Source organism: Somniosus microcephalus, chromosome 4 (genome assembly GCF_052327205.1).
Source record: "Somniosus microcephalus isolate GS21.2 chromosome 4, FLI_Smic_1.0, whole genome shotgun sequence".
Taxonomy (NCBI): domain Eukaryota; kingdom Metazoa; phylum Chordata; class Chondrichthyes; order Squaliformes; family Somniosidae; genus Somniosus; species Somniosus microcephalus.
In genome coordinates this window covers 293074694-293146782 of record NC_140990.1, presented here as the reverse complement: position 1 = coordinate 293146782, position 72089 = coordinate 293074694, and positions in this window count along the sequence as shown.

Below are 72089 nucleotides of genomic sequence, written 5' to 3'. Positions count from 1 at the left end.
CGTGAGATACTGGCGTGACTCTTCCTCAACTTCCATCTGTAAGTACGCCTGCGCCAGGTCTATCTTGGTGAAGTGTTTCCCGCCAGACAACGAAGCGAAGATATCCTCAATCCGCGGAAGCGGATACTGCACCGTGTGAAGCACCGGATTAACAGTGATCTTGAAATCTCCACGGATGCGAACCTTCCCCGGTTCCCCCGGCTTGTTGCTCGATGAACGCTTCATGACGGGGACAATGGGCGTGGCCCACTCACTCCAGTCTACCTTAGACAGTACTCCTGAACGTTCTAGCCCTTCCAGCTCAGCTTCCACAGCAGGTCGCATCGCATAAGGTACCGGTCTGGCTTTGAAAAATTTTGGGTTTGCATGTTCTTCAACCTTGATGCTTGCCGTAATTCCTCTCAGTGTTCCCAGTCCCTGTTGGAACACCTCTTTAGCATCGTCCAATATTCTGGACAATCGTTTAGGTTTGACATCTTTTTTTTACCGGAATCTACCGTTAGTGCTTTTAAGGAATGCCAGTCCATATTTATTTTCCTAATCCACTCCCGTCCCAGTAGTGGTGGACCTCCCTCAGGTAGCACATATAAGTCCATTCCTCGGCTTTCTTTGCCCTTGTGGACCACCTTTACCTCTGTCTTCCCGATGGGGTATACTCTTTGCCCCGTGTATGTTTTCAATACAATCTCTGTATCCCGTAGGGGAATATGTGGGAATAACCTTTTGTAATCTTGCTTATTCATGACCGTCAATGCCGATCCAGTGTCCAATTCCATCTTCACTTGGACTCCTGCTATCTGAAGTGTGACCCAGATTGTTTGGAGGTCTGCTTCATTACCAACATTGTGTACTCTTAGACTACCCAGTTCATTACTGCTGGAGTCTGAATTTGACTTCTGTTCGTTCGAACTGTCACCTTGTGTACCTTTCTGTACTTTTCCTGCGGTGACTTTTTGTTGCTGGTCTTCTTTCCTGACCGGCATACTTTAGCTATGTGACCAAGCCTGCCACATTTTCTGCATTCCTGATTTTTGAACCAGCACTGGTTCTGATCGTGCGTTGTCTTTCCACAACGATAACATTTTACTGTACCCAAGACCATTTGATTGGTGCTGAGTTCCGGTGATCGTAGCTGCATTTCCACAGTGCCTCTCGCTGCGGCTTCGTGCGATGCTGCAATAGTGACAGCTTTATCAAGCGTAAGATCATTCTCCTCAAACAGTCGCTTTTGTGTTCCTTCTTTTAACAATCCACACACAAATTTATCTCTCAGCTCATCTGCTAGTCTTGTTCCAAACTGACAGTACTTTGATAGCTTACGCAGTTCCATTAAAAATTCAGCGTTGCTTTCGTCTTTCAGCTGCGTTCTTCTGTAAAATTTAAATCGTTCCGCTATCATCAGCGGTGTGGGGTTTAAATGATTTTTCAGGACAGTAACAATATTCGCGAAAGTATGATCCGTCAGTTTATCTGGTGATAGAAGGTGCTTCAATAGCCCGTATGTCTTCGCACCCATTGAGCATAATAAGGTTAGTGCTTTCTCATCATCTGGTACCTTATTTGCTTTACAATAAACTTCCATGCATTCTACATACGTGGTCCAACCTTCGATATCGCTATCAAAGGTATTAATGTTCCCATGTTTAGGCATCCTTGCAAGTTTTTTAATTTTTCTTTTTCTCAAAATGGCGGCTTCCCGCACTTGTCTTCTTCCCCCGCCTACTAAAATGGCGGCTTCCCGCGCTTGGCGGTCTTTCCCGCGCGCGTCTTCTTCCCCCGCCGACTACAATGGCGGATTCCCGTGTTTGCCTTCTTCCCCCACTGGCTGCAATGGCGATTGCCGTGCTGCTGCCGTTCTCGCCTCCCCAGCGGTTCTCTTGCCTTAAGCTGCCCCCGTCGCTGCGCCTCTCGGCCTCGATTGCAGCCCGGCCCTTTTCACCGGCCGTGGTCGAGTTCTCCGCCCTTTTTCCTCCGTTTTCCCTCCCCCACTCCACAGTCAACGCGGCCGACTTTCTGCTCGTGTCGCTGATCGGCTTACCCACCACCGTGGTAGAAGGGATGATCACTGCCTGTCGCTGATGGAGGGCTTCGTGGTCAGAATTTTTCTTTTTAACCCAGGTTCTCGATGCCTCCCGTGCGATGGTGCTCAGCAGGATGATGAGGGCGGATGCCTCTTCTCGACGCCCGTTCTGAGGACGAAGCTGCCTTGGATGTAAAACTGCCGCAGGGTAAGATCGGACTCGTCGCCACTGTTAAGTCTGTGTGTCCCAGTTATGCTTATTATAAATCACTGGACACAGACCACGAGAATAACTTTAACAGGTCTTTACTATTCGGAGGTCAGGGCTGAACTGCCCAGCAAATCCCTACACAACACTTATATACCGGTGTGGTCACCACCAGTATTACAGTATACAGCAGCTAAGAGAAAGTAGTACATCTCTTAAGGTAGTTCTCTTAAGGTGGAACAGGTTACATACACCACAATATCCCTTACCAGCTGTACCCTCACAGCCTTGGTTTCTTTGGCAGGCCTCTTCCTCCAAGATGAGTGGAAAAGTACCTCCATGCTAGCTCTCACCCCCTCAAATAACATTTGCAGTGCCTCGTCTGAGAGCCTCGGGTAGGCCCTTGCCTTGGAATTGGACATAGGTATCTCAAAAGATGTTGGAGGTGGTGCAGGAGAAGCAGAAATGCTGTGGAGTGAGCCAAGGGAACAAGAAGCCATAAAATCAGACTGGAAAAGTGCTGTCAACAGAGGCGAGTTTCAGTCCCAAAACCCTAATTGAGCAAGGGCATCCCACACCTCTGAAATCAAGTGGCCAATCATGGGAAAATCGCAAAATTTTTAAACCTATCAGTGGAGGCGAGTTACAAACCCACCCAAATTGAAACCCGCCTCCATCTCGCCTCCAGTGGGAAAATCGCCACCACAGCATTGAATCTCTCCAGAAGTCAGTCTCTCTCTCTCTCAGAATGCGTGGTGCAAAACTGTCACCGACAAAAAAAGGCAGGAAGTGGTTGCCTTTAAATAGCGCTCCCCCAGTCCCTTCCCGACTGCAAAACACTCCCCTCAACCTGTCGTTGCTAGCGGTAGACGGTAAGGCAGGGGGCGCCACTCAATATCTGGTCCGGGGCGCTACCGGGGCATTGCACACTCAACTGACATCATGATCTGCGGGCACAGGAGATCGTGGCGGTAGTGTTTAACGCTGCCGCAAAATGTCTGGTCAATTTTGCGAGCGGCGCAAACATCGCCGCGCCCGGGTGCTAGTTGCTTTGCGCCCCATTAGCGCCCTCTTAGAGCGCAAACGGGAGGCGTAAAGCAACTGAATTTTCCCCTCATAATGTTTTACTGGTTTCTAATGTTCCTCCAATCTGTGAGATTAGGACACGGCTTTGAACTAACTCCCTGGTATCTGTTATTGTTTCACTTGTATGTGGGCGGAGTAAGTTTATTTTAGCCATTTTTATGCCAATCATGGTTCTTACATATTTTTATGATGATGTTCATAGCAGGGCATTAATGCTTGGTGACTATAGGTTTAGTATGAGTAATAATATGCGGTTTTAGAGAATTTGGATGCCCAATATTATTAAGTACTGTAGGAATGTGCCCTACTGAAGTGGTCCAGACCAGGTCCCATTTGTGCACCAGTCATATAGGGCAGTATAAGAAAACTACTTGGCCACTTGAGACATGGTTTGTGCTTCCAGCGTATACCGGGCAGACAGTGGCCTGGGCTTTCACTCCACACATCCAATGCAGTCAGCGGGAGGCCCGATCAATTTTCATGGTTGGGCTTCATTAACAATGAATTGGGTGAGCTCATCACCTTGTAGGCAGATATAAATCCGGCAAGGTGGCCAATCTTGATGGGCCTGAAGCACATCCTTAAAGGGGAGGGGTGGAAGCATGGGAACTGAAAGGGAACTATGTTTTATACTGACAGGAAACATTTTTTCAGAACCTACAGCTGCAAAGAGATTAAATATTGAAAGTCCGTAAGGCTCAAAATACACAAGCGACTGCAGTAGAAATGAGTGCCAGACCTGCTTCAGCTTTCCCTTATTGCAGCTGAGGATCCCTTTAAATACCACTGCAAATGGCCGCTTCCTGACTTGTACGACCCACGGTTTGTGAGCGGGTTGATGAAATAGCGATAGCAAAGCGGGCACAGGCGAAAATGGCATTGGCGTCTTAACAATGTCGGTATACCTGATTTGCATTTTTAAAGAGCCCTCTCCTGTTTTTGGCAGGAACTCTGGCTGCCGAAGTCAAGGTCTGCTCAAAAACTGGAACTGGTGGACAACCAGTGGTGAGTCAGCGGGCCAATCTTCCACATGATTTCAGTCTCGCTATTGTCCTGTTTTTAGCTGTAAACGCAACGGTAGCAACACAAAAATCACCCTTCAATGCTCCCAATATCTTACCTCATCAATTTTTCTACTCACTGCCACTTTAAATTTAATCAGGAATGTGTTACAAAGTGCTAATGCTCTGCCTGTTTTAGCCTATTTGGCTGTGAAGGAAGTGCAGTTCATCTCACTGTCAATATCAATATGTTCTTGTTAGGCGCATTGTCACTATTTAAAATTAGAATCTGAAGTAATCAGGCATAAGAACGTAAGAAATAGGAGCAGGAATAGGCCACTTGGCCCCTCGAGTCTGCTCCGCCATTCAATAAGATCATGGCTGATCTTGGGCTCAAAGCCACTTCCCTGCCCGCTCCCCATAAACCTTCACTCCCTTATCTTGTAAAAATCTGTCTATTTCACCTTAAATGTATTTAATGACCCAGCCTCCACAGCTCTCTAGGGCAGAGAATTCCACAGATATATGACCCTCTGAGAGAAGAAATTCTTCCTCATCTCAGTTCTAAAAGGGCGACCCTTTATACTGAAACTATGACCCCGAGTTCTAGATTTCCCCACGAGGGGTAACATCCTCTCTGCATCAACCTTGTTGAGCCCCCTCAGTGTCTTATATGTTTCAATAAGATCACCTCTCATTCTTTTAAATTCCAATGAGTATAGACCCAACCTGCTCAACCTTTCTTCATAAGTCAACCCCCTCATCTCAGGAATCAACCGTGTGAATCGTCTCTGAACTGCCTCCAATGCAAATATATCCTTCCTTAAATAAGGAGACCGAAACTATACGCAGCACTCAAGGTGTGGTCTCACCAATACCCTGTACAAGGCAGGACTTCCCTGCTTTTATACTCCAAGGGGGAAAAATTCAGTATCGCCCCGTTTGGGGCGCCATTATCGGCTGTGCGCAAAGTTTAGCGCCTGGCGCTAATTATCACCTCCGACGGCAAACTTGGCTTTTATCGCCCCTGGAGTTGATTGGAGTGCTAAATCAGGCGCTTCACACCTGTCTTAAGGCGCAAAGGCCGAGGAGCGAGGCGCTACCTCAGAGTGCTGGCGAAACAAGGAAGGGCAAATCAAAATGAACCTGCAAGGCGCTGCTCAGTACTCAAAACTCCTTCACACAGCGTTGAATCTCTCCAGAAGTCTCTCTCTCTCTCTTAGAATGCGTGGTGCAAAAATGTCACCGACAAAAAAAGGCAGGAAGCGGTCGCCTTTAAATAGCGCTCCCCCAGTCCCTTTCTGACAGCATAACGCTCCCCTCAACCTGTCATTGCTAGTGGCAGGCGGTAAGGCAGGGGGTGCCACTCAATATCCGGTCCGGGGCGCTAACGGGGCTTTGCGCACTTGACTGATGTCATGATCTGCCGGCGCAGGAGAGCGTGGCGGTAGTGTTTTGCGCCGCTGCAAAATGTCTAGTTAATTTCGCGAGCGGCGCAAACATTGGGCGCTAGTTGCTTTGTGCCCCAATTAGCGCCCTCTTAAGGCGCTAACGGGAGGCGCAAACAACTGAATTGATCCCCCCAACTCCCTTGCAATAAAGGCCAACATTCCATTTGCCTTGACTTAGTGGTAGCAATCTCACCTCTGAATCTGAAGCTTTCGAGATCAAGCCCCTATCCAGGCTGACACTTCAGCGCAATGCTGAGGAAGTATTGCATTGTTGGAGGTGCTGTCTGTCTGGTCAGGTGAATGTAAAAGATGCCATGGCACTATCCAAAAAAGAGGAGCATGCAATGACCTAGGCTTCTCTCAACCAACACAGCCCACTGATCTCATCCGCACCCCGCCCCCCCCCCCCCAAAATGCTCAAAAGTACCTCTGAATACAGATGTCTGACATGTAAAAACAAGGAGCTGGACTGAGAGTGCAGTAGGACATAGGCTTGTCATGGCCTATGCTACAGGTTTATACCAACATTCCAGCACACATATTGTAGGACACAAAAGTACAGTTAGCAGCAGTGGTAATGTAGAGCTTATGTAGAGGGATGTGAGTGCTGAGAATTATTTTCTATGGGGGCATTTTTAATACATTTACTGGCATTTTGGAGCCTTCTGTGATTCTGAGTGTGAATCCACCTTAGATTTTTTTTTAAATTAAGTAAACCACATCCTACTCCAATCCCACTTCCTATTTTATTTCCAAACCATGGCAATTCCACAAGCATAGTGACAGAAATTGTCAAATAAATCCAGTTAATATATTTATATCAGGGAACATCCATCTTATCTCAAAAAAGCAGCTGCAACCAGTATCAAAGACAGAAATCTTCACATAAGGCATTAGTCAGGCATTCCCCGCCAAGTTCCTTTTTAAGAAAATAAAACATTTTTAGAAATTGCTCTTTAGCAGCTTATTTGTTAGCCATAATTTATTTGGGGACAAACACTAAATAAATGCTGCTGTAACTGGGACTCTTGAAAACCAACAGTTCATTTTCAACTTTTTTGCTTGAAGTTTGTGTGCAACAAACAGTGGAGAAAAAGCAACGACTGATCGGTTCCAATTTTAAGGTCCAACCTATCTGATTCTGACATACTGCAGTTCTACCTTCCAAATTATCTGATTGGTTGATACCGATAATCTCCAATTCCAGTGAAAAAGCTGATTTCAGATGAGACGCTAAACCAAGTCTGTTCTCTCAGGTTGATGTAAAAGGTCCCATGGCACTATTTCAAAGACGAGCAGGGGAGTTATCCCCGGTGTCCTGGCCGATATTTATCTCTCAACTAACATCACTAAAACAGATTCTCTGATCATTATCACGTTGCTCTTTGTGGGAGCTTGCTGTGCGCAAATTGGCTGCCACGTTTCGACAGTGACTACACTTCAAAAGTACATCATTGGCTGTAAAGCGCTTTGGGACTTCTGGCAGTCATGAAAAGTGCTAAATAAATGCAAGTCTTTCTTTTTTATCCTTACATAACAAAAAGCTATCAACCCCAGTCTTGAAAATTTCAATATCAGCATCCACAGCCTTTTGGGGGACAGAGTTCCAGATTTCTAATACCCTTTGTGTGAAAATGCCCAGCTCTAATTTTAAGATAATGCCCTCTCGTTCTTGATTCCCCCATCAGAGGAAATAGAATCCTTTTAAAATTTAAATGCCTCGATCAGATCACCCTACTTGTAGTTTTAGGATTATGCCCCTTTTTTTGGATTCTCCCACCTGAGGAAATAGTTTCACCGGGGGTCATTTTAAATGAATGTGCCCGACGAGATTGGTGATCAAATAGGTGCCTGTTTTACACGCTGCCGGATTTTACTTCGGGGTGTATAACGGGCAACCGATCTGATCGGGTAAGTTTCCCCCGGGGCGGGTTAGGTTAAAATGACCCCCTCTGTATCTACCCTATCAAATCCCTTTTTCTTTTTAAACATCTTGATTCAATCACCCCTCAAGCCTCTGAACTCCAGGGAATGCAAACCAAATTTATGCAACCTGTCCTCATAATTTAACCCTTTCAGCCTGTAAGGGGTGGCGTGTGGGGGTTTGGTCAGCTTCACCTCTGACTCCCTTGAGCGGTTCGAATCGCTCCCGCTCCCTTTTTGTTCTAGACTTTGGACTTATTTGGGGGTTGTAATGAACTTGCAACAGACACCTGGGTTGATCAAAAGAATTGAGATCTTTATTTTGAGACAGAAAAGTATACAATACAATAAAACTTATGCTCTAAAAGGGTGGGGAACACTTGGAATATGTGAGGGAGAATTACAATAGACAAAAATCCCTTACCCTCCCAACCCCACTATCCTAACTAGGTTGAAATCCAGAGGACCAGGAAATGCTCACCAAACGACTTTCTTGACAGATTGTAGAGGTTCTCAATTTTGGGGTTCTCCTTAGTTGTGGCAGTTGGGGCCTGCCGTACCTCGGACATGGTAGAAGACTGCACCTGCGTTGGGTCTTCAGTTTGGGTTTGTCCGCTGATGCGGTTAGCTGCGTAGTTTGGATGTATCGGGTAAGTACCCAATTTTCTTTGGTTAGGCTAAGTTTTAGGGTCTTTTGTATCAAAATCTTACCCACTGTAGAGTGGAAACAAGTCTTTAATTTTTGAATTTTCGGTGGTTGATTTCTTGTTGGTTGCGGTGGCCCAGTATTACCTGGTTGGTGGTAATATTGGTAGTTGTTGGTTTCTTGAGGCCTTCGGTTGCCGCGATCTCCTTTTCTTCTTCTCTGGTGATGAACTGTACTGTGAGCGTGAACGTGCTGGCTTCTGATGATGATCCGTTGAACTGTGCTGTTTCACTGAAAAAGCAGGCCTCAATTATACTGGTTTGAGGCCTGGCTTATATGACTGCCAAATCTCTGGTTTCTTTGTTAAATTTGGCGGGCTCGTTATTTTTAATATGTTTTAAAACTTTAACGAGCTTTGGGGATGGCCCATCTAACTTTAACGAGCTTCGGGGATGGTCCATCTATTCTTAATTGGCCTTTAACTGGTTTCAGGATTGCCTTGAAACCAGTTTACAAATGTAAAACGTTTTGGAAATCTCTCTGATTGGGTTTGGACTGCTGTTTGATTGTTGTTTCCTGTTGGGCCATGTTCTTTCTTTTGTGTTGCTGTGGGCATGTACTGTTTTATTCATGTACTTTGGCTCTGTGAGTTTCAGCGGGAACAGGCTCTATTGTCTTTATGTAAAGGTTGGGGTGGCCCAGGACATTCCCAGATGGCCCAATATCCAAACTCGGGGGCCCATCCCATCTTCCTTTGCCACAGTTTTTCACAGGTCTGAACATGCCTTTTAAACCAGCCAAATCTTCCTGGGGTTTTGATTTTTAAACCCCTTTGGCCCAATATTTCCTTCAAACAGTCCAATATCCCTTCTTTCTTACTTTGGGGGAAATTATGTAATTTTGCGAGCCTTACAGCCCCGATATCGTTCTGATGAATCTGCGCTGGGCATTAGAGCACTAGGAGTGAGTGAAAGCTGTAGCCGAAAGAAGTCAGCTGAAAACTGTCCCTTTAATTTCGAATAAAAATATGTTTGCTTCGACCACCAGCAGTTTCTCTCCAGCTTAATAAATCATGAGAGCTTGGTTTTTTTTTGTCAGTGTTGCAGCATATGAAAACCACAGGAGGCAGTGAGAATCAAACAGGGCAAAGTACTCTTATGAGATTACAGTGCTATATCCAGATTACTGGCCTGGAGGTGGGTGTCTGCTGATTATGGCAAGGAGCAAGTGGAACCCCTGAGGAAGAGGCTTAAACTCGCTCAAGAATGATAAAACATGCCTCTTGTGACTTCAGAGATGATGCTGATGCAAGTGCCCCAAGGAACCGTGCCATTAATTAACTGAGCAAAGGTGATACCTTGTTCTACGGGTGAGTGCAAGCACTAATTTGAACTTCATTATCACCTTTACACATTCTGTGACGCTAGTCAGGCATGCGTCTTTCCTTTTTTAAAATCTAACATGGAATGAGAACCACATATGCAAATTTTGCTTCACCCCAACAGGTCTGCAGATGACACCAGAACTCAGCTACTTTGAACTCTGTTTGTGACTGTGACTTTTATAAACCAGAAATGGGATTTATTTTGTAAGTAATTGGGTCGATTTTAACCCTACCCATCCGGCGGAAACCAAGCCTTTCCCGCCATTTCCAATTTTAATCTGAAGGTGAAGCCTCACCTGAAGCAGGCGGGGGTCGCAGGAATTTTTGCAAATTGGGGTCATTACATCAATAGGACCCTGACTGCATTTTAAGTGGGACCTGAGCGGGGAATCCATCATGGCTTTCCCTCCAGGCTGAAGCAGACTGCAGACAGAATAGGTCGTCCAAGGTAAGTATAAGCAAAGCATACCTCTGCGCCACACAAGGAAAGTTGCGGCCTCCCCTGCCCCAGACACCTTCATCCCTCCCAGGAAACCCTCTGCATTTGTGGTGAGAAAATTATGAAAACTGGTTGCTAAATTAATCGGTAGATTTTGTTTCCAGCAGATAGTAGTCAATATGTTTTCCAGTTTCATGCATACATTAGGAGCCATATTTTCTTCTGATTGCTAATATTAGCCAAAATGTGTAAACAATGGTACAATATAATTTTTTCTCAATTACAGTTCAGCCATTTCACACAAATACTCCACACACCACAGTTGGACATCATCTATTTTTCCTTACGCCTCTGTGAACCGCTTTAGGACTTTGTTTGCTGAAGGTGTTACATAACTGTGAGCTGTTTGGGCCAGAATTTGCTATAGCAGGGCATCTAATGGTCTCTGCCATTAGTTAGACTTGCCCCAGCATCCTTCAACTCAAAATACTTTTGCCCACAATGTTGCTGAAAGTGCGAGCTGATAATGGCACAGCAAGGGAAACAGGACATCTGGGACCTGAGTGAGCAGGGAAAGCGAAATCCTTAACCAATGAAATTTAAGGATTGGGAAACGAACACAGGAAGAATTGAGAAGGGGGGTGAATTAAAGGGGGTGAATTGATGTCATCAAGTCAGGTACAGAAAGAGAAATAAAGAGTGAAATAAAAATTGGATTGAGAGAGTGAAGAGAATAGAAAGAAAAAGTAAGAAATAAATGTAAAAATTAAAATTAAAATAAAATCCTCAATGCAGGAAACTTTTTTTTATCCGGCACCGACGGGACCGACGTGGTGCCGGTTCATCAAAAATTCCGGATAACCGAAAGCTATAGTAAAAGATACGGAGCTGAGAGCTCCAAATAAAGCAACAAACCCTGTTGCTTAGCAACAGGTTCAGAACAATGGCCACAAGTTCCAAGCATCTCTGTAGCTTAGCAACAGCTGCAGCCACACCCTTGCACAGCAACAGATCAAGGAAGGCAAGTAATAAAACTTACCTGAACCTACTCCTGAATTTTGCCAGTTAACCGAGATTTCCGGTTATTTAGATGCCGGTAAATCGAAAGTTTCCTGTAGCTTTTTGAGGGAAAGAGATCCAGATTTCCACTACCCATTGTGAAGAAATGCTGTCGACGTCTCGGGCCAAACCCTTTTTGAAAAAGGGTTAGACCCGAAACGTCGACTCTATATTCTCTCCACGGATGTTGCCTGGCCTGCTGAGTTTTTCCAGCATTTTCTGTTGTTATTTCGGATTTCCAGCATCTGCAGTATTTTGCTATTGTGAAGAAATGCTTCCTGACATCACCTCTGTAGGGCCTAGCTCTAATTTTAAGGTTATGCCCCATTGTTCTGGACTCGTCCACCAGTGGGAATAGTTTCTCTTCATCTACCCTACCAAATCTTTTAATCATCTTAAACGACTCAATTAGATCACCCCTTAATCTTCTATACTCAAAGGAATACAAGGCGAGTCTATGTAACCTATCCTCATAATTTAATCCTTTTACCCCCAGTATGATTCTGATGAATCTGTGTTGCACCTCCTCCAAGGCTAATATATCCTTCCTGAGGTGCGATGCCCAGAACTGAACCCTCTACTCCAGATGGGGTCTAACTAGAGCTGTATACAATTGTAGCACAACTTCCATCCCTTTGTATTCCATCCCTCTTGAAATAAAGGCAACATTCCATTAGCATTTTAAAATTATTTTTGTAACTATCCATTAGCTTTTAGTGATGTCTGTTTATGGACCTTTGAATCTCTCTACTTTTCCACAGTTTCTAGCTTCTTACCATTTAGAAAATACTCTGATCTATCTTTCTTAGGTCCAAAGTGGATGACCTCACATTTCCCCATATTGAACTCCATCTGCCACAGTTTTGCCCACTCACTTAATTTATCGATGCCCCTTTGCAACTTTCTGCTCCCATCTACACTACTTGCTGTGCCACCTAACTTAGTATCATCACCAAACTTGGATGTACGGCTCTCAATTCCTTCATCTAAGTCATTGATAAATATGGTGAAAATCTGAGGCCCCACTAGCAATGTTTCCTGTAATTTAATTTTGGGCCTGCGGCCCCTTTAAGGGGCTGTGCAGTACATTCAAAATTCTGCACATGCGTAGTCTTTCTATTTAAAAGCTGGCTCACTGGCTGCATGACTTAAAGGGAACATTGCCCACTAGACACATCCTGCCAATGGAGTGCACACCCATTACCCCAATTTCTGTCTCCTATCTCCTAACCAATTCCCTACCCATGCCAAACATTTCCCTTGGTTCTGCAGCCCTCAGGCTGGTCTGAAGCAGTTGCCCTTGCTGTTTGCAATGGAGCTGCTCCATAGGATGCTTAGAGATGCGCACCATAATTGATGCATAAGAGTAACCTATCAGATAGAGAGAGAGAGACCAACCTTACTTGAGAGCCTGCAACTAATTAATGATTTCAAAATAATAAAAGTAACGTGAGTGACATTTAATAATATAGCAAAGGGGGGAGTACTTTAAGCAACAAGTAACCCATTACACTTTCCTTGCCCTTAAACATAATGGGGGAAAAATTTAGTTGTTGGATATTGAGTGGCGCCCCCTGCCTTACCGCCTGCCGCTAGCAATGACAGGTTGAGGGGAGCGTTTTGCAGTCAGGAAGGGACTGGGGGAGCGCTATTTAAAGGCGACTGCTTCCTGCCTTTTTTTGTTGGTGACATTTTTGCACCACGCATTCTGAGAAAGAGAGAGAGAGACTTCTGGAGAGATTTAACACTGTGTGAAGGAGTTTTGCATACTGAGCAGCACTTTGCAGGTTCATTTTGATTTGCCCTTCCTTGTATCTATTTAGAAGAGACTGTGGAGGCTGCACTCTGAGCACTTTCCCTGGGTCTCTCCATTGTTCTTTCCAGCAGATTTGATGTACAGGTCTCTCCAGGCCGAGATTCAAGGCTGCAATGAGCAGGATGTGGATGGAGTGCAAAATCAACCCTCCCCTTTAAGATAATAACAAAAAATGCTGGAGAAACTCAGCAGATCAAGCAGCATCTGTGAAGAGAGAAACAGAGTTAACGTTACAGGTCGATGACCTTTCGTCAGAACTCCCCTTTAAGAACTGGCCGGCGCCAGTGTGTCTGTGTTCCATTGCCGACTGACATCATATGAGCTTTGCCAGCGCTCTGAGGCAGCGCCTCGCTCCTCGGCCTTTGCGCCTTAAGACAGGTGTGAAGCGTTTGCTTTAGCGCTCCAATCACCTCCAGGGGCGATAAAAGCCAAGTTTGCCATCGGAGGCGATAATTAGCGCCAGGCGCTAAACTTTGCACACGGCCGCTAATGGCACCCCAAAAGGGGCGATACTGAATTTTTCCCCCAATGGGACCGATTTTCCCCGTCCCTTTCTGTCCTGGCACTGGAAAAGAGCAGTGCAGCCAAAGTGAGCATGACCTGTGCAGATCCAGACAGTTGGACTTTCATATCCGGGGCCCTTAACACGGCGCGGGGTGCACTCCCAGTGCAGGCCCGCCCACAGCAGGACTTAATGCCAGAAAACAGGAAGATCTGCTTGATAAGCAAGACAATTTTTTTACTTAAATCTTGGGCTCCTCTTTGGCTTCTTGCTGCACCCTCTCAGATGCTCCGGAGAAGCCCAACACCAGCTTTCTGGAATTTCTCATTGTCGTACAAATCAGATATTGAGGCAGGAGGGGGCTTTTCATGAAATTGATGGACCTGTGTTTATTGCAGTTGCAGGTTCAGCTCTGGCTTGGTGTAACAGATTTCCACCCCATTTTTCAGACTTTTCTGCCTAGGGAAATGGGTGTTGGTGGTGGGGGGTGGTCGGGTGGGGGGGTGGTGCAGGTGGTTAGGAAAATCAGCCTTAATCAAATAGGGAAAGGAAAATTAGATTTAAAAAAAGGGAGATGAGAAGTGGAATGCTTAGAAACATAGAAACATAGAAGATAGGAGCAGGAGTAGGCCATTCGGCCCCTCGAGCCTGCTCCGCCATTTAATGAGATCATGGCTGATCATCCAAATTCAGTACCCTGTCCCTGCTTTCTCCCCATATCCCTTGATCCCTTTAGTCTTAAGAAATATATCTAACTCCTTCTTGAATATATTTAATGAATTGGCCTCAACTGCCTTGTGTGGTAGAGAATTCCACAGGTTCACCACTCTCTGGGTGAAGAAATTCCTCCTCATCACAGTCCTAAATGGCTTACCCCTTATCCTTAGACTGTGACCTCTGATTCTGGACTCCCCAACCATCGGGAACATCCTTCCTGCATCTAGTCTGTCTAGTCCTGTTAGAATTTTATAAGTTTCAATGAGATCCCCTCTCATTCTTCTAAACTCCAGCAAATATAAGCCCAATCTACCCAATCTCTCCTCATACGTCATTCCTGCCATCCCAGGTATCAGTCTGGTGAATCTTCGCTGCACTCCCTCCATGGCAAGAACATCCTTCCTCAGATAAGGCGACCAAAACTGCACACAATACTCAAGGTGTGGTCTCACCAAGGCCCTGCACAACTGTAGCAAGACATCCTTGCTCCTGTACTCGAATCCTCTTGCTACGAAGGTCAACATACCATTTGCCTTCTTAACCGCCTGCTGCACCTGTATGCTTACCTTCAGCGACTGGTGCACTAGGACACCTAGGTCTCGTTGCACTTCCCCTTCTCCCAATCTATTACCGTTCAGATAATAATCTGCCTTCCTGTTTTTGCCACCAAAGTGAATAACCTCGCATTTATCCACATTATACTGCATCTGCCATGCATCTGCCCAATCACCCAACCTGTCCAAATCATACTGGAGTTTCTCTGCATCCTCCTCACAGCACACACGCCCACCCAGCTTTGTGTCATCTGCAAACTTGGAGATATTACATCTAGTTCCCTCGTCTTGATCATTAATATATATTGTGAATAGCTGGGGTCCTAGCACCGATCCCTGCGGTACCCCACTAGTCACTGCCTGCCACTCGGAAAAAGACCCATTTATTCCAACTCTTTGCTTCCTGTCTGCCAACCAGAATTTGATTTTTCTAATTAATAATTTGGTAGCTCATGTTCCTGACATTTAAGTGTTTGTTTCAGCTTAACAGTGGGCGAGCTGCATATAGCATGACATTCATCTTCTTTGGGGAAGACTTCAACTGTGCACTCTTTATAGTGAAAGCTTAAATATTCATCAAGAACATGCTTGCAATTTCTCTATAAATAGTGGAAAGAATACATCTTCTGCTTTAGAGTCGTCTTTTATGCTCCCTTCAGCACCTTTTAAATGCATCAGTGACAATCTAGACACAATTAATGCACATGAAACAACATAAGCAAATCCCACACAGCTGTGATAATGTTCACACAATGTTTTTAACATCAAATTGTAATTGTGAAATGTGTAACTTCAGCTTCCTATTCAATGCTTATGTCAGAATGTAAAAGGAAGAAATGATTAGGAACTTCTCATAATTTTATATATTTTGACATACTTTATATTAAGGAATAATTTTTTTAAAGATATGTTAGGTCAGCATCACGGTATTGATTTAACATAATAATCTGCACCCTTGGGAAATAGTACAACATTGTTCAGGCAATAATGTAAGATCAGGCACAATGCAGCTATACTGCCACTTTGTGTCACTACAAAGTGGTTTTGGGTGTGTATCAGCCTAAAAGTGTTTGTATTACCCTGGCGACAGGTCCCAATCTGATTTCTGGGCACACTAAAGCCCTCCAGGAACCCCTTTCACAGTACTTCAAGTTCACACTGGGTGCTGTATAACTGCAGTCCAGTGCATAGCTGCATTTTAAAATAACTAAGGGTTGGACTTCTTGGGCACTCTATAATGTCACTTTTCAAGGTGTTCAGTGCAAGCCAAGTGTAGATACTCCCACATTCTCTTTCTTAACATTAGAAAATTAGTCACCTGGAGGAGCATAGCCCTCTGCATAAATCCAAGCACAAGGGCAGCGCTTTGTAGGTTACATTTTAGTGCAGTGAGGCACAGTGGACAGTATAATGCCAGTCTGCTGACTGCACATCATGGAGGGGGGCGTGGTGATTTTCCCAATGGAGGTGGTTTGGAGGCGGGTTTCGGTTTGGGTGGGTTCCAAACTCGCCTCCACTGAGAGGTGGGAAAAAATTGCGATTTTCCCCTAATTGACCAGTTGATGTCAGAGGCGTGTGTCGCCCTTGGCCAATTAGTGTTTTGGGACTGAAACTCGCCTGTGATGATGTCACTTATCCAGCTTCATTTAAGGGCTGCTTGCTGCCTTGGCTCATTCCACTGGATTTTGGTCGATGCTGCACCACCTCCAACATTTTTGCAGCTTCAACAATGGCTAACTCCAAGGCAAAGGCCTCCCCGAATTTCTCAGATAAAGTGCTGGAAATGTTGGTTGAGGGGGTGAGTGCCAGCAGGGAGGTGCTTTTCCCCTCATCTGGGAGGAAGAGGCCTCCCAAAGAAACCAAGGCTGTCTGGGTACAGCTGGCAAGGGAGATCATCCTCCAGATCGGTGTGCAGCATAACATGGATGCAGTGCTGTAAAAGGTTCAATGACCTTGTAAGATCAGGCAAAGTGAGTATACCTTCGCCTTGACCCTCCTTCCGCTCCCCTTCTCCTCTCATCACCAGCACTCTGCATTGTCAACCTCCTCCTACACATCCCACTTTACCCTTACAACCCTTGCACCCTTCACCATCCCTCTCACTCTATGAACCCAATCACTTGACTATTCGACTATGCTGCCCTCACACTCCCTTTCAATGTTATGCAATGACAACAACTAATGACGCACAGGGAGGGCCCTTGGACATGGATCCTCACTCCATCTTTGTCTCCTTCTAAGCATCTATGCTCTGGACTCACTACATTCACTCCCTCATTCTCACTCCAACTCCACTTGTCTCCCTCACTGCAGGAAAAGAAAGCCCACAATAGACGGGAAAGGGCAAAGATAGGAGGAGGGCCACCTTCCCTAGCCATTCTCACCCAGGCTGAAGAGGCGGCCCTGGACATCGCCAGCGCAGAGGTGGAGGTGGAAGTGGGGGATGGACAGACGGGTGAGGCAGAGCAATCTGGTGACAGAATAGTTTTGCCTCTCTCTCATTTACACTGCTTGAGTGACTGAAATGGCTGCTGGTGTACATGATTAGAATGCCACTTGAGCATCTGCACTATGGCATCTGCATGCCACACTTCCGTCAAATGTCTAACCCATGCCTTTACTCCCCCACAGGACCATCCACAGAGCCACCCCCCACCCCCGCGCCCCCTCCCCCCTCACTGTCCAGGAGGAAGAGGCTGAGCAGCAAGACTTCTCAGGGGAACCTGCAACCTCTGAGGATGCAGCATCAGCAGAATTAAGTGCACCCAGCACCAGCGCAGAGATGCACATCTCGGTGGGACCTTCGGGACATAGATTAGTGTTGTCACCGTGCGTATCACATCTCACAGGTGAGCATCAGCAGGTGCTGGTGTAGAAACAGAGGGGGATTATACTGGGGTTATTGTCTCTGGCCAGTCAGAAGTATCTGAGCTGCTCCAGAGCCCCGTGCAGTTTTGAATCACTCCCCTTTTCTGGTTCTGACTGCCGGACTTATTTCAGTAGCGATGTAGACAAAACGAGACTCGTGGTTGGGTGCAAAGAAGACCAGTATTTATTGAAAATAAGAATAAATTGAAAATAATGAAAATACAGCATTCTTTTACTTAATACAGCACACCTTTGCTTAATACAGCACACCTTTGCTTAATACAGCACACTTTTGCTTAATACAGCACACCTTTGCTTAATACAGCACACTTTTGCTTAATACAGCACACCTTTGCTTAATACAGCACACCTTTGCTTAATACAGCACACCTTTGCTTAATACAGCACTTTTGCTTAATACAGGACACCTTTACTTAATCCAGCACTTTTAATTAATAGGGGAGGAGAAACAGCCACATCGAGGGAAAATTGACTAAAATTACAATTTGACAAAATTCCCCTTTAATTCCCACCCCTAATACCTATCTAGGTTGCCTTGTAATGGGCCAGAAAATGTTATGCTCACCAGTAAATGCCGGCTCTGTGCCCCTGCGGTCTGTCTTAGATTCTTCACCACCCCGAAGTAGAGATACCCCAGTAATTCAAAAGTAACTGCTGGTATTCCACTTCTTTGGGCGGGCTGTTGAGCTGTTCCTCTGTAGGCAGGGCACGGAGGCAAGGCGGCAGAGAGAGAGAGAGAATGGCTTCCCAAGAGGTTATCTTTATACCCCATTGGGAGCCGTTGTCTTCGCGCCCAAATCTGGATGTATCTGGGCTATACAAAAGGGATCGATCTGTCCCCATTGACTGTAATGGGATTGAATGTATTACCCATTCATTTTAGCTGGTTTGTGCTTAATACAAAAATGTCTCAGGCATCCTTAAGTGTTCAGTCAACAGCACTCAAGTGGTTTGTAAACAAAGCATTGTCCTGCGGTCACCGCCCAACTGCAACTGATTGACAGCTTTAAGTACTTAAGCCTTTGAGTCAACATTGTAGAAAGTTCTGTAAACAAACATCCTTTGTCCTGTGGGTGAAACTTCCTAAACTGCAGTTGATTGACAGTTTCAAGTACTTCAACATTCGCGCAGGCTGGTGTTCTTTGTCAGCCCGTGATTGAAGGTATACAGCCAGGCTGTCTTTTGTCTTCTGCCATGAGGTCTGACAGCCATTTTGATGCCCTGGGTTTTTAAGGTATATTCCACCCAGGTTTACTTTAATCAAAAATAATCTTCGGGAGCTGTAGAAATTTTCCGAAATTCTTGCGAACCTTACAGTGGAGACAGGTACAGCAGTGGAGAGTGCTCGGCGGAGGGCACAGGATTCTCCTAGCTCTGCTCCACTGCATGTGGACCTTGTGCCTCTGGGTCCATCCAGAAATAGAGTGGTGCTGGAACTCCAGGAGCAGGTGCAGGAGTCTCTGACAGGTCTTGCCTCAAGGGTCACTGCGAATGTGAAGAGGATGGAGGAGTCCAACTCTAAGCTGAGCAGTGCCATTGGGGAGGCAATGGTGCATATACGCAGCACCACAAAAGGATGGCAACCTCTGTGGAAAGGCTGGCTATGGCCATGGAGGCAATAAGTCACCGGAGTGAGAAAACATGGTGATTGTTCAGAATAGAGTGACATCTCTGGAGGAGCGATGGCCAGCTATTGAACAGAGAAACCAGAGCTTCATGGAAGTCCTTTTGAGTAGGACTGCCAGTGCAGAGACGGGTCCCCATGGCCCCCCTGATGTGCAGCAAGTTGCTCTCAAGCCACTTATAAGTGCTGAGGTGGACCTGACCCATGAGAGGGAAGTTGGTGGCAGACAACAAGGAAGTGGGGGTTCCTCTCCAAGCGCTCACACTTCAATGCCACTGCGTAGCCCTCAGTCAGAGCCCCACCAGAGTCCGCACCCAACTGAGATGGGCGTCTCAGCCCCTGCACTGCCGCAGGAGGAGCAGACATTTGGTGAGCCCTCACAGACTTGTATACCCAGAGGATGCCCGCCAAAGGTGCTGAAGCAGGAGCAGCATCAAAGTGAGCAAGGGGCCTCCACTTCTGCTGAAGCTGAAAGGGATTATTACTAGTCCTAGCCCCTGTAGGGCTACCCCAGATCAGGCGTATTCCCCAGACGTTCATCTTCAACTAAAGTTAGAGGTAGCCGAATCCTAAAGATGCTTAATTGGGTCTAAAGGTCCAACCTATCTCTCCCTAAAGGAAAGGAATGACCTGAAGATGTTACCATCTTCCAGATAGCACTTTTAATAAGTTTAACTAGACTGTAACCTTCCAGATATTATGAGGGTCCGGAAAACTCCCCCAGAATTCTGCAAGTCCTCACGAAAGAGTGTACAGAGATTGAGTTTGCGAGTTTGATACAGAAGTACTATGTGAGACAATTCTAAAAAAATATATATTTATTAAAGAACCGACATGTAACTTACAGCTGGTGATTCAGTCGCAACATTAACAGTTCCAAATGCAAAAGCTTACAAATCTTATACTCAGAGATCCTTATTCTCAAATCTTAACTTCATTACATTTTTTACATTTCTTAGTCTATTCCAGGATATCCACCAAAATCAAATACCTTTGATACCCGAGACTCAAAGAGTTGAAAACTTACAGAGCTTGCCTCTGAAGCCTGAGAATCGCTTTGCCCCTTTACAGCGAATCTATCTTCCCATTTGAAAGTTCTATATTTATACCCTTTTTTCAGTGGTATATCCTTTGAAGTTTTCTGCTGATGTAAGCTAATTATCTCTAGTCATTTTTCTGTTGACTCCTGCTATTCTTACAGTCAGCTCAGCTGTAGCATTAAGAATTATGTCTCCTCCTTTAGGTGTTCAAAGCTTATCATAAAAACAATGTGACAGCAGTGGTTCTATTTCATGTCATTTTTATCAAAGTCTCCTGTTTGTATCTTTAGCATTTAGAACACCTCAACTGGTTGCAACACAGACTTCGTGTCTCCTAGGTGTTCCAAGTTCAACACAAAGCAATGTGATGGCTGGTGCCTCCCGTGCTTCATTTGATGCTAGGTGTTTCTTTTGCTTGATGTCATTTTTACAAAGGCACATGTTTCTTTGATCTTTCTGTGTTTCTTTCTGAAGTGTAGGATTAAGACAATTTAACTGGGTGTATTATTGTGTTTTTTTCCAATGCTGCAGACTTAGAGGAACCTCCAACCTGTTGCTTCAATAAGGCTATTGTCTCAGTGTCAACAACCTACCTTATCTCAAAAACCTGTATACTGTTTACAGCTTTTGATTGTTAAGGCTTCCAGACTTCCAAACCCAGTTTGTCATGTTTTAAAGCCAGAATATTTCATAGAATGGTGTATTTTTCTGAATATGGCTATATTGCTTATTCCTTCACAAAGCCACAGGGGGAGCACCATGCAGGAGCATGCGCAAGAGAAAATAAAGCATCATTAGTCACAGGGGTAGCCACTTGGGTGAATGTGTATTGATGAAATGCCATCCGTGTTTGAAAGTATAAAAATGATTTGATGGCAAGCTGTTGGCGTGATGGCATCTGTTATTTCACCTTAGGAAGCTCCACATTGCGGGCTCCGTGACACTTGCTTGGTCAGGTTGGTGGCCAGAGTGAAAGGAGGCCAGAGAGTCTTGTCCATTGTCTATCATGTCTTAAGATGGAGCCAAGGACATGTGCCAACACGGGCAACCTATGCAAATCTGGCCAGGATAAGTGTATGTCTTGCATCACGGGCATCCATGTGCTCACGTGCTGCCACTGCTGCTGGTCAATAGGCCGGCACTCGGTCCTCCTCCTGCTCCTCCTCCTGCTCTTCCTGCTCTTCCTCCTTCTCCTCCTCCTACTCATTCTCATCTGAGGAGGCTATGAACTGAGCCACTTGCTCATCAGGAAGCTGCAAACCAGGATGCTGTGCCATGTTGTGCAGTGCACAGCAGACCACGATCATTCTGGAGACCCTGGCTGCTGAATACTACAGGGCACCACCTGATCTGTCAAGGCATCGGAATTGCATCTTCAACAAGCCAGTGGTTTGCTCGATGATGGACCTAGTCGAAGTGTGGCTGGCGTTGTATTGCTCTTCAGCCTTGTTAGCTGGCCTCCTGATCAGTGTCATTAGCTACCTCTTCAGGGGGTAGCCCTTGTCACCAAGGAGCCATCCATTAAGTTGGTTTGGCGGATTGAAGAGCGAAGGAACACTAGAGTTCTGCAGGATGAAAGAGTCACGGCAACTACAACAGAACCTGGCGCAAACATACAAGAACTCCTTCTTGTGGTTACACACCAGCTGTACTGTAGGGGGTGGCGTGTGGTGGTGTTTGGCGCGTACGCCCAGTCAGTTATGCCTCTGACTGTTTATGAGCGGTTCAAATCGCTCCCACGCCCCTGGGTTCTAGACACCGGACTTAGGTACAGGCAGCGATACAGAAAAGACTCGAGTAGACAGGTGGTTTGGATGTAAGCAAAACTCAAGATTTTATTAAACAGAAAAAATAACAGTCTTATGAGAAATTACTGGTGTAAAATTACAGGTGAATACAAAATATCTACTTATACAGGGAATGGGGAACACACGGCACATCGAGGGAAAACAACTATCTTAACAATCCCCTTATCCTTATCACACCCCCTATACCTAACTAGATTAAACTATGAGGGACCAGAATTTATGCTCACCAATCAAAGATCTGTTGAACTCAAAACAGCGGTGGGGTTCGGGGTTCGCTCTTTGTGCTCTCTGGAGTCTGCCGTTGTCACGTGGTCTCCAGGTGCTGCAAGGGCGTTGTCCAGGTACGAGTACCCCAAAGTTAAAGTCTCTGCTTGGGTACTTTACCTTGCAGGGCTGATGGCTCCTCTTCCTCGGTCGGCAGTTGAAGTTTGCATAAAGATAGTTGCAAGTTAGCTGAGACTGAAGGCCCGATCATTCGAAGCTTGTCTTCAATCGTCTTCGCAGTTCATCTCCTCAATTCGTCTCCTCAATTCGTCTTGCCTCAATTCATCTTGCCTCCTCGCCTCATCGCATCCCACCTCGCTTGGCCTGGATTGTCCGTGTCTGCCCGATGCAGTGCCTGGGCGATTCCAGATGGCGTGGGGAAAGGCACGGGCAGAGGCCAGGGGGTAAGCGTGGGATGGGGGAAGAGCAGCAGCCACGAGGGCGAGGAGCAAGGAGAGGCCAGAGAGAAGAGAGGATGGCCCTTATCTGTGCGCCAAATCAGGTTAGTTCTTTGTCTTAATCTTGGCGGGCTATTTTAAATAATAGTAGCAATCTATACTAACTGTTTTTAGATGGCTGGTAATCATATCTACTGGCCCGATAATTGACTTGTTTTGTTATGAATACACCTTGATGGGCCTGTCCAGCCTCGATGGCTTCCTTAATCTGTTCCCGATTATTTATGCAAACTGCTTGATGACCTTAACCATAGGCCTAACTGGGTTTTGATTTGTCTCCAATTTGATCTAATACATAATTCAAAGTCCTGTCTGGTTTTCAAAATGCAAAGTCTCTCTTCACAGAAACTGCAGCTTTGGTTTCGATTTCTCCACAAGCTGCCTGCGTCGCAGAGTCCAAGTTTCAAAATCTCACAGGCTTTCTGCCACGAGGCGCGGACGCCATCTTGGGTACCCTTTTTGATTTAAATGTCCACACAGGGTCCCTTTTATTAATAACTAGCTGGGGGAGCCTGGCTTTGCCAGGGCTGTTTTGGGGCGGGTGGTTTAAATCGAGTGCCAGGCTTTGGGGCCCTGTCTGTGTCCCTTTGTGAATCTGGTGCTGGGTAACATTTTAAATCGAGTGCCAGGCTTTTGGGCCCTGTCTGTGTCCCTTTGTACCTTGAAAGATGAAAGTGAAAGTACTTATAAAACGTTTTTGGTAAATCTTATGTTATTTTTAAAAGAGAAACTAACTTTTTCAAAGCTGGATAAGGAGAGTAGTTTGAGCTGCAAGCAGTGAAACAATGGCTGGCAGATCCCTGAGATGAAAACGATTAGTCCCGCCCACACACACACTTAATACCTTGAAAGATGAAAGTGAAAGTACTTATAAAACGTTCTTGGTAAATCTTATGTTATTTTTAAAAGAGATACTAACTTTCAAAGTAGTTTGAGGTGGAAGCTGAAGTCATGGCACTGAAACAATGGCTGCCAGATCTCCGAGATGAAAACGATTAGTCCCGCCCACACACACACACACTGATTGGCCAACCATCAGGGGACCGTACTGTAGGATTGGTCAATCGTGACGGCACAGGATTGGTCGAACCTTGACGTCAGTCAATCAATGCTAGCAGATAATGAGTTTAATTTTGAAGGTTTTTCGCATAAGGCGCGAACAATTTTCGTCCGACCGAAAAGTAAATATGCTTACCAGCGTCCCGGAAGCGTAAGCTTTCTTCAGAGGTAACGCGCGTGTAGGTATGCAGTATAACTTTCGAGCGCATAGCCGGACAGACGCACACCCGAGGACAGACAGACAGAAGGACAGACAGAAGGACAGACAGATCGACTCCTTTATTTATATATATAGATAGATAACCTTTGGGGAAATGTAGAAATTTTGCAAATCTTACACTACCCCTTGTGATACTAAAACTTGCTTGAAGTATCATACTTTTAGGGTGAGCAAAATTTTTCTGACCCTCCATAGTCAACCTTCCCCTGTAATTACCTATCTGATATACCCACGACACATGCACTTCCCATTCCGCGAAAATGTAGTGTACATAAGCATACCTAGGAAAAAATTACAGACTTTACACACATCCAAGCACGGAGGGGGACCGACACCCCTGCACCACTTGGTACACACACATCTTTATTAAACGCGTCGCAAAAAAAACCAGAAAAACCTTTATTAAAAATAACGAACACAAAAAAACAACCTTTAATCAAAAATACAGGGAAAAAGGACTTAAACAGGTGTATCTCCCTCCACCTTTACATAATGTTCCTTCCAGATCCTCTGGTTTTTGGAATTCTGACCACTGACCTTTTCCCTTACATTGAATGCAAACTAAGTACAACACTATCCCTAACTGACAAACCACGAGAATGTGGGAAGCCAGTCTGATCCACGAAGGGACCTCTATGTTATTGAAAATGCCCCACCAGGGTGGAATCACAATATCCAATATCTTACTCCCTATCTCTACTGTTTTCTGCTCGAGAGTGTAAAAATGCTTCTGCGAAACTACAACGGCTTTGAGTGTTTTGGTAAGGTGTTCAGGGAGAGGGGAAATTTCATTGCCAAAGTGCGCTATGTACTTTTGCAAATTCGTAAAATTCTCTTTCACAGTGAGGTGAACAGTGGAGGGTTCAGGAATGGGGACAATTTGCTCCTGGGCCACTTGAACTTCTGCCTCGGGTTTAAAACAGAAACTGCTGTCACTAACTGGACACCAGCTATGCTGTCCATGCTGGTAGTGGGATGTGCCGGTGGTGACACAATATGTCCCAAATCCTATATATGCTATCTGCGGGGGAACATGGCCTTGTGCCATTGCCTCCATGGTACAATTTATAGGCTTCGCGCCAGCAGCTCTGAACCCACACTGCGGTTTTGAATAGGCATTCAAGTGCTGGGGACACAGGATTATGTGTGCTCCCTGGCTGCGGCACCCTGAGAGGTCAGTACCTGTCAAAGTGTGCTCCCACTTAATGACGTCAGGTGGGACCGCTGTGAAACAAATGTGTGCACCCCCTTGAATGACTCCAATGTTCTCGACCCTGTATACCGGCGTGGGTCGGGCTGTCCTACCCATGACCGGCATCCTAAGTACTACTCCCATGATGGTGTGGTTGGACCGCCCACAATCCACGGGGACTCTCATGGGCCGGTTGAAGGAATTCCCTCCAGTGCTGCTGCGGCACAACCCATTGTTCCCCCCATAACAGCATGCCCTCTAAAACGGAGAGGGTCGCTGTGCCGTATGGACCTTCTACTCCTTTTCCCTCAGCTACAGCGCTGAGGACTGCTTTCAGGACGGGGTCTTGGGCTTGGACCATCTTTAGGTCTGGGGCTAACGCTACCCCTACACTCCCTTGGGTCCTGTCCCTACCTCTGACTGCCGCCATGGGTCTGGACCCAAATGGGTCCCAGAAAGTGCCTGTGCGGGCACCCTCCTTGGCGAGCAAGTCAGCCTGCTGGTTGCCTTGGCCGCGGGGTTCTGTGGAGGAATGGGCCTTCACCTTGTGGATGAATACCTCCCCTTCCTCCCCCACTGCTGCCAGGATCTTTTCCAGCAGGGGTTATACTGTGAGCGGCCTCCTGTCAGCGGAGGTGTATCCGTGGCAGGACCAGATGGCTAGGTACTCTGTACACGAATTGTACGTGAACATGCTGTCCGAGCAAATCGTGTAGGGGGTGGGGAAGATTTCGGGGTGTGTAACGACGTACACCACCGCGGACAGTTCAGCCTGCTGAGCGCTCATGGTGCTGTGGAGCTTAATCGCCAGGGCAATGTTTACCGCTGGGTCGTAAACTCCACACCCCGTGAGATGCTCGCCAGCAGATACCATGCTGGAACCATCTACATAGATTTCGCGGCCTGTGGGATGTATCCCAGCCCGTAAACCTATGTTTACTTCCCAAACCCCTTCTATGGAACACCGGTGGGCTGTTCCAGGATATACCATGTTGGTTGCGAGCTTTGGCTCACAGAGACCCTTCACCTTCAGATCCATCTGTGAGAGGAGCAAGGTCCAGCGGCCAATGCGGGCACTGCTCACTGTTCCATCCTTGATCTTCCCGTCCAGAAGCATCTCGGTGGGTGTGTGATGGGTGAGGAGGGTGATGGGAGAGGTGCCTGTGAAGATCAGTGATCTTTTCACAGCCCAATGTGTGGTCAAAAGATGCCATTCACAGTTGGAATAGCTCCTTTCCACATCTGTGAGTATCCTGGAGGAGCAGACCACAGGCCGCAGCCGGCCGTGCCGCTCTTGGAGTAGCACAGCACTCAGGCTGTCCCCGCTGGCTGCTACCTCCAGGCAAAACTCTTTCCCCCCATCTATGGCCCCTAAAGCTGGCGCGGTCTGCAAGTCTATCTTGAGCCTGACAAATGCGGCCTGGCAACCCTCATCCCAAAGCCACTCCACTCCCTTGTGTAGGAGTCGGAGCAGAGGGGCTGCGGTGGCTGCATAGTCCTCAATAAAGTCTCTACAGTACCCGGTTAGCCCTAGAAATGACCTCACACCCGTTACTGTGTAAGGGACCGGTAGTTCTTGTACCACCTCCCTCCTAGCCTTGTCTATGGCCCTTTCTCCAGCACGCACGGTCAGACCGTGGAATTTCACCTCCTGCTGGCCGATCTGCGCTTTCCTGGGATTTACCTTGAAACCCTTCTGCCCTAACAGCTCCAGCAGTTCGGCCAATAGTGGGCCAAGCTCCTCTTTCGAATCAGTGAACAGGAGCAGGTCATCCACATATTGAACCAACTGTCTGGGCTGGCTAAAATCCTTCAAACTGTTGGCCATGCACTGATGGAAAATGCTGGGGCTGTTGTGGAAGCCCTGCGGCAAACAGTTCCACGTGTACTGTTGCCCTTTAAACGTAAAGGCAAACTTGTACTGATCCTCCCTCCTTACAGGGATGGACCAAAACCCATTTGAAATATCCAGCACCGTGAACGTGGTCGCGGATGCTGGAATACTCCTGATGAGGTCGGCAACTGCTGCTACTGTGGGTGCGCAAGCCGGGATGTTACTATTGAGCACCCGATAGTCCACCGTGGCCCTCCAGGAATTGTCTGGCTATCTGACCGGCCATAACGGAGAATTCACGTGGGTAGCTATCGGTCTCAGAACTCCCTGCTGCACTAACGAGGACATGGCTGCTTCCCTGTCCGGCTCTGCTTCCCTGGGGAAGTTATACTGTTTCTGTGGTCGGGCCATGGGATCCCCGAATACGCTGACATCAAACCCTGTGACCCTCCCGCAGTCATGCTTGTGAGTGGCAAATGTGGCCAGGTGGGCCTGCACAAATGCCTGGAACTCCGGTGGGGTGTTGCTGGCCATGAGCCCGAGGTTATAATCCTCTTTGGGCTTCATGGTGCAGAGGGTCCCCTTCCCTTCCTTTCCCGGGATTACTACGACTTCTCCGTTTTTTACTCTACCTGCCCCCCAAAGGCAGTGATTCCTCAAATCCACTAGGATCCCGTGACCTACGATAAAGTCGGCTCCCGGGACCACTCTTCCACCCTCCACGTCCCATTTCATCAGGACACACGTCCACTTGGAGCGGAACGGTCCTAACCGAATGGCGAGCGGGATGGAAAACGAGCCAGCCTGTTCCCTACCCGTGAACCCCGATAGACTGTATGGGACCTCGCTGGAGAGAGGTGAGGTGATGGGGTTAGCTGAGAAGACCACGGTGCATGATGCCCCCATGTCTAACGATAGGTCCTCATCACCTTCTCCACCTCCATCTCCAAAAGGGGTCTTTTCCACTCATCATACCAGAGAGAACACAGATAAACAGGCTGCGTTGACTCTAGTCATGGCTGTGGGTTGGATGGGGCTGACGGGGTGAGAGCACCGGTGGTGGCTGCTACTCTCCCCTGGCCAGTCAGTAAGGACCACATGGCGTCCAAAAGTGGCTCGACCTCTGTGGAAGGGGTCCCTGCCCCCGCCTTTTGGGCTGGGGCTGTGGGATGCTCTCCCTTGTTATCTTTCCAAGGGTTTTTGCACTCCTTCCGCCAGTGATCATCCTTCCCACACCCGTAACAATTGGTCTTGGTGTTGGGGGGGTTACTCCCTTCCTGGTGCCACTCTTTCCTACCGGGTCCGGGTTTTACCTCATGCACCTTCCCCTTGGGTGGGTGTGCATCGGTTCCCCTACTGTTTTTGTCAGCCAGAGTGAGCTGCCTAATTACTGTGAGTTCTGTGGTCTGGGGATCTTTGGGGTCGAACCAGGCTTCTGCCTTGGCCCGGACCTGTGGCAAGCTGTTCGCCACCAGGCAACGGAGCCAATGGGCCAGGGAATCCCTGTTCAGGAACGCTTGGTCCAGCATCCCCGGGCAAGCCTTCCGGTACGCCGGCCACAGCCGGTCCGCAAAAGCCTGTGGGGTTTCCCCTGGGAGCAGGATCGTCTTCTCCACGCAGGAGAAAGGACTTCCCTCATCCATTCCCATGGCCTCCAGAACCGCATCTCTGAGCTCCTCGTACCCAATCTGCCCCCTTGCACACTCATCAGAGAGGGATTGGAGGAGACTACTCTCCAGGGAGAATAGCAGCATCTCGGCCTTCTCAGCGTCATCGCAGTCATTGACGCTGGCGGTCTGCTCTATTTCCCTGAAGTGGATCGAGAGATCTCCCTTTTCGGAGAGCTTCGGGATATGGTTGCCCATAACCCTGAGCTGTTGGGTGTTAAAGGGTAATACGAATTGGTTTTGGAGGGGTCCCTCATTGTCGCCATTGGCGGGTGGGCCGAACCTCCGATGCCGTGCTGGGCACATTGGTCCCGGCTCTGATCTCTCGGGCGGGGGTTGCTCTACCTCTGCCTCCACCTCTGGCTCCACTCTGGGTTCCACCCCCCCCTCGCTGCCAAACCTCGCTGAAACTTGGCGCTACAGGTGGTGGCCGTGAGGTCTCCTTTCTCTCAACCGGGTCATCCCTAAGCACTACCGGTGATGTTGGAACTGTCCTCCCCTCATTCCCCATAAAATCTGCCTGGCCTGCCTTTGGGCTTATGAGGCATACCATGCCTATTGCCTTCCGGAGGGCCCGGCTCAAATTTTCTATCCTCTCTCTACAGGGGCCGTGGTCTGCCTCCTCAAACCCATGTTCACTCGTTAGCTTGTAAGCGGCTTTTACCTCCTGCACTTTCTCTTCCTGTTCCCTAATCTGCCTTGCCAAGCGGGCATTTTTCTCCCGCAACCTTAACTCATTTCCCTTGGCCTCGGTGACTTGGCACCATAGGTATTCCAACTGGGCCTTGTGTTCTCCCACTAAATGCACTCTTTCCTGGTTCAAAGCCTGCAAAGCTACTAATAACTTCTCCCCTGCGAGTGCCTTATCCTGGATTTCCAGGGCTGACTCCCTTAACTCGACTGCCTATGCTGCAACGAGCCTGTCCAAAAGCTGGACCTAGTTTTTAAAACACATCAGCCAAACTGCCTTCTCTAAGGACTTCTTGTGTTCCTTTCCCTATGTCCACTTAGCTGCATCTACCAGATGCCCAGCCTTTAACAGAGTGGTGATCCACTTCTTAGTGATATTCACCTTGCTAAACACATAATCAGAAATCCTTTCCTCCATCATGGTTTGCTCATCCGAACCATTGTCTACTGTATCGCAACCCTGCTGCCGGTGTCCTGCCGTGGTCGCCATTTCTGTAGGCGGTGGCGTGTGGTGGTGTTTGGCACATACGCCCAGTCAGTTATGCCTCTGACTGTTTATGAGTGGTTCGAATCGCTCCCACACCCCTGGGTTCTAGACACCAGACTTAGGTACAGGCGGCGATACAGAAAATACTCGAGTAGACAGGTAGTTTTGATGTAAGCAAAACTCAAGATTTTATTAAACAGAAAAAATAACAGTCTTCTGAGAAATTACTAGTGTAAAATTACAGGTGAATACAAAATATCTACTTATACAGGGAATGGGGAACACACGGCACATCGAGGGAAAACAACTATCTTAACAATCCCCTTATCCTTATCCCACCCCCTATACCTAACTAGATTAAACTATGAGGGGCCAGAATTTATGCTCACCAATCAAAGATCTGCTGAACTCAAAACAGCGTTGGGGTTCGGGGTTCGTTCTTTGTGCTCTCTGGAGTCTGCCGTCGTCACGTGGTCTCTGGGTGCTGCAAGGGCATTGTCCAGGTACGAGTACCCCAAAGTTAAAGTCTCTGCTTGGGTACTTTACCTTGCAGGGCTGATGGCTCCTTTTCCTCGGTCGGCAGTTGAAGTTTGCATAAAGATAGTCGCAGGTTAGCTGAGACTGAAGGCCCGATCATTCGAAGCTTGTCTTCATTCACCTCCTCAATTCGCCTCCTCAATTCGCCTCCTCAATTCGCTGCCTCAATTCATCTTGCCTCAATTCGTCTTGCCTCAATTCGTCTTGCCTCAATTCGTCTTGCCTCCTCGTCTCATCGCGTTCCGCCTCGCCTGGCCTGGATTGTCCGTGTCCGCCCGATGCAGTGCCCGGGCGATTCCAGATGGAGTGGGGAAAGGCACGGGCAGAGGCCAGGGGATAAGCGCGGGACGGGGAAAGAGCAGCAGCCACGAGGGCGAGGAGCAAGGAGAGGCCAGAGAGAAGAGAGGATGGCCCTTATCTGTGCGCCAAATCAGGTTAGTTCTTTGTCTTAATCTTGGCGGGCTATTTTAAATAGTAGTAGCAATCTATACTAACTGTTTTTAGATGGCCAGTAATCGTATCTACCGGCCCAATAATTGACTTGTTTTGTTATGAATACACCTTGATGGGCCTGTCCAGCCTCAATGGCTTCCTTAATCTGTTCCTGATTATTTATGCAAACTGCTTGATGGCCTTAACTATAGGCCTAACTGGGTTTTGATTTGTCTCCAATTTGATCTAATACATAATTCAAAGTCCTGTCTGGTTTTCAAAATGCATAGTCTCTCTTCACAGAAACTGCAGCTTTGGTTTCGATTTCTCCACAAGCTGCCTGTGTCGCAGAGTCCAAGTTTTAAAATCTCACAGGCTTTCTGCCATGAGGCGCGGATGCCATCTTGGATACCCTTTTTGATTTAAAATGTCCACGCAGGGTCCCTTTTATTAATAATAACCTTTGGGGAAATGTAGAAATTTAGCAAATCTTACAGTATGTTGAGGGAGTGGAAGCCTTGCGGTTGACAAAGATAGCTGGGTTGTGATGGGGTGCCCTAAGTGCCACATGTGTGCAGTCTATGATGCCCTGCACCATTGGCAAGCCTGCCATATTTGCAAAGCCAACTGAATGCGCGGTTACACTTGCTTGATCCCTTGAGAAGTGGATGTAATTGTGGGCCTTTGCGAAAACAGCATCGGTAACCTGTGTGATGCAACTGTGGGCGGCTGACTGGGAGATGCCACTGATGTCTGCTGATGATCCCTGTAAGAAGGCTAAGGAGCCTAAGGCAAAAAAGTTGAGTGTGGTTGTGACTTTGACAGCCACTGGTAAAGGGTGTCCACCCGTTCCTCTGGGCTCCAGGTGTTGGTGCAGCAGTGCGCAGATGTCACCGACAACCTCTTGCGAAAGTCTCAGCCTCCTTTGGCACTGCTGCTCACTCATGTTGAGGTAGGTCATCCTCTGTCTGTAAACCCTGAGAGAGGGGTATCTCCTGCGGCAAAGTGCTTCGATGCGCTGGTGCCTTCTGCCCTGTGCAGCATCAGGTGGGTGAGCAGGAGGTTGGGGGTCCTGCTGCTGTTGCTGCTGAGCTGCCTGGTTCTGCTGCTGCCATGGCTGCTCCTCATCCGAATCTGAGCTCCATGGTGAAAGGAAATAAATGGTTCCCATGCTGCTGGCAGATAACTCCGTTGTGGAAGTGCTCAGTCCAAGTGGGGAGAGGGTTTTCCAAGGAGGTCCCACAGTTGAGAGATAGAAGCTGCAGCACCTCCGACTTCGGTAGGCCTGCTAAAAGTGCTGAAAGACCTGTGGAACAAAAGTTCTGCCACCTGCAACTGATCCCTGATGAACGCTCCATTTTAATGGTGGAGCTGCAGCTGTGAGGAGGCCACCCACTTGTTAACCCGCCAGGTTTAGCTGGCGTGGTTTAGGAGGGTCGTGGAACACATTGAAAATGTGGTAAAATAACGAGGGTCTATCAAAATAGGATTATAGAGGCCTTTAACTACTATTTAAGGGTCTTAACTACCTCTCTGGACTGCTGGAGGCGGGATCGAATCGCACCCATCAAAACCGCCTCCGGCAAAATTGTGCGGAGGCGGGTTGGAGGCGGGTTCTGAACCCGCACTCAGTTTTTGCCATTTTGCCAACTGTCCCGCCTCCAAACCCACCTCCTGGGGGCTGGGAAAATCGCCACCCACACTTCAGATACTGATCTAAGACTGGTAGCTGCAGCCTTAGTGATAGTTATACTGCAGCTACCAGAAATACCAGAAATCTCTGGATAGATGCATTTTTAATGCTATTAGTTAGGCTGTGGCGGAGCCACCAGGGGACTCTGATCTAATGTACATAATTATCTTTAACAAATTATTAGCTACAGAATGAATCTGTATCTTTGTTCATATCATTGCATGTACATAGCGCGGTCCCTTTAAGAATGAGACCAAACGCGATGACGTCATCACGTTGATCACGTGATCCTCCAGCGGCGGGAAAACGTGATGACGTGATGACGTCAGGCTGGGGAGCCGCCCTAGCCAATCCTCGTGGAGCCAGCAAAGAGTACAGACCTGTAATGTAGTTCTCCTGTGTTTTCATTTTAAACTCTGTTGATTAGTATTAAACATTGTTTGTTTGATAGACTGACTCGACCTCAGTCCTTTAGTTAGGAATCTAGCCATTCCTACAGTGGTGACCCCGAATTTTCGTGCACAATTTTCGCGGAAGAAGCGAAGCGCGACGAAACATGGAAGCGAACTCCGTGGCTTTGAAGCTCCCACAGTTCTGGGAACAACAGGCGGCCTCCTGGTTCGTCCAAGCAGAAGCACAATTCGATCTCCGAAACATCGTTGCGGATCAGACCTTTACGTGGTCTCCGCACTCGACAGCTCCACGGCCTCACGGATCATCAGCCTGCTCGAAAACCCCCCGGTTGACAGCAAGTATAATACTCTTAAAGCGCGGTTAATACAGGTCTTCGGGCTCACGAAGGCGGAGCGTGCCCGCCGGCTAATCACTTTGCCTGAGCTTGGCGATTCCAAGCCATCTGAGTTAATGAGCCAGATGCTCACGCTCATTAGCTCAGAACCACAATGTTTCCTCTTTCGGGAGTTATTCCTGAGTCAACTACCCGAGCAGGTTCAGGCTGCCCTCTCCAGATCGGAAGCCACAGATTGCGCAGCACTTGCTGCAGAAGCAGATACGATTTATGCGGTCACGCAGCAATCCTGCATCGCCACGAGGCACCCTTCCCCCGTGAACGCCACCCCGACGCCTCCATCCCCTGGCTTGTGTTTTTACCATGCCCGTTTCGGCACGAAAGCCAAAGGCTGCCGCCCTCCCTGCAGTTTTGCGCCTAAAAAGAAAACGACATCAACACCAGCAGCAACTCCAGAAAAGGAGGACCGAGTCTGAGGGACATTCCGCGGCCGTGATGGCGATTGGAAATTCCGGGAAGCTCCTCTACATTACAGATTCCCTCTCAGGCCGGCGCTGTTTATGCGACACCGAGGCGCAGTGTAGCATCCTTCCTGCCTCAGCACTCGATATTCAGTCTGGGATGCATGGCCTCTCCCTCATGGCAGCTAATGGCGGGGCCATTCGTTCCTTTGGCAAATGGCGGGTCCAGGTGTGCTTCGGCGGGCAACGGTTTCAGTGGGAATTTATTACAGCCAAGGTTTCGCAAGCCATCCTCGGCGTGGATTTCTTATGCGCCAACAGCTTCTTGGTGGATGTAAGAAATCGTCGATTGGTCAACGCGGCCACCTTCCACTTCATCCCTTGCTTCCGCAGTTCCGCAACGTCGCACACTGTCTCCTGCGCGTTGTCCTCGCCGGACAAGTTCACTCGCCTATTAGGTGAATTCCCGGAGCTGACCAAGCCCACTTTCTCCTCCTCGGCCACTAAACATGGTGTCGAACACCACATTACTACGACTGGCTCTCCGGTTTATGCGCGAGTTCGGCGCCTGGAACCCGGCAAGCTCGTGGCTGCGAAGGCAGAGTTTGCCACGATGGAACGGCTGGGGATTATTCGCCAGTCGAATAGTCCCTGGTCCTCGCCTCTCCACATCATCCCGAAGCCCGGCGGTGGATGGCGGCCATGAGGGGACTACCGACGCCTTAATGACGCCACTACTCCCGATCGGTACCTGATCCCGCATATACAGGATTTCTCCGCCCATTTGGCGGGAAACTCAATCTTCTCCAAGGTCGACCTCGTCCGTGGCTACCACCGAGTTCCCGTACACCTGCAGGATGTCCAGAAAACGGCTGTCATCACTCCCTTTGGACTGTTCGAGTTTCTACGGATGCCATTTGGGCTCAAGAACGCCGCACAGGCTTTTCAACGACTAATGGACTCAGTCCTGCGGGATCTTCCCTTTTTATTTGTCTACCTTGACGACATCCTGATAGCCAGCTCTACCAAAGAGGAACACGTCTGCCATCTCCGCACCCTCTTTCGGCGCCTCAGCCAACATGACCTCATAATCAACCCGGCCAAGTGTCAGTTTGGCCTACAACAGATTGACTTCTTGGGCCACCGCATTGCTTCGGAGGGCGCAATTCCGCTGCAGTCAAAGGTCGAAGCAATTACGGCATTCCCAAGGCTGCAGTCCACCAAGGCTCTTCAAGAATTCCTGGGCATGGTGAATTTCTACCACCGCTTTGTGCCCAAGGCAGCACGACTCATGCAGCCCCTCTATGAGGCCCTCAAAAGCAAGGCCGGAAAGGATACAATAGCCTGGACGGTCGAAATGGACAATGCTTTCGACAACACAAAAACCGCTCCAGCCAATGCAACTATGTTGGCGCACCCTCTGCCAGGTGCCACCATCGCCCTTACCACCGACGCTTCCAACTATGCCATAGGCTGTGCAGGAACAGTGGGTCAATGGGACGTGGCAACCACTGGCATTTTTCAGCCGCCAACTCTGGCGCAACGAACGCAAATACAGCACTTTCGACCGGGAGTTGCTGGCGCTGTTCCTGGCTATCCGCCATTTCCGTTTTTTGTTAGAAGGACGTCCCTTCACTGCGTTTGTAGATCACAAACCACTGACCTTCGTCATGGCCAAGACCGCCGAACCGTGGTCGGCTCGACAGCAGCGACAGCTAATTTTCATTTCAGAATTCACGACAGACGTTCAGCACGTAGCTGGCAAGGACAACTTGGTAGCTGATTGCCTTTCTCGCGCGACCGTACGGGCAGTCCTGCTGGGCGTCGATTATGCCCTTATGGCTACTGATCAGGCATCCGACCCTGAAACACAGGCGTATCGCACCGACACCTCTAGCCTCCAACTGAGCGATGTGCAATTCCACGCTGTAGGCACCTCGTTACTCTGCGATGTCTCCATGGGAGATCCCCGCCCGATCGTTCCAGTCGCCTGGCGCCGCAAAGTTTTCGACGCCATACATGGGCTTTCGCATCCTGGCGTGAAGGCATCTCAAAAATTAATGTCGGCTAAGTTCGTCTGGAGAGGAATGCGTAAGGATATCCGTGACTGGGCTAACACCTGCGTCGTCTGTCAAACGTCTAAGGTGCAACGTCACGTTAAGGCCCCATTGGCCACGTTTGCAGTACCAGAACGTCGATTCGACCATGTCAACGTGGACCTCATCAGGCCGCTTCCACCGTCGCAGGGGTTCACACACATCCTCACCATGGTCGATCGTACTACTAGATGGCCAGAGGCAGTTCCTCTGGTGTCTACTACGTCCGCTGATGTCGCCAGAGCATTCCTCTCCTCGTGGGTCGCACGTTTCGGCATTCCGGCGGACATTTCTTCAGACCACGGTCCACAGTTCTCTTCCAAGCTCTGGAACGCTGTGGCCCAGGGTCTCGGCACCAAGCTTCACCGCACCATGGCCTATCACCCGCAAGCAAATGGTTTGTGCGAACGTTTCCACAGATCGTTAAAGGCATCGCTGAGGGCCAGCCTCCACGGCGCCGGATGGGTGGATAAGCTTCCGTGGGTCATGTTGGGTCTCTGCACGGCACCCGAAGAGGACCTGCAATTGTCCGCCGTGGAGCTCGTGTACGGCCAGCCACTCCGCGTACCGGGAGATTTCCTGCCGCTTCCAACTGAGCCGTGGTCCGCAGCTGAACAACTCAGCAGCCACCGGGACACAGCCAGGGCTTCTGCGCCTATCCCAACTTTGCATCACGGCCTTCCATCTTCACACGTACCAGCGGAGCTAAAGAATGCTGAATTTGTATTCATTCGTCATGATGCCCATAGGGATCAGCTCAAGGCCCCTTACACAGGCCCTTTTCGCGTACTGGAGACAGGAGACAAGAGTTTCTCTGTGGACATCAGTGGTAAACCCGACCACATATCCATTGACCGTCTCAAACCGGCACACCTGGACATTGACCGGCCAGTAGAGACTGCACAGCCACCACGACGTGGTCGACCTCCCGCTGCATCCACGCCAGACCGAAGGCTTCCATCCGCCAGCCCGCCCGCTGTTCAACAACGTCCACTCCAAGAATACAGGAGTCGCTCTGACAGGCTTGTCAGACCTCCTAGCCGATTGACTTTTACTGTTAAAGACAATTCTGGGGGGGCGCATGTGGCAGAGCCACCAGGGGGACTCTGATCTAATTTACATAATTATCTTTAACAAATTATTAGCTACAGAATGAATCTGTATCTTTGTTCATGTCATTGCATGTACATAGCGCGGTCCCTTTAAGAATGAGACCAAACGCAATGACGTCATCACGTTGATCACGTGATCCTCCAGTGGCGGGAAAACGTGATGACGTCATGACGTCAGGCTGGGGAGCCGCCCTAGCCAGTCCTCGTGGAGCCAGCAAAGAGTACAGACCTGTAATGTAGTTCTCCTGTGTTTTCGTTTTGAACTCTGTTGATTGGTATTAAACATCGTTTGTTTGATAGACTGACTCGACCTCAGTCCTTTAGTTAGGAATCTAGCCATTCCTACAAGGTGAAATGTAGTTGTTTTACAGTGTAATCTTGGGAATAGCTGGCCTACTTAATGATGTGCAGGTTTAATAGTAATTTATACGTAGTTGTATTTAGTTGTGGAGTGTTCTGATATGAAAGAAAATGTTCCAGATAATGGTTCTATAGTAAAAGTATCAGTTGAGATAATAGTATGGTCTGTACATGGGGCCTAATGCCAAGTGTTGAAGACTGTTTCCTCAATAACCTTCACAGTACTTCTTGTTTGGGAAAGGTAAGATTGATCTTTTTTGTGCAATTTGTGTTTCAGGGACTCGGGATGCTTCACATATTTCAAAGGCTGTCCATGGAGAGAACCGTATTATTTAATCAGCTGTAGTTACAAATAACCTTCCTCTACCCATGCTATTAAATAGTGTTTCAATGTTAAATAAAATATATTTGATTGGAGAAATGGAAATTGTGACATTTTGCATTATATCTGTAAAGACTGCTAAAGGCATTTTTCAGCAAAAGTTTATGAACCCTAGATTATTCATTTCTAGAATTCTATGTGCTGCCCAAGGCTATGGCGTGGGCTGACTGATTTACATCTGAAAATACTACGGGGAAGCAGTTTGAATTAGATTACAGTTCAAACACACCCTATCTTAGCTGTAAGATAAAAATATTCATGGTTAACTGATAAATTGTAAACAGATTCCCTTGCAAAAATGAGTTACGCAGTGATAAAAGTCATATAGTTTAAGATATTTAAAAATACTATAATTGAAAACAGATACTTTAAATTGAAGATCAGTAGAGGCTATTTTTCTGTTCCAGGTTCATGAGTTATTAAGCCTTCTCATAGAATCATAGGGCGTGATCTTGCCAGCCCTGGGGAGGTGGGTTTGGAGGCGGGACTGCCGGGAAAATGGCAGAATCTGGGGGCGGGTACCCATCCCGCCCCCAACCCGCCTCTGTGCCATCTTCCCAGGAGGCGGGTAGCCGACCGAGTCCTGTCTCCTGGAGGCGGGAAGGGGATTACAGCCACTCCACAGAGCTGTCAAACGATGACAATTCATCTGTCAAAAATTTGACAGATGAAACGTCATACGCTGACATTCTCTGTAACCGGCCTCCCCTTAATTGGCCTGCTAAGCCCACTGGGCGGGCTTAACAAGGTTAATCAAGGGAAAATAGCGTGAGTTGGCCACAAGTCGATGGAGGCGGGACTAAAACCCGACAAGCAGCAGTCCCGCCTCCAACACCCCCCCATTGACAAAATCGCCCCCATAGAATCATAAAATAGTTTCAGCACGGAAGAAGGCCATTCGGCCCGTCGAATCCGTGCCAGCTCTCTGCAAGAGCACTTCATTTAGTCCCACTCCCCTGCCCTTTCCCTGTAGCCCTGCAAATTTTTTTCCTTCAGGTACTTATCCAACTCCCTTTTGAAAGATAAGATTGAATCTGCCTCCACCACCCTTTCAGTCAGTGCATTCCAGATCTTAACCACTCGCTGCGTAAATTTTTTTTTTCTTATGTTGCCTTTGGTTCTATTGCCAATCACCTTAAATCTGTGTCCTCTGGTTCTCGACCCTTCTGCCAATGGGAACAGTTTCTCTCTATCTACTCTGTCCAGACCCCTCATGATTTTGAACACCTCTATCAAATCACCTCGCAAGCTTCTCTGCTCTAAGGAGAACAACCCCAGCTTCTCCAGTCTATCCACGTAACTGAAGTCCCTCATTCCTGGAATCATTCTTGTAAATCTTTTCTGCACCCTCTCTAAGGCCTTCACACCCTTCCTAAAGTGCAGTGCCCAGAATTAGACACAATACTCCAGTTGGGGCCAAACCAATGTTTTATACAGGTTCATCATAATTTCCATGCTTTTGTACTCTATACCTTTATTCATGAAGTCCAGAATCTCGTAAGCTTTTTTAACTGCTTTCTCAACCTGCCTTGCCACCTTCAACGATTTGTGCACATATACCCCTAGGTCTCTCTGTTCATGCACCCACTTCAGGATTGTACACTTTAGTTTATATTTCCTCTCCTCATTCTTTCTACCAAAATGTATTACTTAGTACTTTTCTGCGTTAAATTTCAACTGCCACGTGCCCGCCCTGTCTATGCCCTCTTGAAGTCTATCACTATCCTCCTCACTGTTTACTATACTTGCAAGTTTTGTATCATCTGCAAATTTTGAAATTGTGCCCTGTACACCCACATCCAAGTCATTAATATATATCGAGAAAAGCAGTGGTCCTAGAACCGACCCCTGGGGAACCCCACTGTATACATTCCTCCAGTCCGAAAAACAAGCGTTCACCACTACTCTCTGTTTTCTGTTACTTAGCCAATTTCTCATTATTGGAGGTCTAAACAGTGCACTCTTCTTAAGTGTCTTACCTAAATTTGTTCAATTTTTTCTACCCTTCTTTTAAGAGAAACACATAGTAGAAGAGAATATTTTTAATTAACTTGTTCATGAGATGTGGGTGACACTGACATGGTCCATTTATTACACAACAGCTTCCACTGGCGGGGGGGTCGGTAACCAGAGGACACAGATTTAAGATAATTGCAAAAGAACCAGAGGGGAGATGTGGTGACATTTTTTTACACAGCATGCGGTTATGATCTGGAATGTACTGCTTGAAAGGGTGGTGGAAGCAGATTCAACTGTAACTTTCAAAATTGGATATATACTTGAAAAGGAAAAAAATTGCAGGGCTATGGGGACAGTGCAGGCGAATGGGTCTAATTGGATAGCTCTTTCAAAGAGCCGACACAGGCACGATGGACCGAATGACCTCCTTCCGTGCTGTAAGATTCTAGGATTATATGATCTCTAGTTTCCCTGAGGTGGTGGTGTGACTTCTTGAGTATTCATTATTTTCACAACTGAGTGGCTTGCCAGGTCACTTCAGAGGGCATCAAGCGTCAACTACGTAGGACTTCAGTGGACCAATTGGGCTTTTACAACAATCCAGCAGTTTTCATGGTCATTACTTTTTGGTGTCCACCCACAAATGACCACATTTATTTATTCAGTGTCACAACTTACCACAATGGAATTTGATCTCATGACTTCTGGGTTGCTAGTTTAGTACCATAACCACTACGCGACTGTAACAGTGAAATGCTGTTTCATGTGTATCTCAGTTCCAGTTTCTATACATGTACGCTCTGGGTAAATTTCAGACACACACAATAGCTGAGGAGGTCATTTTTGAGAGCACAACATATTTGTGTTGGTGAAGGAGCACCCAGCATTCCTTTAACCAATATCTCAGGTATGCACAGCAACAATATCAACAGAAGGTGTACAATATTAAATGTACAGTATATGACACCCCTTGCACTTGATATGTACCTTGCATGTGATACAAGTGTGATATATATATATTCTAAGTGTACTATTGTATGTGCTGTGTGCTAAGTGTGTTGGTTAACACGTGATGTGTGATATTTCACGCTGAAAGATTACATTTGTTATGTCATTACATGAATTTAATCTGGAGTGAAGCACTACCACTAACACGATGGCTGGGATTTTCCTTACTTCGGCGGGTCCGGGGCGGGCAATGTCGCTGGCAGGTCGCGACCCCGCTGCTGGCTCCATCCTGCTGCCTAAAAGGAACTTATGTTTCTGGGGCTTGTTAAGCCCGCCCAGCGTGTTTCCCGGTCCAATTAGAGGAAGCGGATCTGGTGACATCATTCATGACACGTCATCAGCCGGTTTCCTTAAAGGGACCATGGCCAACTTTGTTTTGACATTTGATCTGTCAGTGTTCTACAGCATTGAAGTGCTGCAAACACTGAGGGCTGGGTTTTGCAGGGGGTCAGCGGGCGCGATTGGTGGCGGGTCAGGTGGGAAAGTGTTTTTTCTCCCCAGCAGGTCGGGACTCGCTGTTAACCCACTGCCATGCGCCTTTACCAAATGTCGGGTCTATCAGCACTGAGCAGACCCGACACGCAGCGGTGGGGGAGGCAATTAAAATCATTAGTGTATTGTTTACAGCCACTTATCAATGGTTTTTCCAAGCTTTTTGGTTTTGACAGGTCGTCCACCAGTTTCCTGCTGCGCCTAGACCTCGTCTGTGATGCTGAGGTGGGAGGTCAGTGGCCATTGAATCAGCTGATGAGTTGACAGCTTCAAATGTCAAGTCAAAGCTCCGAGGTTCTCCCATGACTCCCTCCATTTGGTTATGGACCAACACAGCCTGGTTGCACATTGCAGAGGAGGTCACAAGCAGGGGTGTGGTCAGGAAGAACTGGGTGCAATGGCACAAACCTTTCAATGATCTCATTAGATCACAAAATATTAGTACAAAGCCACACTCACCTTCATCCTCCTGTGCTTCTCATCACTTCCCCATCACTCTGCCTTCCCTACCCGACTCCTGCACATCCTTACTCACACCAACTTATCTTGAACCTCCATCCAACCCTCTCTCTCTATCTATATTATCACATTCCCATCTCACTAGCAACCCCTGACACTCACCCTCATCCTAGTGCAAGCATATGAACTAACAACACACAAGGGTAGGTACTTGTGTGTTTTATGCAATGTTCAAGTAAAGTTTCTGTTAATGTGGTGTCAAACATTGAAACCTTTATTTTCAACACATTGGGCTGGATTTTCTCAGCCCCGAGGAGGCAGGTATGGAGGCGGGACTGCTGGGAAAGTTGCAGAATTTGGGGGCGGGTGGCAAACCCGCCCCCAACTCGCCTCTGTGCCCTTTGCCAGGAGGCGGGAAGCCGTCCTGCCCTGGGTCCTGTCTCCTTGTAGGTGGAAAGGGATTAAAGCCTATTAACTGCCTGTTAACAGGTAGTTAACAGGCAGAAAATAGGATTATCCCCATTTTTCATTCCAAAATGCGGCCTTCCCAACCTGGGGGAATCCCGCCAGTGTGTAGGAGCCGAGTAGGAGATCTGCGGGGGTCGGAGGGGTCTGAAACTGCAATATAGAGGTGAGTAATGGATGCAAGTGTGGAGTGGTAAGTATGTGAGGTGAGTGTAAAGTGTTAGAAAATGTTAACTTACCTTTGTTTCTGCCTACAGCCTTCAGCCACTATGGAGCTGGAGTCCCGAAATCTCCATTGTAGAGATCATAGACTGGCTGTTGGATCCTCTGGTGCAACAGTCATCTGATTTCTACAAAGTAGAAAGGTTTATAGAGTCATAGAGTCATAGAGTTATACAGCACAGAAAGAGGCCCTTCGGCACATCGCGTCCACACCGGCCATCAAGCCCTGTCTAATCTAATCCCATTTTCCAGCATTTGGTCCGTAGCCTTGTATGCTATGGCATTTCAAGTGCTCATCCAAATGCTTCTTGAATGTTGTGAGGGTTCCTGCCTCTACCACCCTTTCAGGCAGTGAGTTCCAGATTCCAACCACCCTCTGGGTGAAAAAGTTCTTCCTCAAATCCCCTCTAAACCTCCTGCGCCTTACCTTGAATCGATGCCCCCTTGTTATTGACCCCTCTACTAAGGGAAAAAGTTCCTTTCTATCTACCCTATCTATGCCCCTCATAATTTTGTACACCTCAATCAGGTCCCCCCTCAGCCTTCTCTGCTCCAAGGAAAACAACCCCAGCCTGTCCAGTCTTTCTTTATAGCTGAAGCGCTCCAGCCCAGGTAACATCCTGGTGAATCTCCTCTGCACCCTCTCCAAAGCAATCACATCCTTCCTATAGTGTGGCGACCAGAACTGCACACAGTATTCCAGCTGTGGCCTAACCAGCGTTTTGTACAGCTCCATCATAACCTCCCTGCTCTTATATTCTATGCCTCGGCTAATGAAGGCAAGTATCCAATATGCCTTTTTAACCACCTTATCCACCTGTTCTGCTGCCTTCAGGGATCTATGTACATGCACACCAAGGTCCCTCTGATCCTCTGTCTTTCCTAGGGTCCTACCATTCATTGTGTATTCTCTTGCCTTGTTAGTCCCTCCAAAATGCATCACCTCATACTTTTCAGGGTTAAATTCCATTTGCCACTGTTTGATGAGTCCTGAACATAAGGACTCGTCAAACTACACAGAATGTCAGTGTTTGACAGCTTCACAGAGCTGTCAAACGATGACATTTCTTCATTCAAAAATTCTTGACAGATGACACGTCATAATTGGCCTGCTCAGCCCGCCGGGCGGGCTTAACAAGGTCAATCAGGGGAAGAACACACTGGTTGGCCAGAGGCTGTTGGAGGCGGGACTGAAATCAGACAAGCAGCAGTCCCGCCTCCAACACATCTCCATTCATAAAATCCAGCCCTTTGTGTTCTTGGACAGATTTGTGTGCAACTTTGGAAATGGCTTAGTGAGTTGCAGTGAATGGCGAGACATAACAGTAACCCCTGCAATGGTGATGAGTGTGAAAGGAATGGCTTGGGCATTGTAGGGATGCTTTATGGTATTGGTGTGGGGTGGTGCCAACCTGGCGCTTCATGTGGCAGCCAGGGTGTACAGCGTCAAGTGAGTTAAATCTGGCCGGGGTGAGGCCATTCCTGGCCTCCCGGGCAGCAATGTGGTTGGGTGCTGATGCCCTGTGTCCTGTGCAGCATCAGTTGATTGCGGAGAAGGTTGGTGTTGTTGTTGGTGCTGTTGGTGTGCCTGGTGCTGCTGGTGTTGGGGCTGATCGTGGTCGGATTCTGAGGACCAAGGTGAGACAGTATAAAGGGCACCCATGTTGATGGAATACATGGCAGGTAAAGTACAGATGATTGAGAGAGTTCTTCCAATAAGGTAAGGGTGGATGGAGAGTGGAAAGTGGAAAGCCTGCAGAATCTGTGCTGGAGATGGTTTGAGAAACAGCCTGTGGCTGAGGAACATGATGATCTGTCAGGTGGGAGCTTTTACTGTACATTTGAAGCTGTCAAGTAATCAGCTGGACAAATGGCCATTCACCTCCCGCCTCAGGTTCACAGACATGGTCCCCGAGCAGCGTGGACCCCGTGGGCGAGTAGTTAAAGTGAAAAGGTAAAGTTAAAAGCATTATTAAGGGTTTGTCAACAACCCAATAATTGGTTTAATTGGGTCGCCCGCCTCTACGGGTCGGATTGAAGATCACACACTCGCCTATGGGAAAGGCACGTTGCGGCGGGTTGGCATCAGAGTCCTGACCCGCTGACAAAAAAAATCAAATTTCCCACCCGACCCGCCACCGATCTCACCTGCTGACCCCCCGGAAAATTCCCCCTAAGTATAAGCACTAAACAAACTTTGCCAGATATGACAACAAAAAATACCAGATTTCTGCAGCTGTGGACGGAATACAACTGATTTTGGTAAAATACAGGTTCATATTCACAGCCAGAAACTGATTTCCTATTAAAGTTTAATGGCCCCATTTGTGAACTTTATCATTTGCTTTTTTGTAATGAAAATAAATGCGAACGAGGGAGACAATAACAGTCTTGGAATTGAGAGGCTTATGATGATGATAGGGTCGCTGCCCTTTCTTAGGATGATGAAAATAATTTAAAGATCTGCACAGATCATAAACGTCATAACTGAGTGCGCTCCTGTATTACTGTTGATGCAGTTTAGTGCACTGCTTTTGATTAAAGGGAAATATAACGAGAGCACAACCTCCCCTTCTGGCAAACTGTGTTAATTTTATAAACTTACAGATGTGAGAATGTAATGTTGTTCAACATTTGACTCTGAATTCTCTTTGTGGGTCCATAGGTATTCACAGAGTCTAATGGAAAACTGATTTCCACTGCCATTCTAATGGCATTTCACTTCTCTCTGCCACCCCAGTAGATGAGCAAAACTATGCTTGAATTTGGGGGACTGTGGAGTTTGAATTCAGTCAAAGTCTCGTAACCTTACCTAAAATAGTTATATGGCCAGATTTTGACAGGTGCTTTACTGATTAACAGTGTAATTAACCATTAATTAGTCACTTGACCTTTATTAATGAGTCTTTGCAGATGGTTATGGCTGGGCAAAGTGGGAGAACAATACAAACAAGGCTTTAGAGCAGCTTCTTGTTAAACATGTTTTCAGTGTTTGGCTATGTTTTGCTCAGAAAAGCAAGCTGTAACACTGACATAGGGTTGTATGTAAACCCAATCTCCCAGACTTAAAACTATGGAGAACACCGTAAACAGCAACTTAATGCTGCCAAGAGCAAAAAGATCATGCACAGTAGGAAAGCAAGATTTTTTTCAGCTGTAAGGGGATTATTAAGATTGCAAGTGGTGCGGTAGCATAGTGGTTATGTTATTGGGCGAGTAATCTAGAGGCCTGGACTAATGATCCACGAGACGTGAGTTCAAATCCCACCACGGCAGCTGGGGAATTTAAATTCAGTTAATTAAATAAATCTGGAATAAAAAGCTAGTATCAGTAATGGTGATCATGAAACTATTGGATTGTTGTAAAAACCCATCTGGTTCACCAATGTCCTTTAGGGAAGGAAATCTGCTGTCCTTACCTGGTCTGGCCTATATGTGACTCCAGACCCACAGCAATGTGGTTGACTCTTAACTGCCCTCTGAAATGGCCTAGCAAGCCATTTATTCAAGAAGGCAGCTCATCACCACCTTCTTGAGGGCAATTAGAGATGGGCAATAAATCCTGGCCTTGCCGGCAGTGTCCACATCTCGTGAATGAATAAAAAAACATACTCTCATCTGCTGTGTATGAGTATGATGCATTCTTGAGCATCAGGTGTCACTTGCACACTAACAAGTGGAGCCAACCAGAAAAAAACGATCATAGTGGTGTCTGGTGAGAGAAGGAAAGCACGTTGGCAAAGCCATTAACCAACATTTATGTGCCAGCTTAAGATACCCTCTCCACCAGGTGCTAAAAGATGGGGAAAAATCTGAGTAAAGACTGGATTCACTGCCACATGGGACGCATGAAACTGGAAGTGGATCTTTATGTTTCCATCTGAAAGAGAAAGAAGGATATAACAGTCACCATAGTCAGTGGTGGCCATATTTATAATTTTCTGACACATTAACACAGGATTTGTAATTAGGGATGATTTTTTAATTCATTCATGGGATGTGGACATTGCTGGCAAGGCCAGCATTTATTGCCCATTTCTATTTGCCCTGAGAAGTTGGCGGTGGGCCTTCTTCTTGAACCCCTGCAGTCCGTGTGGTGAAGGGACTCCCACAGTGTTTGTTTTGTAGGGAACTGCAGGAGCGACAGTGAAGGAAATGACCACGCAAAACCTGCATCCTTGCTGACTGGGATAGTTTATTTCTCTCGTAAGACTGCTGATGCGATGAATCTGCCCCATCCAATCTCCTCTGCACAGCTCAAGGATGTTTCCAGTAAGACTGGTCCTGATGCCTCTGATAGGCTGACTAAACAGAAATTGTTGGGGCAGTTTCAGATCTATAGTGGCTGAAGTGCTGCTTCATTCTTTGTTCTTGTGGCAAGGTAATACATATAAAATTACTCACCTTACCATTAGCTTTTCACAAAATATATATAGGTTGCAATACTATTTGTTGACACCCATTTTTGATGGGATTGGAGAATGTGGTTGTTCTTTGTAATAAAAAGGAATCACTGCCCCAGAAAGGAATGGTAGGCTATATTCACACAGGAGTTTGGAACATATTTCATTTAGGAGTTGTTTCCTAAGCTTAAAATATTCTCAGGCATTTCCTGCCAGTTAAAGTCAAGGCATTCACTTTGAGGGTCCTTGAATGTTTTTACGAAGATTAGATTAGTGCCTAGTGAGGCTTTTTGAGAAAACAATTTAAAAAGATTGCAAAGCTATCAAAGTGAATATAAATGTGTGTATTTTATTCTGGAAAAATACGCCAAAAAATCTAACACTGACTCCTACTGCAAAGGAAGTGAAAGTTTGCAGTTCTGTGAATGCAAGTGCCTTATTCTGATCATGCTTCCTGCTGTTTCAATGGAAGGATGTTTCTATGGGTATTTTTATAGATTTAAGTCCTACCTGAAGTTGGCTTAAGCACTCCCAGTGCTTAATTCTGGAATCCAAAATTGTAACTAGACAATTTTCCTATCACTTCATCACAATCTAGGATCAACTGACTCTTCTGTGTATATTGCTAATATGAACAAGAGTTGGGCCCCGATATTCACGGGGAGGTGGGGAGGAAGCAGGGAAGCGTGTTTGCAGGGGGTGGGGGAGAACCTGGACGAATCCTAGGAACGCGGAGATCCTGCCGAATTTAACAGGAGGAAGTCATAATTTTTTTTACTCCGTTTCCCGCTCGGCAGCCAATCAGATTAACAGGCTGGCCTGCTGCCGGGCGGGAAAGGCAGTCGTAAAAGGCCACAGCCGGGGATCGTTGGGGACGGTCCCTGGCAATCGGTAAAGTTTGCGGGGTTGGTGGGGTGTGTCGGACTGGCACTCGGGTGGGAGGGCCAAGAGAGATCACGTTGTTGGGGGCATTGGCCCAGCAATTGGGAGAAATAACGGGTTTGTGGGCAGCTGCCGGTCATGGCAGAGGATTTGCTTGAGGGGCCGGGGGGAAGGGGAAGCATTCCTGCTCCTCCTGGCCCACAAGCAGTGCTATAAAAAGCAATTACCTGCTGAGTCCGGTTGCTCCTGCCTGCCTTTAGTTGCCAGATTTCCCGAGCCCTGGGAAATCTGTGCAGGAGGCGTTAAGTGCAAATCGCTGGCAAAAAATCAGCAACGCACCTCATTTCCATATTATAATTACAGACCCGCCTCTCCAGAGCGGGTTACTCTGATGCCCCTAAACCTGCCGCGGTTAAAACAGAAGCTGGCGCTTTCATGGCAGGTTGAGGTAGGGTTTTGCAAATTTGCCGATTTAACCTCTCCACCTGCCATGGGGGGCTTAAAATTCCCCCCTTGATGTCAATATAAATTGGTTCCTCAGTTTAATATTTGTACCAACTCCTTCACCATGAATAATGACTGGAAGAAAGTAACACTTTAAGGATTGGCATTAACTATTATCATTAATGGTGACTAGAAAACAAACAATGACAAGATGAAAGTTTTAACAATTCCATTATCAATAGTTACCACAGGAACCTTCTTCAGCTAATATTAAATCTTACCGATCACTGCTGCACATGGTAAAATCGATGCCATGATTTCTAGTTTTAAATCACACATGTACAAGTCTACAAAAATAGTCATTTTTCACTATGATTTTTTATATGAATATGATTTGAGAACTCCTTTGAGCACACAAAACTGAACACATTCGACTACCTGAAGCTTTTCCGTTTGCAGTGACATGCCTTGCCCCATAGCTTCACAGGCTCAATCAAATAAACATGATTATTTCTAAAGACACCTTTGTACAGCACACAACAAACAACTCCAACTCGGTGGACATTTTACTTACTTGAGGATGCACTGATTGATAAAATGCTCGCCACAATGAATAATTCTTCTTCTCGGCTAAGAGCTGCATGTAGAACTACGTCAAATACTCATGGCTTGTTTCCCTGTCTGTAGAAAGGTTAAACCATCGGCAGTGGATCCTGATAAACTGTTTTTTATACTGTCTGAAGATATACTACCTTCCAGCTAAATGTCAAAATCTTTATTTCCAGTGATGCACATGCAAGCCACAATTCTATGCATTATTGTGCTTTCTATCTGCATTATGATACATTTTTGGATTGGCACTCCCATTCTCTGCACTTTAACCTCGATTTTCCACTATAGGCACAGTTTAGGCCCAAATGATGAATTGTAGGTTTTGAAGAGACGGCAATGGAAGTATGCTGTTTGTACCCAATTCTCCGAGCTTAGCTCATACGTTTAGCTTCAGGCCCAGATTTGGATGGGTGCAGGGATCACACTAGTTGTGGGAAGGAAAGAGGTAAATAAAGGGGATTGTTAAATAGGGGACAAAAATTCTGAAAGACTTTACAATGGGCATAAAAGGAAGCTCATCCGATTGGCAGCTTTTGCCAAGGCTAAAAGGATAGAGGACTAAATGACTGGCAAAAAGAAAGCAAAGGTGCAGGCATGCATCTGTAGGTAAATAATGAAGCAGTCCAACCCCATTTGATAGATGATGTGTGAGAAGCCTGTGAGAAGGATTGCCTTCCGAGTCACTCTACACCATCCACATAGGTCAATATTGAAGCATGCTTGTGAAGAGGTGGAGTTATGATTCAGGCCATAGCTGACTGTTACTGTCACTGTCACTGGGTGTGCTGTCACCTATGCTGCATGATAGTGGTGTGTGTTCATGCAGCAGATGGCACAGCTTTGCATCTGGCTGTCTGTTGATGTGGACCCTGAAACGACAGTTCCCCATGGCCATTGTCAACTTGAGATACCAGGGTCTGCAGATATGGTTGGTGGTATCTTGATAGGTGCAGCCTGGTATGCTGGCTGTTGATTACCCTGACATGCCTTCTTTCATGCAGTGCCATTGATAGGATTACACAATGTTACTCAGAAGCATTCAACATCATGGTTAGTTAGGTATTCACTTAGTTTCGTGAAGCTACTACTTCTGCCACCCCAGTTTTATTTCAGAGTGAAAAGCAAGGTCTCGTCAACTTTATCTGTAGATGCGGGTATGAGGGTACCGACTGGTGGGCACAGAACATCCCTTATGCAACCTGACCTACCTGGCATTCCTCTGTAGGTCCTCTTCTTTTTCTTCCAAACACCTCAAATAAGGGGTTTCCTCAACGGGTCAGTAATGGTGCTGGGGAAAAAGAAAATGATAACAATTGGCTTAAAGATCCATGAGAACCTAAGACCAGCAGAAAAAAAATCAAGAAACATCAAAATGATCAAGGGTTGAACAAACTATTGCAGGTTCTATTTTCCTGCTTTTAAACCTGTAAATCTGCTACAGCCACAACTGATTCCTTAGCAACGATGGGCGTCCATTTCACATGGGTATCCTTTGCAAATTACATCCCGCACACCGAATGTCAGAAAATGGCATGGAGGAGCCCATCATTGCCAATCCTCCCTCCCTCACTCTCGTTTAGATTAGCAGTCCAAAATTGCTGGTTTCATTTTACATCACTAGTTCCAGTACGTATTACATCAATCTACGTCGGCTATCTCCCCTCAGTACGTATTACGTCAATCTATATCGGATACCTCCCCTCGGTAAGTATTACATCAATCTACATTGGATATCTCCCCTCTGTAGGGGGTTTGGCGTGTGCCCAGTCAGCTCTGCCCCTTGTTATGTTCATAAATAAATAGACATTCTTATTATGAACAGCTAGCTTGAGCTAGTCACTTTATTCAGCCATGTGGACTTGTACAGCATCCATCTTGACTACTGCTTTGTGGGTAGCCTAGTGCATCGTGGGTTGCCCCACTCTTATATACATACAGCTCCACCTTGTGTACCATTCTAGAATGACATGTTACTGATCATTACATCCCTCTTTCTTTGAGGTTAAACAAAATCAATATCAATCAACTTTCAAGAAACACGATAAAGATGATATCAGTAACACTTTTGTTAGTGCTCTATAAACATAAACATTTTCACAACAGTCAACACATTTTCAAAGCTTTACTTTATACTCAAAGATTAAGTCTATCAGGCTTTTTTACTTCACGTGTGGATCTTCTCAGCACAGGTAAGTCTGATGTGTTTTCATGAGAGCTTGTATGTGTGTTTGTGTTAGATTGTTCTGGTGGTGAGTGACAAGATTCAGTTGCGGCATTGTCATTGATTTGCTCTTGGATGGTTTCTTGTGTTTTCAGGAGGAAACGGCGGTTCCTCCTGAGAATCTGTCCTTCCTCAGTTCTAACAGTGTATGACCTTGGTCCTACTTCCTCAAGAACTGTAGCTTTCCTGTTCCATGCACCTGGATCCTCAATCCTGACAACATCATCCCTTGTCAATTGTTTCAGAGTTTTGGATGACTTGTCATAGTATGATTTCTTTTTCAGCATTAACAGTTGAAGTCTCTGTCTCAGTTCCTTACTCTTCTTATCTTTTGCACAGCAGGGTAGCGTGGTATGCAGCTTGCGACCCATTAGGAGTTCAGCAGGTGAAGAACCAAAGTCTAAAGGTGAGGCTCGGTAGCTCAGCAGGGTGAGATAAGGATCAGACTTGCTTTCTGTTGCTTTCTTCAGTAGCTGTTTGAGAACTTGAACACCTTTCTCTGCCTTACCATTCAATTGAGCATACAGAGGACTGGATATGATGTGTTGAAAGTCATAATGTGCTGCAAACTGTTGGCACTCCTTACAGTTGAAGCACGGACCATTGTCGCTAACGGCAATCCTGGGAATTCCATGTCTGGCGAAGACGGATTTCACATGCATTATGACACTGCTTGCTGTGGTGCTTGAGAGCAGCGCCATCTCAGGATAGTTAGAATAGTAGTCAATCACTAATAGATAGTCTTTACCATTCAAATGAAAAAGGTCCATACCAACCTTTTGCCATGGTGCTGTTGGTAAGTCAGCTACTATCATTGGTTCCTTTGCTTGTTTGTTTTGGTGTTTCTGACATGTCTCACATTCGCCAATCATGTTCTCAATGTCCTTATTTATGCCAGGCCAATAAACAGTGTCTCTTGCTCTCCTTTTGCATTTTTCAATTCCGAGGTGTCCCTCATGAATCCTTTTGAGCATGTCTTGACGTAGAGCCTGTGGAATGACTGTTCTGTTCTGTTTTAGTAGTAGTCCACTTGCGACACTCAACTCTGACCTTATGTGAAAGTACTTTGGACAGGAACCTTTTGGCCAACCATGATGAATGTTCCCTATTACTGTTTGTAACACTGTATCTTTTACTGTTTCTTCTGCTATTTGCTTTGATTTTGTGTCTGACATGGGCAGAGCAGCAGTGATCATACTCACATGAACATCCACGTCTTCCTCAGTAGAGCTCACATGACTCATTGTGGGTGTAGTGGCGCTTCTTAGTTTCCAAACAGGCAGCCACTGAGCTGTGGGGTTTTTAACAACGAGTAGACGCGTGTCAAAATAAAATGTTCCCAGATGTAGCTTTGTCTTTTAAACTGTTTACTATAACACTTAACAAACGGAATTACAAAGCAAACACGTATAAACGAACACGGTCAAAAACTGTACTGCTCCAAACCTCACAGCTTCTGCCTCCTTCAACCACGTGCAGTTTAAACTGTAAAATGGCTGCACCCATGTGTGGCTTAGGGACTGTTCCATTGTGGCAAGAATGAAGGGGGTGTCTCGGACTATACTACTGGAGCAAGAACATAGGGGGTTTCTTAATACAATAAGTCGGTCAGGTAAATTAACTGTATTATGCCATTTAACCACTATTTTAAAGTATTTTCTTAAGCTTTTATGGCTCTTACAGTGGGTGCTCGGGATAGTGCATCTGCTAACACTATGTGTTTGCCTGGTGTGTAGATCAGTTCAAAGTCATATCTTTGCAACTTCATCATGAGTCATTGAATCCTTGGAGACATCTCATTCAGGTTCTTTTTTATGATGGCAACCAGTGGGCTGTGGTCTGTCCCAACTGTGAAGGTGGGAAGTCCATATATGTAGCCATGGAACTTTTCTAGTCCAACTACCAAGCCTAGACATTCCTTTTCAATCTGGGCACATCGACACTCAGAATCAGTCATAGACCTGGAGGCATAGGCAACAGGCTTCCAATCTTCACCCTCTGCTTGTAGCAAGACCGCACCTAGGCCATCTTTTGATGCATCTGTTGACACTTTGATTCTCTTTGTTGGGTCAAAGAAGGTGAGTACAGGTGTGGTTGTCAGCACTGTTTTGAGGTTCATCCACTCTTGTTCATATCTTTTTCTGTCCATGCAAACTCATTTGTTTTATGTAGCAGGTCTCGCAGACAGGCTGTCTTGGCTGACAAATTAGGAATGAACTTTCCAATGAAGTTTATCATCCCCATGATGCGTAGCACTCCTTTTTTGTCAGTGGGTCGGGGCATGTTGAGTATGGCATTTACTTTTTCCATATCTGGCTCTATTCCTTTACCAGATAGATTATCTCCTAGGAGAGTGACTTCCTGGATGCCAAACTGACACTTGGCTTTGTTGAGCTTCATTCCATTCTGGTGTATGCTCTGTAGCACTTTAGTCAGTCTCTCGTTGTGTTCTTTCAGTGTGGAGCCCCAGATGATGATGTCATCAACATAGACCCGAACTCCTTCCAGACCTTCAATTATGTGTTCCATCGCTCTATGAAAGATTTCAGATGCAGATATTATCCCGAAAGGCATTCTGAGGAAACAATACCTGCCAAATGGTGTGTTGAAGGTACAGTATTTGGTGCTTTCTTCATCCAGTTTTAGTTGCCAAAATCCTTGTGAGGCATCAAGCTTTGTGAAGTATCTGGCACCTAACATTTCACTGGTGATTTCTTCTCGCTTGGGAATCTGGTAGTGTTCACGTTTTATGTTTGCATTTAACTCCTTTGGATCCATGCATACTCGTAGATCATTGTTCTTTTTCCTTTACACATACCATGGAGTTAACCCAGTCTGTTGGCTCTTCGACTTTCCTGATGACTCCTAGTGTGGTCATTCTGTCCAGTTCTTTCTTGAACCGGTCACGCAGGGGTCCTGGAACTCTCCGTGGAGCATGTACCACTGGCTGAGCATCCTCCTTTAGCTGGATCTTGTAAGTGAATGGTAGAACTCCAAATCCTTTGAACACATCCTGGAAATTACTCACTGCAGAATCCACCGAGTCATCTGGTCTGCTTATGGCACAGTTTATACGGTAGACTCTCTTGACCAGTTCTAAGTCCTCACAAGCTTTGTCACCTATTAGTGAATCAAGTCCTTCAGCCACAACAGAAAACATGAGATGATGCACTTTGTCTTTGACTGTCACTTTAAGTCTGCATACACCTAAGCTATCTATTTTCTGTCCATTATAGTTCTTCATTAGTACTGACTTTTTCTGTATTTTGGGCTTTTCTTTCATATTGTTAATGTCACTCATACTGATTAAGTTTGCTTTTGCCCCAGTGTCTAGTTTCAATGTAACTAATGCTCCATTTACCTGCAGTGACATTATCCATTTGTCCTCTTTTACTGCATTAACTTTATGTTCAGCATTGTCCATTCCTGAGGGCTGCACATTTTCTGTATCCTTTTCGATATTGTCACATGACACCATTCCTACAAAAAATGTCTCACTTAAATCAGTGTCCTCAATCACATTGACTTGTTGCCCTTTCTTTGTTTTTACTTTTGAAAAGCATTGTTTGGCAAAGTGATTCTTTCCATTACATTTTGTGCACATTTTCCCAAACGCTGGGCATTGTCATGACTGGTGTTTGTAACCACAGCGATTACAATTAAAAGGCCCATCCTCCGATTGCTTTGCATTTCTGTTCTGCCCCTGTTTCTTCCCCTTGTAGGACACAGCACCGACAGCAGCACAGTCATTCACTACAGTCGCATTATTATTAATTTCACTGAAAGTCTTTGCGTGCTTTTGAGCTAGCTCACTGGCTTGGCATATTTTCACAGCATTCTCCAATGTTAGTTCGGTTTCTCTCAATAGACGTTCCCTGACCTTTTTATTATGAATACCAAACACAATCTGGGCACGAATCATGGATGATTTCAGTTCAGAGAAATTACATGACTGTGCTTTCAGTTTCAGATCGGTCACAAAGCTATCAAAAGTCTCATTTTGCTGCTGTGTCTGTGAACGGAACACATATCTCTCATCGGTCTCATTCTTTTTGGGAGAACAATGTGTATCAAATTTCTTTAGCACATCGTCCATCTTTTCTCTGTCCTCCTCTTGATCAAATACAAACGTATTAAATACCTCTATCGCCTGCGGGCCTGCAACCGTAAGCAGCAACACTATTTCCCTTGCATCTGGCATCGTACCGAACCCAATGGCAGCAATGTAGAGTTTGAATTGTTGTTTGAAAGTCCGCCAATTGCAGTCAACATTCCCCGTGAGTTTCAAACCCTCCGGTGGCTTCAAATTCTCCATGTCGCGTTTCACAATATTCAGCAGATTTTACCAATCCTGGTAGCATGTTATGTTCATAAATAAACAGACATTCTTATTATGAACAGCTAACTTGAGCTAGTCACTTTATTCAGCCATGTGGATTTGTACACCCCTGACTGTCTCTGAGCGGTTCGAATCACTCCCACACCCCCTGGGTTCTAGACACCGGACTTAGATACAGGCGGCAATACAGAAAAATGAGTAGACAAGTGGTTGGTGCAAGAAAACCATAATTATTAAAGGCAAAACAAGATTACAATACTGAGAATTACTAAGATAATTACAGGCATATAAAAATAATACACTTATTTGGGAATGGGGAACACACGGCACATCGAGGGAAGAAACACATTAAAATCCCCTTATCCTTATCCCACCCGCTATACCTAACTAGATTAAGCTATGAGGTGCCAAGGATTCATGCTCACCAATTTGAAACCTGTTGACCTTTTAACGGTTGTGAGTTTTGGGGTCCACTCTTGCTGTCCTTTGGGGTACGCCATTGCCACATGTTCACAGGACGCGGCGATGGCGTCGTTTGTGCGAAGCACCCTCCTTTTCCTCCGTTAACGTCTTCGTTGATTCGCGATGGGTCTTCTTCTTCTTCCTCGGGTGGTTTGGTCGCCGATGGTTTTTATGACGGTTGGGGCTCGGTTGGCGGTTTATATTGTCAATATGCTTTTACTACCCATGCTTCGAACACCAACTTATTCTTCATGGATGCTGCTATCCATGCTTCCAATGCCAACCTATTCATCAAACGCTAGCTTATAACTAGGCCGTTTGTCCCCCAACGCGTCTTTCCGCTGCCCTTCTCTGCCTTTACCGGTTTACCGTTTTCTTCGTCTTGTCTCATCTCGTCTGCCCGTTTGTGGCCCGTATGTCCTGTGTCTTTTTGAATCGGGTCTCATTCTCCTCCCGCATTCGGCTCTCGGTGCAGTAATGAGCGTCCTTGGTGTTGAGCGGCGCAGGGAGTGAGAAGAGAGCCCGCCACGAGGCCAGGGCACGAGAGTCGAGAAGCAAGCCAGAGGGGCAAGAGAGAGAGAGAGCTTGGCTACCGGTGGGCCTACAATTATACCCGGTTCTTCATCCCTTATCTGCGCGCCAAATCAGGTCAGTCCTTTGTCTAACTTTTGGCGGGCTTGTCCAGAATGATTACAGTCATTTACTTTAATGACTTCTGGGGTGGTTGTCTCCGTGGTTAATGGCTTCAATGTCCTGGCTGTTTGTTATTTATGAAATTTAATTGTCCTCATCCTGGCTTGATGGCTACTGTGAGCTGTTACCAATTATATATGCAGAAACTTAATGGCCTCGATTAGGCCCATTCTGACTTGATCTGTTCCAAGGTGAATGAATGCATATTCTGTGTTTACCTAGCTGTCTGGCTTCACAAAGTCTTTCACAGATTCATGCATTTTAGGTTTCGTTTCAGGTTTTGAAAAGTGCCTGCCTTTTTGCAGGGCCTTGCTTTTAAAATCCTGTACCCTTTTTAATAACTTGTCCATACAGGGTCCCTTTATCCATAACTTTTGGGGAAGTGGGAATTTTGAGAACCCTACACCTCGGTAAGTATTACATCAATCTACGTTGGATATCTCCCCTCGGTACGTATTACATCAATCTACGTTGGATATCTCCCCTCGGTACGTATTACATCAATCTATGTTGGATATCTCCCCTCGGTACGTATTACATCAATCTACGTTGGATATCTCCCCTCGGTACGTATTACATCAATCTACGTTGGATATCTCCCCTCGGTACGTATTACATCAATCTATGTTGGATATCTCCCCTCGGTACATTTTCACTCACCTAGTCTCTCAAGTCCAGGTTATGTGATGAATTTCTTGCAGTGCAAGCCAATGTGGAGGGCACCTGATTAGGTTTGCCATGCACGGGTTTAACACAAGCTATCACATCCCTTCGGTTCTGCACTTGCAGTTGATATTCCTGCAACATTTTAGGACAAACTCAGGGCAGTGGCTTGGCAATATGGCCCACGTTGCTTTTTGTCAGCAAATGTTGACACACAAACACAGTGCAAGAAATGGCGACAGGCATATACAGAACTTAACTATTTCCATTTTTGGCAATAAAACTATTTCTCCCAGGACACCCTTATTTTTGTGCAATTTGGTTTATGTCTGTACCTGTCAAGGAAGGAAACTTGCAGCTGTTCCCAGGATAGAGAAGAGCAGCAATATTTGAGCTTTTCACCTCGAGTGTGTAAGATTTGCAAAATTCGTGCATCTCCCCGAAGGTTATTATCGATAAAAGGGACCCTGCGTGGACAGTTTTGAATTAAAAAGGGTACCCAAGATGGTGTCCGTGCCTCATGGCAGAAAGCTTAATGGTCTCCAAAATGGATTCTGCAGCGCAAACAGCTTGGGGGAAATTGAAACTAAGCCTGCAGGCTTTCTGTGAAAAGAACTTTGTGTTTTGGGACTCAGAAAAAACTGTGAATTATGTATTAGACCAAATTGGAGACAGATCTAGATTCAATGAGGCCTACAGTTAAAGCCATCAAACAGTCTGCATACATAATCGGAAACAGATTAAGCACATCCATCCAGCCAAGTGGACAGAGGGAAAGGAGCACAAGAAGTCCTTAGAGAAAGCAGTTTGGTTGATGTGCTTTAAAAAGCAGATCCAGCTTCTCGACGGGCTCATTGCCACACAGGCAATTGAGTTAAGGGAGTCAGCCCTGGAGAGCCAAGATAAGGCTCTCGCGGGGGAAAAGTTGTTAGTAGCTCTGCAGGCTTTGAACCAAGAAAGAGTACATCTAGTAAGAGACCACAAGGCCCAGTTGGAATACCGACGGTGTCAAGTCACCGAGGCCAAGGGAAATGAGTCAAGGTTGCGGGAGAAAAACGCCCACATGGCAAGGCAGGTTAGGGAACAGGAAGAGAAAGTGCAGGAGGTAAAAGCCGCTTACAAGCTAACTAATGAACAGGGTTTTGAGGAGGCAGACCATGGCCCCTGCCAAGAGAGGATAGAAAATCTGAGCCGGGCCCTCCGGAGGGCAAAAGGCATGGCATGCCTCATAAGCCCAAAGGCAGGTCAGGCAGATTTTATGGGGAACGAGGGGAGAACAGTTCCAGTGTCACCGGTAGTGCCTAGGAACGACTCGGTTGAGAGAGAGGAGACCTCACGACCACCACCCATAGCGCCAAGTTTCAGCGAGGTTTGGCAGCAAGGGGGGGTGGAGCCCAGAGATGTGCCAGAGGTGGAGGTGGATGTAAAGCAACCCCCGCCCGAAAAGCCGGAACCGGAGCCGATGTGCCCAGCACGGCATCGGAGGTTCGGCCCACCAGCCAATGGCGAAGATGAGGGACCCCTCCAAAACCAGTTCATATTACCCTTTAACACCCAACAGCTTAGGGTTATGGTCAACCATGTCCCGAAGCTCTCCACCAAGGGAGATCCCTCGATCCACTTCAGGGAAACAGAGCTTGCCGCCAGCGTCAACGACTGCGATGACGCTGAAAAGGCCAAGATGCTGCTATTCTCCCTGGAGAGTAATCTCCTCCAATCCCTCTCTGAAGAGTGTAAGAGGGGACCGAGCTGGTACGAGGAGCTTAGAGACGCAGTTCTGGAGGCCATGGGGATAGATGAGGGAAGTCCTTTCTCCCGCGTGAAGACGGTACAGCTCTCAGGGGAGACCCCGCAGGCTTTTGCGGACCGGTTGTGGCCGGTATACCGGAAAGCTGGCCCGGGGACGTGGGACCGGGGATTCCTGAATGGGGATTCTCTGATGCATTGGCTCCGTTGCCTGGTGGCGAACAGCTTGCCACAGATCCGGGCCAAGGCAGAAGCTTGGTTTGACCCCAAAGATCCCCAGACCACAGAGATCACGGTAATTAGACAGCTCACTCTGGCCTATAAAAACGATAGGGGAGCCGATACACACCCACCCAAGGGTAAGCTGCATGTGGTAAAACCCGGACCGGGTAGGAAAGAGTGGCACCAGGAAGGGAGTAACCCCCCCAGGACAAAGACCAATTGTTACGGGTGTGGGAAGGATGGTCACTGGCGGAAGGAGTGTAAGAACCCTTGGAAGGATAACAAGGGAAAGCATCCCACAGCCCCAGCCCAAATGGCGGGGGCAGGACTCCCTCCCGCAGAGGTCGAGTCATTTTTGGACGCCATGAGGTCCATATTGACTGGCCAAGGGAGAGTAGCAGCCGCCACCGGTGCTCTCACCCCGTCAGCCCCACCCAACCCACAGTCCTGACTAGAACCAGCGCAGCCTGTCGACCTGTATCCCCTTGAAAACGAAGAGGGGAGCAGGCCCTGTGTTAAGACATGGGTGGAGATGGTGGTGCAGGGGAGATATTCAGTGGACACTGGAGCTTCCAGCACGGTGGTACATTCGGAAGGCCCGACCAATCCACCCAGGTCTAACGAGGCCCCACTTAGCCCCATGGGAGCCGCAGGGAACGAGCAGGCTGGGGAAATGGTCAAACATTTGGCCAAACTTTTGGGATCCCTCCCTACCATGTGGGAGGGTAAACAAAGGACCAACGAGGTAGCCGAACAGGGAGCCAGGGAAGGAGAGTTCTGGGATCCCTGTAGAGCAGGCCCAGTAGCCGAAATCCGGGACAAGGGAGGCACACAGGGGGTAGCTTTGGCCCCAGACCTAAAGCGGGTCCGGGCCCAAGATCCCGTCTGTAAGACTGTCCCGGTGAGAAAAGAGAAAAGACAGCCCCGAGAAGGTCCGCTCGGGGCAGCGGGCGAGCCCTCAACACAGGTTTTAAAACAGGCCGCTGGTTACATCAACCAGTGCAAACTGTTTCAGCCTGAAAGGGGAAAACAGCCAGTTGGGGTAAGGTCTGAGGATAAAGATCCTCAGCCTGCAGCACGAGTGAGTTCACAGACCACACAAGCAGGCGCTGTGGCTTGCCTGAAGGGAGCGGCCGCCCAGCCCATCGATTGGGACACGCCCCCACTCTACTGGGATCCAGATGAGAGGGAGGGACTTGAGGGCGAAAACCCCTCCCGTAACCCAGGTGTAGAGAGGGAGGGACCTGAGGTCGAAATCCCCGCCCCGGACCCAGCCATGGGACCTGGTGGCGGAGACTCTCAGCTCGCAGCAGCAGGCTGCGAGGAGTTACCTGCCCCTAGCCCAGGTTCGGGAGAGGTCAAGCCTGAGGGAGCAGCAGATCGGGTAAAAGGCCCAGCGGCCAGAAAAGCCCCACCCGCCAAAGTCCCTAGAAGGTCCCCACGGACATCCCAACTGAGAACGCCATGGTCACCAGCCCTCCAGTTACCAAGGACGGCCCCTCGAGCCAGGGAGAGGTCCAAGGACAGAGGTCCTCAGCCAGCAGCCTCGGGCTGCGAGGGACCAACCGTGAAGGATGGCGCGGTCACGCCAGGGGTAGCGGCGATCCGCAGTCCGACCAGGGATTAGCCTGGCCGCCCGGAGACTTACGGCGGATGTATATAGTTGGTTTAAATTTATGCAAGGTATAATTATTTAGCTTAAGTTTGGGCGTTTGTAATTTATGTTAAATAGGGTGATGGGTTGTTTTAAGTTAAGCAGTCTGTTAAGAGTGTATCTTTGGGTCGAGGTCGCGAGACCAGACCATGCCTCACCAAGCCAGAGAATCTCTTGGGGACCTGGCTGCATGTTTTTTTACATCTTTTGCAGAGAGATGTTAGGGATGGAATGGATCGTGGTCCAATTCGCCCTAATCGGGATGAGCAAGGAGAGGAGGGGCGATGTCCGAGACACCCACATCTATGTGTGTTCAGGAGACAAGGCGCCCCTGGCGGTCGATGGGAGCGGTGAATGGGATGCGGAGGAGACCGCTGTCTACTTCCACGAGGGAAGGTGGCCAGGATGGTTGGGTCCAATTCGTCTCAGTACTCCAACCAGACCGGATTCACGTACGGGGAAGCCTCCCTCCTGTGCCCCCGGGTGCGAGTCGTTTCCACGAGGGTCAGCGTCACCGTTGGAAAGCGAATATGTTTAACATGCAAAGGACACATTCCACTGGACAGATGGTGGTGGCTCAGAAAGTTGAGCAAGGACATGAGGAACCCCGAAGTCGAATGGGAGCGCCTGGGTAACAACACCCATCGGACAATTACCGGGACTCATGGAGGACTGAGTGTATGCTGAGACAAGTGGTGGGAATCGGACCAAGGAATTTATATCTGTATGTAGGGGTCAGAGAAGGTCTGCCCCGCAGGCATATCCATTGTTTTCCACCGGCAGTGGCAAGATGCCGGGGAGGGGATAAGGTGGAATACCAGCCTGGAGGTGTGCGCAGTCCCATTCTCCCCGATCCCGGTCAATGCCACTGAGTTGGTAACCCGCCCCCGTAAGCCCCTGCCCATGGCGCAGGCGGCGAGGTTATCCAGGGAAGATTGCCCCACCACCACCAAGGGACCAGGGAATGGATTGATACTAGTTCCCACCGATCAGATGCTGTACCAGGGGGTACACAACGCGGTAGCCTCCGTGATTTTAAATCTCACGGAGGTACATTTACCGGAGTGGTGCCCCAAAGAAACAGAGCAGTTATACCAGGCCCTATTAAAAGACATGTTCAAGAAATTTTACGAGTTCGATTTTGCCCACGTGGTTAAGACCGAACTCTACACCACACGCCGGGAATTTTTGGGTAACTCAGGGAGGCAAAGAAGGGGTGTATGGAATGATGTTTTTACTGTGTTTAATACTGGGTCCTCTGTCATCAACAGCTTGGATGACATAGAGCTGCAGACCCAGATAAACGGTTTAAAAACACAGTTAAAAAGGATATTACTGGATGAGAACAAGTTAGTGGGCTCAGAGCTGCATGAGGACCAGGCCATGACGGTCCATTTAAAAGAGATCATAGCCGAGTTGGAAAAGCACGCAAAGACGGTAAATGCTCTCATAAGGGAGGACAGAAATGCTTCTGACCAAGCTGCGAAGAATGAGGTGTGAGTGTTATACGGGGCGTGGCTACTGGGCGAGGGCCGCAGTAACCTGGAGGATTTAAAACAAGGTTTGGTCCCTGAAGTAAGATATTAAAAATTGGATTTAATAAGGAAAAACAAACCAGGATTCATCTATAACACCAATATATAAAATGGAGGGAATAGGTTAATTTGTGCTCTGAGTTGAACAATAGAAGTCTGTAAAAATTGTATAAACCCAGATAAGGTTTAAACAGGACTATGGGTTAACTGCGGAGAGATTAAAACTGTCAAAACAACCCCTTAGAAAGAGGGAGAGATATATGGGTTCGGCCACGCGAGTCGACACCCTTGCACTTAAGGGTTTGTTAAGTGTGAAGCTCAATAGGGTTCTATTCTTTTAACTAACTAAAGTGTTTTTGCTCTGTAGAAATAATACAAGAGAGAGAGACAGAAAGTCTGCGGAGTGCCCGCTTTGGAAAGATCTACTATCTTAGAGAAATACTTAGAAAGACCAAGCCATCTGACAACAGCAAATGGACGATCGTAAAGTAATAAAATTGAGGCCCGAGTCATGAGAAAGTAACAAGACCAACTGATAACGAAATGTGAGATTTGTAAGCGACTAGAAGAATGGAATGTCATGGTTTTATAATTACAATTTAACTATAATTCTGTATATGTTAATAAGCTTATCCCCGCCTTTAGGGCAGGGCCTTAATTTTTGTATAACTGTGTGAACCTCAAGAGATTCGGTGGAGTTGGAGCCTTGTGTTGGGACGCAAGAGCCATGGCTCCCCAGGCCTGAATAAACCGTTTTTACTTCAATTATTGGGTCTGTCTTTCTTACAACAAGCCAGTGTTGTCGACTGTGTATATCACTCAGTCCACACTTTGGGGGCTTACATCAATTGGCGACGAGGATGGGATATGCGTTCTGAACCAGACTCTCGGACAGCGTTAACCTAAGACGGGTGAGTATGTTTTAATTACCACCTGTAAAATTAGGGGTTAATCGCTGGCGAGACGGTGAGTCAGAATCGACGTATAAAAGAACTATAAAAAGAAAGACACCCTTAATTGAAGGCGGTTAAAAAGATAGGGATAAGGTGTTCCCTAAGCCGTATAGTGGCGAACCGACGGGGCGGAAAACCCCGGGAGGCAGAGAAGTCCTCATTTAGCCGTAGGTAGGCGAACCGACGGGGCGGGAAAACCCCGGGAGGCAGAGAAGTCCTCATTTAGCCGTAGGTAGGCGAACCGACGGGGCGGAAAAACCCCGGGAGGCAGAGAAGTCCTCATTTAGCCGTAGGTAGGCGAACCGACAGGGGCAGAAAGACCCCTACCCCGGGGAGGCGGGAAATCCTCTTTATCCGTGAGACGGCGAAATCTCAACAATTGAATGAATGGGTGCACCGTGGTGAGTGAATGAGATAAAACCCTGCGGTCATAAGGAGGTGAGAACGGACAAGGGTGAGGTCTGTCCCCAGCACCTAGCCTGAGCCTGAATTAAGAGGACAGTAGTCCCACGTGACGGCCAGGATCAAGTAGGACGCCGGGAGCTACAGACCCCACAGTACCAAAACCTCGGGACTAAAGGGTTGGTGTGTGTCTAACGAAACGAAGTGACTAATAGAAAGCAAGAAACTAATGAAGGTGACGCTATGGGGCGAACAACGTAGCATACAAACCTAATTCCTCAACATCGTGAATTATGCGTGAAACATAGCAGTTAGTTATGACTAAGAGGGTGGAAGAAGAATCCTCAAGGGACCTGGATTCTATAACCCGACTCCTGGAAAATAAAAAGAAACAGTGCAGAGAGCCAAAGGCTTGGTGGGGAGGAGCTAAAGATAAAGAGGCAACAGATAATGTAAGGAATTGAAACAGAAGGGAGAGATAAAGAAGGAAAAAGATCTAATTTGCAGGCGAACCAATTTGAAACCCCAGCAAAAAAACAAAAAACAAAGAGGGATTTGGAAACTAGGGAAAGATGTTGAGTCAGATTTAAAAAGGAAGGAAAAGATAAACTTAAAGCTTTACCAACATGGAAGTTATTAGCATCTGTACCAAGACAAGTAAAACACGAGATTTGCTGAGTGAAAGGAACCTTAGACATATGCTGAAATTACAATTTGTATAAAAATGTGTGAGTGTGGATGTTTTCCTGATTAGGAATGTTTAAGAGGATTCAATATTCCTTTGTCTGAAAATCTGTCCGTTAAGAAAAAGAAATGTCTGCTGTGTGTTGTAGCTCCACCCACTTCTCTGTGTTAAAGTAAAAGCATTTAACCCCTTTGTCTTGTCGGGGAGTTTGGAAGTTTAAGAATGTGCAAATAAGATTGTGCCCTCAGAATGAAAAAAACCTATTACAATTTAAGTTAAGCTGGAGTGTAAAAACTGAGAAGAGCAACAAAAAGTTTGTTTAATGAAAGATTAAGTTTCAGTCTAAGATCTAACCTTGAAGTTATGAGGTAAATTAACCTATTAAAACCAGACTTTCATTGTGGCCACAGTGAAATTCTGGTTGATGTAAATTGGTGTAGTCCGAATTGAATAAGATAACTCCACTCCGCAAGAATATCTGATAGTGGCAGGTCCCTCTATAATATTTAATTGACTATGGTACTGGAAGCCTTATAGAAGGCGGGACTAGAGTTAAACCTTAGAAAGGTATAGGTAGGGAAGGATGAAGTAGTCTACCTAGGATACATAGTGACGCAAGGGAAGAGACAAATGCCCAAAAACAGATGGGAGGGGCATTAGGACTGGCTGCGTGCTTTGATTGCTCGCAAGTTTCTAGGGATGGCAGCAGGAAGGGACCGCGCCAGAGAGGGGAGGGGGATCCGAGGATGTTTGTTGATGCATTGGTAGGGGGCCGACAGTGCAAAATGTTAATAGACACAGGAGCCACAATCTCATTGACAGACTTACCCTTGCCCCGAACGAAACTTTCAGTTAGTATAGCAGGAATCGGTGGACGAAGAATCAGGGCTTATAAGGGCGAAACAGTCTTACTAGAAATTGGATGTATAATAATACCTACACAGTTGTGGGTATGCGAGAACACCGAAGGAACAATCCTAGGGATAGATATACTGCGAGAAGTAGGAGCTTTAGTCGACCCTAAAGCGAATGAAGTGTACTGGCCCCCAGATTATAAGTCAAACAAACAGGCAGGCCCGGGAAACAAAGTAGAAATGGCCCAGCCTATACAGGATTTGATCAAAGGGGGGTAGCCAAAGGAAAATGTGTAAACCTATATAGATAGTCGGAATGCCTTTGGGGTGGTGTCTGATTACATGATAGCGGGAGTAGGCAGGGATATATGACACCAGAGACAAGAATATAATCAAGGAATGAGTAGGAATCTCTCTCCTACCCAAAGAGTGCATAATAATAAATTAAAGCACACAAGAGGATGGGCAGCTAAACGAGCAATTGAGAGAGGGAATCTGACCAATGAAGCCCAAATGTTCATGTTGAATCAAAGTGTGAAACCACAACTGTCGTTCAGTCAGGGATGTTTTTTGGGTTGCGTGAAGTGACGCAATAATGTTTAGCTCCACCTTCAAAAGCCTGCGAAGGAGTTAACCCTTTCCACTGACAGCTGTTTGAGTTCACCAAGCAACAACTTCAGTATTACTGAATAGAATTTAAAGATATTGGACATTATTAAATTTAAGTATCTTAATGTTAAGCTGATATTTCCCCACAGTGATAGAAGGAAAATTAGGATTTGATAAATGGAAGTTATCTTATAAACTAATTGCAGCACCGTCTCAAACGGTCGGGAGACTGCTGGGGAGGCTGTCCGGTTACCCAAAGATAAAACTGGACAGATAGTTAGAGACATGAGGCCAAAGACCAACAGGTTATACAGGATCGAGAACAGGATACACGGGACGACCAGAAGGAGGTCTTAGCAATAGATAGCAAAGTGATAGCAGAAATAATACCAGCCAAACCAGGGCTAGCACCCAGATGGTCAGGACCTTATGAAGTATTAATGAATAATGACACGTGCTCATGTAGATGGGTCTGGAACGGGTAAAGGAAGGTGGAAACACTGGACCCAGTTAAAAATATATAAGAAAGACAATGAGTAAACCAGAGATGGTGCCCTTTTTGACAGAGTGAGGAGTATACTAGAAGATATAAAGAATGGGAAGGGGAGTTACTACATATATCAATGATAGGGCTGTGTATGATGATAATAGGCTGTGTATGATGATATTATATGCCATAGTTTGCATCTTCAGGTATGTCTGGGGACAGAGCCACAGAACAAGAAATGAACCAGATGTACAGCATTTTGAACTGATAAAATGGATAAGAGCAGAATAATTCTAACTGGCTGGTGACGACCAGCCCCCTTTTTGTAATTACAGGAACATTGGACGTCCGGAATGAGATGGAGCGTCCTCGCCTTGATTCTAGGGATAAATATAAGTATTGCCATTATCGAGGGGGATTAGTAATAAGGAGAACACAGGATGAGGTGTATTCTAGTGTAGCACATAGAGTTACTAAGCTTGCCATTAATATGAGTACTTTTGAGATACAAAACAAACCTGGAACTCCCTGTGGGTAAAACAATTAGAGGATCCACAGGAGGAAAAAATCTATCTTACAAAGATGTAAGAAACGGGGAGTATTGGAAACGACCGGAGCAGGGTATGCGGCCGGGTTAGCAACAGTTAATAGCTTGGACATAGAAGGAGTAAACGAAGGAGTAGAAGAATTACAAGCAAAAATAGAGAAGTTACTAAAACAAGCTACTGGAAATAGCCAGCAATTGACACTGGCAGGGAAACCAAACAATAATGCAATTGTCGGGGGTGGAAGAGATAGTAGCCCCCCATGCAGAAACAATCAATACAATTATTGATAGACTTAATAATGCTTCTCGCCAAACCGATAAGGAACTAATATGTGCCACGTAGGGCTCATGGCTATTGTTGAATGCTCAGCATAACATGAGGCAAATAAATAATGAACAGATCCCTGATTGGATTACTAATAAGGATCTGGAACCTTGGATTGACACAAATAAAAGCCTATGTAAGGAATGTAAAATGGGACAAGTACACTGGGCAGGCAATTGTCTGACCCCATGGACTAAGATGATTGGCTTTGTACTGGCCATCCCACAATTCCCAGAAGGGGGACAACTCCGATACGACGTGATTAATATAGGAGAAGTACAAAGGGAAAGTGGGTTAAAAATCATGATGTCCCTACCAAGACACTTTGGGAAAGGGATGAAGATAATAAACAGAAGAATAAAACCTAAAGGGGGGTGGTAGTGGACGGGTGCCACCACAAGGGAAGGACATGGGTGTGCACACACCCCCCCACCGAGGGAGACACATCCGAGTGCGGATTTGCGAAAATTACCAATTGCACCCTCGAGGTTCACCCAAGGGGATACACTGGACCTGGGTAGCATCAAGGAACAATGGGACCTGTTGTGTCACCACAATTGAACAGAAATATGAATATCAAGATATGGCTTATACCATTCCCCAACCAAACCGTTGTATTGGTCTAAAGATACCTATACAGATAGGAGAACCTGGTCATTTGATAATATGAGACTTACTAAAAAGGGTTGAAACTTATGTCATACCAGAGCCCAAGGCAATTCCTAAGTTAGAGGAAGCTTGGCAGAAGTTACGGCAGGAAACAAAGGAAATTTTAAAGTACTATCATAAAATAGAAGAAGGCTTAAAGAAACAACAAAAAGACATTAGTACAACATTAGAGGAAACTCACCCACTTCCTCATATTTTGACAATTGGGGATCAGGATGGTCGGGGACTTTGGGCGCCTCGGTGGTACAAGGCATAATGATATTCCTCTTGATTGTTATTCTGATATATTGTGTATTTTTATTTCTCCAGTGCCTTTGTGCCAGAATGAGTAAGGCCGAAATTGGTGCGGTGAAGGAAGTAGAGCCTGAGGAGGGGCAGGTAGCGATGTTAAGAATGGACAACTCCCCTGCCTCTCCAAGGCAAATGGTGTGAGACGCGATAGGAAGCCCTGAAATTATGTGGGATTAATTGGGCATGGTAATTAAAGACCGGGCCGGCCAACCGTAAGATGGAGGTGGCAGAAGGAGGGTGGCAGAAGGAGGGTGGTGAATGAGGATTGGTGTGTGATGACAGTCTCGAATTGGCACGTCACACACCCCACGTGGGAATGAGGGACAGGCTTGAGCAGAAAAGCCTCAACCATTAGTGCAGGGTCTAAGGGGCCCCGGGAATGGTTACACCGGACGGAGTGCATAAAGGAAAGCCCACCCTAAAGGAAAGACCACCGTAAAGGAAAGACCACCATACCACAGAGGGGGAAGTCGGCCTCCAAATTGATAAGATATATATATACATGTATAACCTAAACTGGTAGAAGGCCAGGGAGTGCACGCTCTGGCAGACACCAGGAAGTGGAAATACACGTTGACCTGTTTGGAGCAATTGTCCAAAGGTCAAAAGGGGGGACTGAAGTAAGATATTAAAAATTGGATTTAATAAGGAAAAACAAACCAGGATTCATCTATAACACCAATATATAAAATGGAGGGAATAGGTTAATTTGTGCTCTGAGTTGAACAATAGAAGTCTGTAAAAATTGTATAAACCCAGATAAGGTTTAAACAGGACTATGGGTTAACTGCGGAGAGATTAAAACTGTCAAAACAACCCCTTAGAAAGAGGGAGAGATATATGGGTTCGGCCATGCGAGTCGACACCCTTGCACTTAAGGGTTTGTTAAGTGTGAAGCTCAATAGGGTTCTATTCTTTTAACTAACTAAAGTGTTTTTGCTCTGTAGAAATAATACAAGAGAGAGAGACAGAAAGTCTGCGGAGTGCCCGCTTTGGAAAGATCTACTATCTTAGAGAAATACTTAGAAAGACCAAGCCATCTGACAACAGCAAATGGACGATCGTAAAGTAATAAAATTGAGGCCCGGGTCATGAGAAAGTAACAAGACCAACTGATAACGAAATGTGAGATTTGTAAGCGACTAGAAGAATGGAATGTCATGGTTTTATAATTACAATTTAACTATAATTCTGTATATGTTAATAAGCTTATCCCCGCCTTTAGGGCAGGGCCTTAATTTTTGTATAACTGTGTGAACCTCAAGAGATTCGGTGGAGTTGGAGCCTTGTGTTGGGACGCAAGAGCCATGGCTCCCCAGGCCTGAATAAACCGTTTTTACTTCAATTATTGGGTCTGTCTTTCTTACAACAAGCCAGTGTTGTCGACTGTGTATATCACTCAGTCCACACTTTGGGGGCTTACATCAGTCCCCTCCTGGATTAGCAACAAGCACCTCGCAGCCCTCCACCCTTTTGAGAACACATTGAGCCCGTGCCAACTCCGGCTAGCCTCCGAAGCCTATCCAGTCCCTGTGGATTGTGGGCGGTCCAACCACACAATCATGGGAGTAGCAGTTAGGATGCTGGTCATGGGTAGGACAGCCCGACCCACCCCGGTATACAGGGTTGAGAACATTGGAGTCATTCAGGGAGGCGCACACATTCGTTTCACAGCGGTCCCGCCTTACGTCATTAAGTGGGAGCACACTATGACAGGTACTGACCTCTCAGGGTGCCGGAGCCAGGGAGCACACATAATCCTGTGCCCCCAGCATTTGAATGTCTTCTCAAGACCGCAGTGTGGGTTCAGAGCTGCTGAAGTGAAGCCTATAAATTGCACCATGGAGGCAATGGCACAAGGCCATGTTCCCCCGCAGGTAGCATATATAGGGGGTGGGACATATTGTGTCACCACCGGCGCATCCCACTACCAGCATGGACAGAACAGCTGGTGCCCGGTTAGTGACAGCAGTTTCTGTTTTAAACCCAAGGCAGAAGTTCGAGTGGCCCAGGAGCGAATTGTCCCCATCCCTGAACCCTCCATTGTTCACCTCACTCTGAAGGAGAATTTTACGAACTTGCAGAAGTACGTAATGCACTTTGGCTATGAAATTCCCCCTCTCCCTGAACATTTGACCAAAATTCTAAAAGCCGTTATAGTTTCACAAAAACATTTCTGCACTCTCGAACTGAAAACAGTTGAGGTAGGGACTAAGATATTTGATATTGTCACTCCACCCTGGTGGAACCTTTTCAATAATATACAAGTCCCTTCGTGGGTCAGACTGGCTTCTCACATTCTTGTGGTTTGCCAGCTAGGAATAGTGCTGTATTTAGTTTGCATTCAGTGTAAGGGAAAAGGTCGGTGGTCAGAATTCTGAAACCAGAGCTTTTTGGAAAGAACATTATGTAAAGGTGGAGGAAGATATGCCGGTTTAAGTTTTTCCCTATTTTTGATTAAAGAATTGTTGTTTCTTTGTGTTTGTTATTTTTAATGAAAGGTTTTTCTTTTGTTGTTTTCTTTTGCGATGCGGTTTAATAAAGATATGTGTACCAAGTGGTGCAGGGGTGCAGGACCCCTCCATGCTTGGATGTGTGTGTAAAGCCTGTAATTCTACTCTTGTATGCTGATGTACACTACATTTTCGCAGAATGGGAAGTGCATGTGTCGTGGGTATGTTAGATAGATAATTACAGGGGAAGGCTGACTATGGAGGATCAGAAAAATGTTGGTCTCCTTAAAAAGTAATGATACTTCAAGCAAGTTTTAGTATCACAGGGGGGAATGTAAGATTTCCAAAATTTGTGCATCTCCCCGAAGGTTATTATCGATAAAAGGGACCCTGCATGGACATTTTTGAATTAAAAAGGGTACCCAAGATGGCGTCCGTGCCTCGTGGCAGAAAGCTTACGGGTCTCCAAAATGGATTCAGCAGCGCAAACAGCTTGGGGGAAATCGAAACTAAGCCTGCAGGCTTTCTGTGAAAAGAACTTTGTGTTTTGGGACTCAGACAAAACTGTGAATTATGTATTAGACCAAATTGGAGACAGATCTAGATTCAATGAAGCCTACAGTTAAAGCCATCAAACAGTCTGCATACATAATCGGAAACAGATTAAGCACATCCATCGAGGCTGGACAAGCCCATCAAGGACTTTCAGGACAATACGAGTCAATTATCGGGCCGGTAGATGCAATAACTGGCCATCTAAAAACTGTCAGTATAGATTGCTACCATTGTTTTAACTAGCCCGCCAAAATTAAAACAAAGAACTAACCTGATTTGGCGCGCAGATAAGGGTTTTTCGACGAAGGTATAATTGACGGCCCCCAGGTAGCAATCGGTGAACTCCTGCTCTGCTCTCCTGCTGCTTTGCTGCTGTGCTGGTGCTGCCGCTCCCTGGCTCTTCGGCCCCTCGCCCTCGTGGCTGCCGCTTTTCCCCCGTCCCGCGCTTACCCCCTGGCCTTTGCCCATGCCCTCTCACACTCCATCTAGACTCGCCCCGACACCGGGTCAGGTGAACACGGGCAATTCAGGCCAGGCAAAGCGGGACGCGATGAGGGGAGGAGGAGGGAAGACCACTGGAGGGAAGGCCAACTGAGGGTAGGCTTCCAATCAGCGGGCCTTCAGCCCCAGCTGACCTGCGACTACCTTCATGCAAACTCAAGGTGTCAACAAAGGACCATCCCTGCAAGGCAAAGTACCCAAGCAGAGACTTTAACTTTGGGGTACTCGAACCTGGACAACGCCCTTGCAGCACCCGGAGCCCACGTGATGATGGTAGGCTCCAGAGAGCACCAAGAGCAATCCCCGAACCCAACCGCTATTTTGAGTCTAAACAAACCCTTTTGATTGGTGAGCATGAATTCTGACCCTCATAGCTTATCCTAGTTAGGTATGGGGGTGGGATAAGGATAAGGGGATT